The following is a 72,089-nucleotide window of genomic DNA, read 5'->3' on the forward strand; positions in this document are numbered from 1 at the left end:
TCTCTAATTCCCTTTTTAAATTGATTTTCCTTTCTCTTTTTACTCCCATAGTATATTGGTGAAATAATAAATATATCTTTCTCATAAAGTTGAAAATTATAGCGATTGACAATTTTAAAATGTAGATCTCGAAATTAGCTTTCCAACCATTACTCATAATAAGATTTTGAGCGTACGGTTGATTTTATATGATTTTCGCAAGTTCACTTTATTAATAACATTTTTCCACATAAAAATCAATTTAAAATGTAATGACCACCAAATAAATCCGTTCATCATTTTTAGAAATTCTCTAGGACTATTTCGAAGATAACAGAACAATTCTCATGCCTTTATCTTACTCTGATAATTTTATAAAAATACGTGAAGGTTAAATAAACCTTTATTTAAATCAAATAATTCCCTTATATCCATAAAAAATGTCAACAGATCACGTAATCATGCATACAGACAAGTAAGCACACATAAGAACACATCTCTACTCATGTCTGATCATAGAAATTTATCCTTCTTTAATATTATTCCTTTTACGCGTTCCGAGTCACGTTCTACCTGACGGCCCGACGCTCAGCGTTTCGATTACGCTTCTCCATATCGACCGACACGTCACTAGGACGAAATACTTTACTTAAACATTTCATTTCACATAATAACACATACTTCACATTATAAATATCTCAACCCCTTTTTAGGACGGGTTCCGTTCTACCTGACGGCCCGACAACACAGCTTATCTCCTAATTCGACTCTTTAAATTGGAACGCTTCTATTTACGCTCTTAGATTCTAATATACAGTAAAGACAATTAATCAACACTTAATCACACAATTATAATCACTTCACATAAATCTCACTTTATTCACTTAATTATATTGCAAAATTCTCAGTCGTCACAATCTACCCTCCTTAAAAGGATTCTGTCCCTAGAATCTAGTCTAAGCGAATAGATGGGGATACTTTTCTTTCATTTCGCTTTCTAATTCCCAAGTCGATTCTTCTACTAGTGGATTTCTCCACAACACTCTTACTAGAGGTACAACTTTATTTCTAAGTGTCCTCTCCTTTCGGTCCAAAATTCGAACTGTCTGTTCCACATAAGACAAATCTGGTTGGATTTCCGCTGGTTCCAATTCGATCATGTAATAACCCCAAATTTTGGAATTTTTGAAACCCTTATGAATAGTACTTTTTGCTGATTATGCTGAATAAGAAAACTTTTCATGCCACACTATGTAGGGGTTCTTTTATGGATATTCTGAGATTTTATTGGTACTCTATATGATATATAAGTGTATGTAAAGATCGTCAGAACCCAAATTTGAACATTTTGATTTTTCCCGAAAATCCACCAGATATCGAAAGAATTGGGTATAAGGTAACAGGATAAAAATGATTTAAATTCAAGGATTTTAAGAGAGGATCATAAAAGGAATATAATGTATTGAGAAAGGTTAAGGAGACCCAAGTAATAAGATCCCGGGTATGATCCCTCAAACGATAAACGAAAACGAAAGTTAAGCGAACCGTATAACAGATCAGCGATCATTAGCCAAGTAATTAGAAGCTAATCAAAGAGGTTAGTGAGGATGATGTCATCAAACCAATAAGAAGAGGACAAAGGTGGGAGGGTGACATCACATGGTGACATAAGCATGACCAAAGCAAAGTGTGTTGTTGGTTGATTTAGAACCACACAAAAGTTACCATGGTAAAAGGTAATAAAACAAAACAAATCAAAAGCAACCAACCAAGTCAACCAACACTTCATTTTCACCAAAAAAAACACAAAGCTATTTTATTTTCTTCATCTTTGCTCTCGGCTTTCAAGGAAAAAGCAAGGAAGAAAAATCCAAAGTCCAAGCTCCACTCAAGCATAAATTCCATGGTTTGTTTTATGGATTCTACATTTCATAACTTAGCTTGGGTATGATTTTAAGCTCTTGATTCAAATGGATTCATAGCTAATTAATTCACCAAAGATTAGGGTGAATAGTGTTTTCAAATTTTAACTTTGTGTTTCTTGATTTCATTTGCAAGATCAAGGTTATATAAGGATAGATCAAGGTTCTTTGAGGCTCCCTAGTAACTTTCCACCCTCCAAGAAAGGTATAAATCTTCACACCCTTTAGTAATAAGTTTGAATGTTGAAGTTTGGAGATGGTTTGGATGGATGAGTAGTAATTTGAATGATAAGCATGATTCGAGCTTAATTGTTAAGTATTTTAGTTGAATTTAGAGGTGTTATAATATATGATTGGATTGAGATCCTTGAGCTTATTATGACTGAAATCAATAGCATTGATGTGTATCATGAGTTGTTATTGATTGGTAGTTGGATTGATATGGTTTGGAATGGTAAAAAATTTGGGAAATCGCATAAACATAGCCGTCGTAATGTCCGATTTACTTTAGACTGTTTTTGCTCTTAACATCAGGACCCTAGAACTCACTGTTAGATTTTGACCATTGCCCTGATTAGATAGTTCATGTTACGAGCTTCGTTTTGATATGTAGTTCGTTTGATTCCGATGTACGGTTTAGGAGAAACGACCGTTTTAAGTAACGGCATTTCGCGAACGAACCATTACCCCTCGCCTTACTTTGAAAAATAGGTTAAAGACCAAAAAGGACTAATTGGAGTATGAAACATTTATGTAAAGTGTATTAGGCAGTTGGTAAGACACTCGCAAAAGAATCACCTTAAAACTCTTAATGGTTAATTTAATAAAAATGGTGGAGCCGAGGGTACTCGAGCGACTTAAGAAAATCAGTAAGCGCAAAGCGAGCGTTAGAGTCTAAATTAGTTAAAGTATAGATTTATAAGTGACTTTGGTTTAATTCCAACTTATATGTTGTTTATAGGTTACCAGACTCGTCCCAATCCATTTATAACCCCCAGTCGCTCAGGCAAGTTTTCTATCCGTTATACTATTGTTGTGATGTATACATTCGTATATGCATTATCTTGTGATGGATGCATAATGGTTAATTAGCAAATTCTTGCGATATATTGTAGAGCATGTGATATGGTATATATGCATGCCTGTTTTGTATTCTTGATACATATATCTGTTGATTCAGTTGATAATGCCTATGCTAGAGATAAGCGGTAATTGGCATATACCCTTAGTATAGGGGACTCAAAGGTGAACTTTTTCTAAAACCGGGAGTCGAGGCTCCCGAGTATAATATATATATATATATATATATATATATTTATTTATATATATATATGAATAGTTTTCAAAACTATGAATCGAATAAGGTTTATTCGATAACTTTATTTTATTATTGAATATTATCTTGAATATTCATTCGAGTGTTTATGACCCCGTTTAATTATTATTGAATATTATTTTGAATATTCATTCGAGGGCTTATGACTCCGTTTATTTACTAAATAATATTCTTTATTTTATTAAAGAATAATGTGTCGATAATCAAACTTACTTTTGATTATTCAAATAAAGATATTACTTTCGTATAAGTATATCTTTGGTTATTTAATATTCATTTCAAGTATAAGTTTTACAACTTCTACTTCATTTATTTTTATAAAGATTATTCTTTATGGGAATATTATTTAAATAACAATATTTAGATATTTTCTAATATATTGGGACTGATTTATTTTATTAAATCAGCATCACTCCAAACATTCTTAAAAATGTTTTGCGAGTCTTCAAAATGATTTTAAAAGTTAGAACGGATCCCAAAACTCATTTTTTATATTTAAGATCCTCCTTTCGAAGGGGATTTAAATACTCGCTCAAAACCTGAGGGATCCGGCTCTGTGGTGTATTGTATATTTGCAACAAGGTTACTATTTTGATAAAAGAGTTTTTGATTACTTACCCAACACTCGGGAAGTAAAATTCTTGGAACAAGTTAATCCATTAACAGGCATCGCCTCCGAAATATCGGTGAGTTTTCCTTTCCAACTAGATACGGCTTCTTGGTGGAGCCGTATCAACAAGTTTCTACTTGGGGAAAGGGGGGACGAGCTTTACGTTTCAGAGTCATGGATTTCATCTGAACTAGGAGTAGCGGAAGTGGTCGAGTGGCGCCGGCCCAGCCTTATTATATTGGCCCAAGTGGCCTGGAAGTTCCGCTAAGACGGTCCATTCCTTAGGAGTCCAGTGTTCGGTTGACAAGTAAATCCGACAGGTTCTCCTCTACATATAGAAAATGGTGGGGTTGCACTACTACGACTGATCATCGTAAGTGGTCTTCCTGGCGCGACAAACTCCCGTAATGAGTTTATCATCCAATTGGATATTTCTGCAACACTACCCAGAGCACTTCGATAGAAAGGCTATGGTTGGGTGATTGTTGAGTGTTGGCAGGGTCAAGTTTTCAAAATGATGTTTGGATCAAATGAAGTATCTCATAACTTCATTTTATTTTGATGATATTTTAAAGAATGATTCTATACAAGTTTTGTCTTGTAGCTTAATCTATGGGATGAACTATTTATACATTGAACGGTGGTAGTTCAAGTAGTATTCGGAAAAGATATAAGTATATTGGAGTATCTTGTAACTTCATCTTTTAAACTTATATCTAGTTAATGATTGTCTTATGAATGACAAAGGTTTCAGAAAAACGTTGAGACAAGGTTAGATATATGAGATCACCTTGCAGCGATATTTTTATAAAGTTATAAACTGGAACTCTGTGGATGTTATACATGTCAGAGGATTTCAAATATTGTGAAAAGTATATATATATATATACTGAATATTTTACGACTTGGTCGCGTTAAGATATCAAACTTGGTTCATTTCTTCTTGATCAAGACTTTCTTGAGTACTATGAGAATGCTCATATATTGTTAATCATTATACACATTATTTTGGTGGGCTTGTTGCTCACCCTTGCTTTCTTCTTCATCACACAACAACAGATAGAAAGGATGAACAAGACCAAGCTTCCAATTCGCAAGCGGTTAGAAAACGTTCCGCAGTTTTCCGGAAGCATTGATGCCGCCGTAGCTGAGGTAGGAGCTACCAATAGACTAGGTTTTCAACTATTGATGAACCAGACTTATGTATAATATGAATTGTAATAATGGCAAAGAAATGTAAATTTATTCAGAAACCCTTTTGAGGTGTAATGGCTTATAATTGTGGAATAAAATGACTTGTCTTATTTTTTTGTAGTCATCTCCGGGACTATAACTTGTGGTGTGTGTGTGTAATGTGGGGTCACAGTACGCAGCAGTTGGTTGATTGTTAAGATTAAGTATTATTAAGGGAGATGGAACTCGTGACGATCCGAATCCCCGACCCCGGATCTGGGGGTGTTACAGAAATGGTATCAGAGCGAAGCGTTATAAATCTCAGAGATGATGTGACGTTAAGATAATAAGTTCACTAAGATAATAAGAACTCTTGCCAAGTTCATAGTCGGACTACCTAACGTAGTACTGACAGTTAAAACCCTTGCGGGAACCCTTATAAATATTATGATAGTAATATAGTTTATTCTCGTATAGGGCAGCGGGGCACCGAACCCTGAGGTTCAGGAGCATCAGCATGAGGATGTTTTATTATGTGTTGGAGATCAAATTGTGAATCCGATAGAGTACCCTAACGAGGGACCGGATGAGATTCATATTGAGAATGTTACGGTTGAGGATGTTATCCCAGAAGGGATTGTTGCTGAGGAGGATCTCGTGGAGGATCCTGGCGAGAATGAAGAGAGGACCGCTGAGGAATTGATGACCATAGTCAGGGCGACTACCAGAGCAAGAATGGCCGCGAGGGTGGCACTAGAGGATGAAGAGTTACCAAGGGCACAAATGCTAATGAGGGCAGGAGGAGTGGGGCCTTCCACGACACCAATTACACCAGTATCAGACCCTCTTCCTGAGGTTCCTGAGGACATCAATGAGGTTCCACCAATTCCTGTTCCCTCCCCTGTACAGAGCCCAGCACCTACTGAGGAAATGCCACCTTTATCTCCTGCACCATTGTCACCTGATACCGTGCTTGGTTATCCATTTGGATCCCCTGGGCCTGCACCACCTGCACCCCATGGACTGCTAGATGCTACCACTCAGGCTTCTCTTATCGCTAATTATTATATGACTTTGGGTGGCCTGTCTGAGGCCCGTAATGTTAGGAGTGATCTGTTGGATCGACTTACTGCACCGAGGATTGAGGGTGGGGTACTTCCGACAGGATTAGCTTATAGCATGGAAAGGATTGAGGCTACCACCCGTGTTACAGCTAGAGGCTATCTTGAGGGTCAGATTGATCCAGCTCTACTTGCAACTATCCTAGACCTCATCACCGCTTTAATGGAGCAGGTTAGGGATGTCGTGCGTGCCTGCATTTCTTGATCCATAATAGTGTGCAGAGTCTGAGCAATCTGACAAGAATTTCATGTAGCACCGCTTTTGGAGGATCAACCTAAGTTATGAATGTTTAGATTTAATGACTAGATGATTATCTATGGTAGTACTTTTGGGATAGAAGCGTTCAGATCAAATGATGTAATTCTCTTTAATGTATTCAGTTGTTGTACCCTCGAACAAATGGTTATGTATATATTCGTTAATTTCAGTTTAGATCAGTTTGTTTGTGATAAGATCATATTGTTAATTGCACTATTAACACTTAAGAGAGTGTCATGAAGTTTATAGAACTTGAGAATTCATAATTTGCAATCATGCAAGGACTGAACGAGGGAAAGACTTAGGCAAAGTAAGTAAGACAAATATCCAGAAATTTTCAAAAATTTTCCAAGCAATATGCCCCACGAGGAATAAGATTAGGGGCAAACCTTGAATGTGATAATCAGGGAGGTCGCAATTAAGATATAAGGAACCCAGAATATAATGAAGTGGAAAATGAGGATTTTAAATTAAAAGATGACCCCAATTATGGGAAGTAGGAAGAAATATTTAGACTGAGAAAACAGAAGTCGAGCAAGATAGGAAGAACCAGGATGGTACTCCTATTGGGCAATCCATGGACCTGCCTAAAACAAAACTTATACTTTTATTCCCAACCACCGCCTTGAGGAAACAATGCGGTAAGAAATTCTTTCATGACCTTTAAGTCGTTAAGCTCTCAGAGTTCCAAGGAACAGGTTGACCCAGTCGAGACAAGAGCCTGGCTAAAGGATATATAGGAATCATTTGAGATTCTAAATGATTGATGAATCACAAAAGACTATGTTGTCAAGATTCGTTCTGAGGACACGAATCCAGAATGACGGGATGTTTGAAATCAATGCTTATGTTGTGTTGGTTCATGAAATAATGATAAGAGAAAGGAAAATAAAAAGAAACTGAAGTGGAAAGGAATATAAAGGCAATAGAGTTTGAGGAATGATAAGGGAGTTGGGTATGAGGAAACCCTAAAGACTCGTAACAATAGAAATATAAAAGTATGTAATCGTCAGGATGAGGGTGATTCACCATGAGTTAAAGTTGATGATTGAAGGAATAAGAGACACATATATTTTATCCCCTGTAAGTTGGGAGGATTCAAGGAAACCTTGAGATAGTTCGAAGGATAAATAATGAGACGCGGATAGACTGAGGAGACAAGGAAGTAAGAAATTAGGAAAATTGGATGAAGGAAGTGACCTTCAAGAATGTGAAGTGTAAGACCGGCGGCTTGATACCCAGAAAGGGAGACGCCAAGTATGAAAGATATCCCAACATTGAGATGACTGTTGAGATAAACAACAAAAGTAAATAAGGAATTATTAAGAAGAAGTTCACGTTGAACACGACCAATATCTTCCAGAACATCCTTGTTATCGTTACCAAATTAGGCAAGAAAAGCGGATAACCGTTGTTATCTTTTGGAGGCCATATTGATTGACCTCATTTTGAATACAGATGTTATTGTGAAATTAGGCATATACTATCGAGGTGGGAATGATTGAATAAGACACCCTTATCAGGGATATATGACTTGATTTATCCATGGAAGGATGCATGTACCTTTTTAAAGGTGGAATTAAGGATAGAACATAGGTAACTTAAAACGAATCCTAGGGGAATGCATAAAGGTTGGCATTTCACCCTTAATAGGGATAGTATGAGTTTTGACAGTATGAATTGGAAAGGATTAAGGTAATAACAACCTTTAAGAATCAGTGGAGAAATTTTTCAGAATTACATAGACAATGGTTCTAGTATTAGTAAATGGTATTTTGATATGCCCTGTACCTAGGGTGTACATGATGAAGGATTTAAGGATAACCTTAGAGGTTTTACAAGGACAAAGGTAATATTCAAAATTCTCAAGAATGGAAATGTTGATAAAGGAAATATGACGTAATTATAATGATGCCAAGTGGGGCACGTGTTAAACCACGAGAAAGTATGGATAGAACCAGTAAAGGTCGAAATTGTTCAGGGCAATTAGGGCCTAAGATAAAAGATGTTCTAAGTATGATTGAGAGTCAGTCGGGACAGTGATTAACCTCTAAAGACTGAGGCAATAACTTATGGAAAAATGGTGATATTTTTTTTACTCATCAGATTTTAAGAAAAACATCTTCACATAAGCAGTGATTGAAATAAGGTAGAAAATTTATTTGGAAGGTGGTTAAAAGGACATTGACTGTAAGGAAAATTTACTATCAGGAAAGGCCAAAGAGGTGGCCGACACCTTAAAGGTAAGAGGATAATTATAGGCGCTTGTGCCAAAGGAATACAGTGATGATGGTTAAAGCTGTGAAGGTTGTATTATGGTTTGGAAGATTGACATTCCTTCTGATGACTGTACAATACCCAACTGTAATAGTAGTTGGTAAAGGTTTAATTCGTGTAATCGCCATGAGCGGGCTATCGATCTCCGAAGGTACTATCTTGAGATAAGCCAGGACCATGTTTCAAAAAGGACTAGACGAACCTTTGAGTTAAGTCTTCTATTTAAGGCATACGATTAAGAATGGTATTAACCTGCTATCTTGCTTTGATTGAAACTCTTCTACAATTTTATCTGCTTCATGTCATATGCATGTCAAGTTCAGGAGTGTTCTTCATGAATCATGAACGGTGATCATGTTAACTCCTTAGAAGAATTCTATATGACATGTATGGACTCCGTATAGTTAGCTATTAAGACTTCATGGAAAATGAATGATTACAGTAGGTCAACGGTGGACCCTAGTAGTGCAGCAATGATTCTGCGAGTAATGAGTCGATTACAACCGTGAGAGTTGTATTGGAATGGATGTTGAGATTAAGTACCACTAATCGGGTAGTGGTGATGTATAAGTTATCATTGATAAACTAATTAAGTAGATTATCTACCTATTGAATACTTATTCCTTCTTATCAATATAGAGTCGTATTACTATACGAGGAAGGTTGCGGTGCAAGCATAGAATTCTAAGTAACAACGATGTATAAAATGAGATTCCAGATTCGATTTTCAATGTTGAGGGAGTTTCAAAGGTGATTAAGTATAAGCTCGAGAAAGAGCATGGGTCCATAGAATGATGGACGGAATAGCAAAAATCTTAAAGCACGTGTAATGCGATGCTATAATACTTGATGTTGATAAATATATGTTTTGTTCTCCTATGACAAACCTCTATAGTTCAGAGGTAGACTCCAAGCCAGATATTTTGTGGCAGTATATTTTTTTCATATATACAATTCTCTTCAATTCGTTCTTTTCTTTTCATTTTGTATAAGCTGAGAAGAACAACCCTTCCAGAAGGGGAAGTATTGCCGAATGACTATTTATCTGTGTGATAGAAGCCTAGTAGGATACCACATGTTGTTTAATTGCTTGTGAAGTACTAAAGGCTGGCCACCTTCTGTACTAACTATGCAATAGAACAAGTGTTCATGATCATAGTGATCTCTCAACAAATTCCTTTACTTCTATATGATTGATCAAACTTTGGAAAATAGAAACAGCTGAAAAAGGAGTAGTAAAGTTGTGGTGGTATTCGGAATGGAAACGTATTCGTGATACTAAGGTTGACGTGGTTATTAAAAGGTTATAGAACGCTAACGAGCAAAAGTATAACCAGTATAATATTAGGAACGGAAGGTAGTAGCGATTACGAACTGGAAAAGAATGGGTATTGAGAAGCAAAAGCTCTAATGCTAAAAGCTATAATGAGAGTTTGTGCAATAGACTTGAAAGAATTTGGAATGATCACTTAACGCGGATTGAGTTTTCTCACGATAATAGATCGTATGTCAGGTATCGAGAGGTCGTCTTATGAAATCTTTGAGGGAAGAAAATGCCGATTTCCCTTATGTTAGGACGATGTTGCAGAGCGCAAGATGCTCAGACCAGTAGTGGTCCAGAGGACCAAGGATATAATAGATCTAATCAGAGGACGGCTGGTAGTAGCCCAAGATGGACATAAAAAGTATGTTGATTTGACACGAAAGGACAAAGAATAGGAAATAGGGGACCTAGTAATGTTAAAGGTATCCCTTGGAAATGATTGATGAGGTTCAAAAAGAAAGGAAAGCTAAGCCTACGAATTGTTGGACCCTTTGAGGTATTAAGACGCAGGACCCACACACCTTTAATGTAATAATTAAATAAGCATAAACCCCGATTACCTACTAACAGGATCAAACAGGTTAAAGAATGAGACAAGATGTAATAACCCCAAAAATTTTCAACTTTTTGTAACCCTTGTGAATAGTGTTTTAGCTGAATGAGAAAACTTTTCACGCCACACTATGTAGGGGTTCTGTTATGGATATTCTGGGATATTATTAGTACTCTATGAAGTATATAAGTGTATGTAAATATCGTCAGAATCCAATTCCGAACACTTTGGTTTTTCCCGGAAATCCAAGAGATACGGAGAGAATTGAGTATAAGGTAACAGGATAAAAAGGATTTAAATTAAAGGATTATGATAAAGGATCATAAAAAGGAATATAATGTATTGAGAAAGGTTAAGGGAACCTAAGTAATAAGATCCCGGGTATGATCCTTCAAACGATAAACGAGAACGAAAGTTAAGCGAACCGTATAACAGATCAGCAGTCATTAGGCAAACGATTAGGAATTTAATCAAAGGGATTAATGGGAATGATGTCATCCAACCAATAGAAAGAAGACAAGGAAGGAAGGATGACATCATGAGGATGAGGTAAGCATGACATGGGAAGGAAGGAGGTGTGGTTGAATAAGGACCACACAAATTCAAGGGCAAGGTAGTAATTTGCTAAATCAAATACAAATCAAGCCAACCAAGCTAGCAAAATCATTTCATCAAAAATCAAAAACAACCAAGGCATTTGTTCTTCATATTAGCTCTCGGCTTTTTACACTTTTAAAGGCTAGATTTTTCAAAAATCAAGATCCAAGCATCCTAAATTGGTAAGAAAATTCCCTAATCATCTTTATGCTTAGTTATGGCTATATCATGAGTTTAAGCCATTAATTCTTTCTCTAACTTCTTCATTTAATCAAGGAAGAAGACAATGAATAGTGTTTTCAAGTTTTTAACTTGAACTTTTTCTTGTTTTCTTGAAGATCCAAGCTTTCCTAAGGCTTCTCAAAGCTTCTTAAGGCTTCCTAGCTCCACCCACCACTTCAAGGAAGGTATACCATTTCTAAACCCTAGGTTCATATATATTATAAGGTGATTTTGAGTAGTGGGTTGATATTGTAACTTGTTGTTATGATTTAGAGTTTGAGATTTGGTATGGTAGTGAATGGAATGGTAATTATTGTGGTTTTGATTTAAAAGAACTTAAGAATGATTAAAGTAAAGTTTAAGCATAAGTATGAATGGTTAAATTGAATTGGTTGGGGTGGTTATGATCTGATAAGGATGGAGGATGGTTGTATGTTGGATTTGAGGTTGATTTGGGTTGTTTGTGAATGGGTTAAAATTTGGAAATCACGTAAACATAGCCGTCGTAACGTCCGATTTTCTTTGGACTGTTTTTGTGCATAGCATTAGGACCCGAGAACCCCCTGCTAGATTGTGACCACTGCCATGTTTAGATAGCTCATGTTACGAGCTTCGTTTTGATATGTAGTTCGTCCGATTCCGATTTACGGTTTAGGAGAAACGACCGTTTCAAGTAACGGCGTTTCGCGGACGAAACTTTTTCCCTCGCCTTACTTTGGAATGTAGGTTAAAGACCAAAAAGGGTGAATTAATGTATGAAACATTTATGGTAAGTGTGTTAGGCAGTTGGTAAGTCATTCGCGAAGGAATCGCTTTAAAACTCGTAAAGGTTAAATTATTAAAAATGGTGGAGCCGAGGGTACCCGAGTGACTTAAGCGAATCGGTGAGCGCAAAACTAGCATTAGAGTCTAAGTTAGTTAAATCATAGATTTACAAGTGATTTTGGTTTAATTCCAACTTACTTGTTGTTTATAGGTTATCAGACTCGTCCCGAGCCTTTCTCACCCCCAAGTCGCTCAGGCAAGTATTCTATCCGTTATACTGTTGTTGTGATGAATACACTTGTATATGCATTATCTTGCGATAGATGCATGTTGGTTATTTAGCAAATTCTTGCGATATATTGTAGCATGTGATATGGTATATATGCATGCCTGTTTCATATTCTTGAAATATATATTTGTTGATTCAGTTGATAATACCTATGCTAGAGGATAGCGGTATCTTGCATATACCCTTAGTATAGGGACCCAAAGGTGAAAATATTTTCTAAAACCGGGAGTCGAGGATCCCGAGTAGATTTTGTATATATATGGATATGGATATATATATATATATATATTTATATATATATACATATATATGGTCATAGTTTTCAAAACTATTAATCGAATAAGGTTTATTCGATAACTTTAAACTTTATTTTATTATTGAATATTATTTCGAATATTATTCGAGGGCTTATGACTCTTTTATATTATTTATTGAATATTATTTGAATATTCATTTGAGGATGTATGACTCCTTTATTTTATTTAATGAATATTATTTATAATATTCATTCGAGGTATTATGACTCAGCTTATTTTATTTATTGAATATTATTTGAATATTCATTTGAGGATCTATGACTCCGATTATTTGCTGAGATATATTCTTTATTTTATTAAAGAATAAGATGTCAATAATCAAACTTATTTTCGATTATTCAAATAAAGATAATACTTTCATATAAGTATATCTTTGGTTATTTAATACTCGTTTCAAGTATAAATTTTAATACTTCTACTTCAATTATTTTTATAAAGACTATTCTTTATGGGAATATTATTTAATTAATAATATTCAGATATTTTCTAATATTCTGGGGACTGATTTACTTCATTAAATCAGCCTTACTCCAAACACTCTTTAAAGTGTTTTCGAGTCTTCAAAATGATTTTTAAAAGTCAGAGCGGATCCCAAAACTCATTTTTATATTTAAGATCTTCCTTTTTAAAGGGGATTTAAATACTCGCTCAAAACCTGGGGAATCCGGCTCTGTGGTGTATTTTATATTCGCAACGAGGTTGCAGATTTGGTAAATGAATTGATTACTTGCCCAACGTTCGGGAAGTAAGCCCATCTCATTGAGTCGGCATAAGCGACAGGCCGGGGTACGGTCTATTATTGTGTAAGTGGCTGGGTGGCAGTCCATCAACGCGTGAGGGGCCGGGGTACGGTCGAGCGCAAGGTCCTAATGCGGCCAGGGTGATGACCGGTGAGGAATTCATCCATCTACAGTAGAAAAGGTTACTTATTGGTATCTTTGCCTGATCAGCGAGATATCGGGTTTATGCCAAAATTCTTTTCTTTTCCAAAATTCATTGGATGTTTCAAACTCTGTTCATACTTTACATAACAGAGGTTTCCGGAAATGTTTAAAGGGATATATATATGTGGATATATATATACCGGGACTAAATAAAGTATCTCATAACTTTTTCATTCAATAATCTTTCAAAGATTGAATCTATTCAATTCTTAACTTGTGGTCTCATCTATGGGATGTTTTCTTAAAACCTATAATACTTTGAACGGTGGCAGTTCAAGTAGCTTTATATAAGATATAAGTGTGGTGAAGTATTGGTAACTTCATTCCTTGTTTTTACTTATATCTAGTAAGTAATTATCTTACGTATGATAGAGATGCTATCAAGTATCCATTTAGATACTTATATTATTGTTATCATTATACATATTATCTTGCGAGCTGTAAGGCTCACTCTTGCTTTATTTCTTCATCACACAACAACAGTTAGGAGAGATGGCCAGACTCCAGCAGACCCAGCGCAAGCGCGTGGGAAGCGTCCCGCGTCTTCCCGCTGATGTTGTAGCTGCTATAGCTGCAGAGGTAGATCCATTGTAGTTTAGACCATCTACTTTTGAGAATCAAATTATGTATAATTATAACTTGTGGCAGATAATGGCAATTAACTGTAAATTATCAAGTAATCATTTTGGGTTGTAATAATTTTAAATTGTGGATTCAAAGACTTGTACTTATTTCAATTTCATCTCTGAGACTATAACGGGTTGTGGTGTGTGTTCGTGTGGGGTCACAGCATGAGGTTATTTATTATTAATTAAGTGAAGTGATATTGTGGAAAGAAAGACCGTGACAACCCGGATCCCCGACCCCGGATCTGGGGGTGTTACAGAAATGGTATCAGAGCTAAGCGTTATAAACCTCAGAGATGATGCGACGATATAATAACAAACTCACAAAGATAATAAGAACTCTTGCCAAGTTCATGGTCGGACTACTTAAAGTAGTGCTGACAGTTAAAACCCTTATGGGAACCCTTATAAGTATCATGATAGTAACTTAGCTCGTTTAATGTGTAGGCGCCTGAGATGGAGGACCCCGAGATGTTCGAGCGTGAGCATGATGAGGCATTGCTAGATGTTGAGGATCAGGAGGAGCCTGAGATGGAGGAGGATGAGGAGGACCCCCCAGAGGAGCCTGAGACGGAGGTCATTGCTGTTTCAGATGAGGAGGACCCCTCAGAGGAGTCAGAGACAGAGGTTATTGCTATTCCAGATGAGGAGGACCCGGATGAGGTCCCAGTAGCTGAGGAGCGTGTTGGATCTATGGTAGTGTATGCTGGTATCCCTTTACCCACACTTCCGGTGGTCAGAGCCCCTACCCCTCCACCACTATCTTGGATTCCTGATGATGACAGCTCAGAGACCCATACTTCCGAGCCTAGGCAGACCGAGGAGGCACCCTCAGCGGCTCCGGATTCACCACCTCTTGACCCTGCCCAGAGACAGTCTTCGTTAGCTCATGGATATGTTCAGGATGTTTTGAGGACCCGAGTGGCTGTTGCCGAGGCCCGACTGGATGAGGCCAGGAGGGAGTTGGATGCAGAGAGGGCGGGTAGGCGTACCCGAGCTTATGAGACCAGGGCTTCTATACCCCGATCCTTGAGGAGGGAGCTTACGGGGATAGAGCTCACGTCCCGAGCGAGACTCAGATCTCTCCAGGGGGACAGGCATGGTAGGATCTCCAGGCGGCAGGCCGACTATATCTTCCGTCGTGCGATGGAAAGGGTTTGGGAGCTGACCCGTTCCGGTGTGTGATTCAGGATTGATGATGGAATAGTCTAGTTGTCTATTTAGCCGAGGCCTTAGTAAGAGCCAATTTTCCGGGATAGTTGACTTGTATATAGCATCCCTTTTTCTGACTAGACAGATAGACTCTTGTGTATCACTTTTGGGACAGATGACTGTAGCACTGTTGTACTTTTGACCAGATCAAACTATGTATTCTCGCATTATGTATATATTTGTTTCCTTTCAGTTCAGTTCCATAGTGACGGGATCACTGTTTTATTATTATTATTACTGCACTTCGTATTAGAACTTTCTTAAAATAATAGAATTGCGATATACGTTCTCCCCATTATAAGAGCTGTGCAAGGCACAATGTTGTATATGATTGTGACCTAACGTTGAATTTTTCCCAATAATTGTTTTTATTATTATCAGAATCATGCCGCCAAGAAAGATTGGAACTAGGGCGAACCCTGGGTCTGAGGACCAGGGAAGCCATAATCAGGACAATAGAAACCAAGAACACAGTGAAGAGGAAGATGAGGATTATGTGGAACAGGATGACTCCCTGTATGAAGAAGAAGAGGAAACATATGATGTTGAGGGATTTGAGATAGAGGCGGAAGAAGGAGAAACCGAGGTTGAGCAACCAGTACCAAACCCAGGCATGGATCCCATGAGCCAGTTCATGCAACTCCTAAGACAGAATTTGGAACGTCAACCCAACCCACCCCCTCAAGGAAGTAACAATGCAGTGGCAAACTCTTTCAGGGCTTTTAAGTCCCTTAAGCCCCCTGAGTTCCACGGATCAGCCGACCCAGTTGAGGCAAGGGCATGGTTAAAGGAAATGGAGAAATCTTTTGAGATTTTGAGTATCGATGAGGCACAGAAAACTGTATTTGCTACCTACCTTCTGAAAGGAGAAGCTAACTACTGGTGGGAGGCCAAGAAAAACATGGAGACAGATGCTATAATAACCTGGGAGAGATTTAGTCAATTGTTTCTGGGGAAGTATTTCCCGAGGTTTATGGAAAACCAGATGGAGCTCAAGTTCTTGGAGCTAAAGCAGAATAACTTGTCTGTAGCAGAGTACGAAGCGAAATTTACTGAATTATCAAGGTTTGTGCCGGAGTTTGTAAGCACCGAGGAAAAGAAAGCTAGGAGGTTTCAGCAGGGACTGAAACCATGGATTCAGAATATGGTGGCAATCCTTGAGCTTACGGACTATGCCACTCTGGTGCAAAAGGCAACGATTGTAGAAGTTGGAAGTGAACAGATGCAGAAGGAAAGAGAGGAGAAAGGAATAAAGAGGAAAAGTATGAGCATGGGTGGAGGTTCCGCAGGAAGGAGCTTCCCAACTAGATTTAATCGAGGAGCAGTGTCCCTACCAGGAAGGAACACTGGGTTTAAGCGGCCAATGAGTGTGAGTGTGAGCCAGGGCGGCCGGAAGTCAAGAATGTCCTATCCCAACCAATCTCGACCCCCATTGCCAGCCTGTAACATATGTGGAAGGAATCACACTGGGGAGTGTAAAGGAAGGCCAGTAACATGTTTTAAGTGCGGTCGGGAGGGCCACTATTCAAATAAGTGCCCATCATTAACCCCTGCCGTCGTTCCACCCACCAATTGTCATCAGTGTGGACGCTCGGGTCATTGGAAGAAGGAATGCCCAATGAACAAACCAGCAGCTTCGGGAGCAAGCAGGGCTGCTTCTAATAAGCCACCTACTGCGAGGACTTTCAACATGACAGTCCAGGATGCTATGAAAGATTCAGATGTGATAGCAGGTACCCTTTCTCTAAATTCAGTCAGTGCAAATGTTTTATTTGATTCGGGAGCAACTAAATCTTTTATATCAAAGGACTTTGTGCGTAAGTTAAGACTTAAGGCTAAACCCTTGATAGAACCCTTACAAGTAGAAATAGCCAATCATGAAATTATTCCTGTTAACCAGATTCACCCCGCCTGTGAGATAGGCATAGGGGAGCAATCTTTCAGTGTTGATCTGATTCCTTTTAAATTAGGGGAGTTTGATGTGATTTTGGGGATGGACTGGCTATCTAGCAACGATGCTCAGATAGACTGTAAAGGGAAGAAAGTTAAGTTAAATATCCCCGGGAAGAAAGAAGTTATATTTAGAGGAAAGAGGCAGACGCAGAAATTTTTGACCGTGGCTCAGGCCAAAAGGATGCTACGAAAAGGAAGTGAGGCCTACCTAGCCTATGTGGTGGACACACAGAAGGAGGTGCCCAGCTTACAAGATATTCCAGTAGTCAACGAATTTGAAGATGTATTCCCCCAAGACCTTCCGGGATTACCACCCGATAGAGTGATTGAATTTGCTATTGAGTTGGCCCCAGGGACGACGCCAGTTTCAAAAGCACCTTACCGGTTAGCCCCGTTAGAAATGAAGGAATTAGCTATCCAATTGCAGGAACTCTTGGATAAGGGTATGATAAGACCCAGTGTGTCTCCGTGGGGAGCACCAGTTTTATTTGTTAAAAAGAAAGATGGGAGCATGAGGTTGTGCATAGACTATCGAGAGTTGAACAAGCTAACCATAAAGAACAGGTACCCATTACCTAGAATAGACGATATGTTCGACCAGCTAAAGGATGCTGTTTATTTTTCCAAGATCGACCTGAGAACTGGATATCACCAACTAAAGATTAAACCTGAAGATATTTCCAAGACAGCGTTTCGTACCAGGTATGGGCATTATGAGTTCTTGGTAATGTCCTTTGGACTAACCAACGCCCCAGCGGCTTTCATGGATTTAATGAATAGAGTATTTAAGAAGTACTTGGACAAGTGTGTGATAGTTTTTATCGATGATATTTTGATCTACTCAAGGACTGAGGCAGAACATGCAGAGCATTTGAGGATAGCTCTAGGAATACTCAGAGAGGAGCAGTTATATGCCAAATTCTCGAAGTGTGAATTCTGGCGGAATGAAGTACAGTTTTTAGGACATGTGATCAATAAAGAAGGAGTATTGGTCGACCCCTCCAAGATAGAGGCGGTCTCAAATTGGGAAAGGCCAACCACACCCACAGAGGTAAGGAGTTTCATAGGATTGGCCGGCTACTATCGTAGATTTGTACAGGACTTTGCGAAGATCGCAGCCCCTTTGACACGACTTACTCGTAAGACAGAGAAGTTTGAATGGACGGAGAAATGCGAGAACAGTTTTCAGGAATTAAAGAAAAGGTTGATAACGGCTCCGGTATTGGCATTGCCGGATGGAAAAGGAGATTTTGTGATATATAGTGACGCGTCGCACAAAGGATTAGGGTGTGTGCTTATGCAGCACGGTAAAGTTATTGCGTATGCGTCGAGACAATTGAAGGAATACGAGGTTAGATATCCTACTCATGACCTTGAGCTCGCAGCAATAGTATTTGCTTTAAAAATTTGGAGGCACTACTTGTATGGAGAGAAGTGCGAGATTTTCACAGACCATAAGAGCCTCAAGTACATATTTAGGCAGAAAGAGCTCAACATGCGCCAGAGGAGATGGTTAGAACTAATCAAGGACTATGATTGTGAGATTCTCTATCATCCAGGGAAAGCCAATGTGGTGGCTGATGCCCTTAGTAGAAAGGAAAGACTCAGAATGATAACGACCTCGGAAGAGTTGATAAGGGATTTTGAGAAAATGGAAATAGAGGTAAAGGTAACCGGAACCGGAACTGAAAAGCTTTTTGAGATCTCAATGCAGCCAGAATTATTGGAAAAGATCAGATTGTGCCAAGAGAAAATAATGAATGAAGACAGAAAGTCAATGACTGGAGAGGAGATCCATACTGAGAAAGATGATAAAGGGATAATGAGGTATTCCTACCGAATTTGGGTTCCGAATGTTCAAGAACTTAAAGATGAGATTTTGGATGAAAGCCATAGTTCAAGGTATTCCATTCACCCGGGAAGCACCAAGATGTATAGGGATTTGAAGGAATATTACTGGTGGCCCAACATGAAGAGGGACGTAGCAGAATGGGTAAACAAGTGTTTGACTTGCCAAAGAGTAAAGGTAGAGCACCAGAGACCCAGTGGACTTTTGCGACCCCTGGAGATTCCCGAATGGAAATGGGAACAGATAGCGATGGATTTTGTTGTAGGCTTGCCAAGGACGAAAGCCAATCACGATGCCATTTGGGTAATTATAGACCGACTGACAAAGTCAGCTCATTTCATTCCTATCAATGAGAGATACACAGTCGATAGACTGGTGGACATTTACCTTAAGGAAATAGTAACGCGACATGGAGTCCCAGCGTCCATTGTCTCAGACCGAGACCCAAGGTTCAACTCCAGATTTTGGAGGAGCTTTCAGGAATGTGCGGGGACCAAGTTAAATATGAGTACCGCGTACCATCCCCAAACAGATGGACAGAGTGAAAGGACCATCCAGACACTAGAGGATATGTTGAGAGTCTGTGCAATAGACCTTAAAGGAAGTTGGGATGATCACCTGCCGTTGATCGAGTTTTCTTATAACAATAGCTTTCATGCTAGCATCGGAATGCCGCCTTATGAGGCCTTGTACGGAAGAAGGTGTCGATCTCCCTTATACTGGGATGAAGTAGGAGAGCGGAAGATGCTCGGACCCGAAGTGGTCCAAAGGACCAAAGATATAGTGGATCTTATCAGAGGGCGACTTGTAGCAGCCCAAGACAGACAGAAGAAATATGCAGACCTAGCCCGAAAGGACAAGGAATATGAAGTAGGGGACTTAGTACTGTTGAAAGTATCCCCTTGGAAGGGATTAATGAGGTTCGGAAAGAAAGGAAAACTAAGCCCAAGATACATTGGACCTTTCGAGATATTAAGACGGATTGGAAAGTTAGCTTACGAGCTAGCCCTACCCCCTAATTTGCAACAAGTTCATAATGTGTTCCATGTGTCAATGCTAAGGAGGTATCATCGGGATGCCAGGCACATAGTGGAGTACGAGCAGGTGGATATGCAGCCAGATCTAACTTACGTGGAGAAGCCAGTAAGGATTATGGATAAGAAGGAGCAGGTGCTTCGGAACAAAGTGATCAAGCTAGTCAGAGTACTATGGCAGAATCATAATGTGGAAGAATCAACTTGGGAACTAGAGAGCACAATGCTAGAAAAGTACCCCCATTTGTTTTCTGTTTGATTCCGGGACGGAATCCTTTTAAGGAGGGGAGACTGTAATAACCCCAAAATTTTTCAACTTTTTGTAACCCTTGTGAATAGTGTTTTAGCTGAATGAGAAAACTTTTCACGCCACACTATGTAGGGGTTCTGTTATGGATATTCTGGGATATTATTAGTACTCTATGAAGTATATAAGTGTATGTAAATATCGTCAGAATCCAATTCCGAACACTTTGGTTTTTCCCGGAAATCCACAAGATACGGAGAGAATTGAGTATAAGGTAACAGGATAAAAAGGATTTAAATTAAAGGATTATGATAAAGGATCATAAAAAGGAATATAATGTATTGAGAAAGGTTAAGGGAACCTAAGTAATAAGATCCCGGGTATGATCCTTCAAACGATAAACGAGAACGAAAGTTAAGCGAACCGTATAACAGATCAGCAGTCATTAGGCAAACGATTAGGAAGTTAATCAAAGGGATTAATGGGAATGATGTCATCCAACCAATAGAAAGAAGACAAGGAAGGAAGGATGACATCATGAGGATGAGGTAAGCATGACATGGGAAGGAAGGAGGTGTGGTTGAATAAGGACCACACAAATTCAAGGGCAAGGTAGTAATTTGCTAAATCAAATACAAATCAAGCCAACCAAGCTAGCAAAATCATTTCATCAAAAATAAAAAACAACCAAGGCATTTGTTCTTCATATTAGCTCTCGGCTTTTTACACTTTTAAAGGCTAGATTTTTCAAAAATCAAGATCCAAGCATCCTAAATTGGTAAGAAAATTCCCTAATCATCTTTATGCTTAGTTATGGCTATATCATGAGTTTAAGCCATTAATTCTTTCTCTAACTTCTTCATTTAATCAAGGAAGAAGACAATGAATAGTGTTTTCAAGTTTTTAACTTGAACTTTTTCTTGTTTTCTTGAAGATCCAAGCTTTCCTAAGGCTTCTCAAAGCTTCTTAAGGCTTCCTAGCTCCACCCACCACTTCAAGGAAGGTATACCATTTCCAAACCCTAGGTTCATATATATTATAAGGTGATTTTGAGTAGTGGGTTGATATTGTAACTTGTTGTTATGATTTAGAGTTTGAGATTTGGTATGGTAGTGAATGGAATGGTAATTATTGTGGTTTTGATTTAAAAGAACTTAAGAATGATTAAAGTAAAGTTTAAGCATAAGTATGAATGGTTAAATTGAATTGGTTGGGGTGGTTATGATGTGATAAGGATGGAGGATGGTTGTATGCTGGATTTGAGGTTGATTTGGGTTGTTTGTGAATGGGTTAAAATTTGGAAATCACGTAAACATAGCCGTCGTAACGTCCGATTTTCTTTGGACTGTTTTTGTGCATAGCATTAGGACCCGAGAACCCCCTGCTAGATTGTGACCACTGCCATGTTTAGATAGCTCATGTTACGAGCTTCGTTTTGATATGTAGTTCGTCCGATTCCGATTTACGGTTTAGGAGAAACGACCGTTTCAAGTAACGGCGTTTCGCGGACGAAACTTTTTCCCTCGCCTTACTTTGGAATGTAGGTTAAAGACCAAAAAGGGTGAATTAATGTATGAAACATTTATGGTAAGTGTGTTAGGCAGTTGGTAAGTCATTCGCGAAGGAATCGCTTTAAAACTCGTAAAGGTTAAATTATTAAAAATGGTGGAGCCGAGGGTACCCGAGTGACTTAAGCGAATCGGTGAGCGCAAAACTAGCATTAGAGTCTAAGTTAGTTAAATCATAGATTTACAAGTGATTTTGGTTTAATTCCAACTTACTTGTTGTTTATAGGTTATCAGACTCGTCCCGAGCCTTTCTCACCCCCAAGTCGCTCAGGCAAGTATTCTATCCGTTATACTGTTGTTGTGATGAATACACTTGTATATGCATTATCTTGCGATAGATGCATGTTGGTTATTTAGCAAATTCTTGCGATATATTATAGCATGTGATATGGTATATATGCATGCCTGTTTCATATTCTTGAAATATATATTTGTTGATTCAGTTGATAATACCTATGCTAGAGGATAGCGGTATCTTGCATATACCCTTAGTATAGGGACCCAAAGGTGAAAATATTTTCTAAAACCGGGAGTCGAGGATCCCGAGTAGATTTTGTATATATATGGATATGGATATATATATATATATTTATATATATATACATATATATGGTCATAATTTTCAAAACTATTAATCGAATAAGGTTTATTCGATAACTTTAAACTTTATTTTATTATTGAATATTATTTCGAATATTATTCGAGGGCTTATGACTCTTTTATATTATTTATTGAATATTATTTGAATATTCATTTGAGGATGTATGACTCCTTTATTTTATTTAATGAATATTATTTATAATATTCATTCGAGGTATTATGACTCAGCTTATTTTATTTATTGAATATTATTTGAATATTCATTTGAGGATCTATGACTCCGATTATTTGCTGAGATATATTCTTTATTTTATTAAAGAATAAGATGTCAATAATCAAACTTATTTTCGATTATTCAAATAAAGATAATACTTTCATATAAGTATATCTTTGGTTATTTAATACTCGTTTCAAGTATAAATTTTAATACTTCTACTTCAATTATTTTTATAAAGACTATTCTTTATGGGAATATTATTTAATTAATAATATTCAGATATTTTCTAATATTCTGGGGACTGATTTACTTCATTAAATCAGCCTTACTCCAAACACTCTTTAAAGTGTTTTCGAGTCTTCAAAATGATTTTTAAAAGTCAGAGCGGATCCCAAAACTCATTTTTATATTTAAGATCTTCCTTTTTAAAGGGGATTTAAATACTCGCTCAAAACCTGGGGAATCCGGCTCTGTGGTGTATTTTATATTCGCAACGAGGTTGCAGATTTGGTAAATGAATTGATTACTTGCCCAACGTTCGGGAAGTAAGCCCATCTCATTGAGTCGGCATAAGCGACAGGCCGGGGTACGGTCTATTATTGTGTAAGTGGCTGGGTGGCAGTCCATCAACACGTGAGGGGCCGGGGTACGGTCGAGCGCAAGGTCCTAATGCGGCCAGGGTGATGACCGGTGAGGAATTCATCCATCTACAGTAGAAAAGGTTACTTATTGGTATCTTTGCCTGATCAGCGAGATATCGGGTTTATGCCAAAATTCTTTTCCTTTCCAAAATTCATTGGATGTTTCAAACTCTGTTCATACTTTACATAACAGAGGTTTCAGGAAATGTTTAAAGGGATATATATATGTGGATATATATATACCGGGACTAAATAAAGTATCTCATAACTTTTTCATTCAATAATCTTTCAAAGATTGAATCTATTCAAGTCTTAACTTGTGGTCTCATCTATGGGATGTTTTCTTAAAACCTATAATACTTTGAACGGTGGCAGTTCAAGTAGCTTTATATAAGATATAAGTGTGGTGAAGTATTGGTAACTTCATTCCTTGTTTTTACTTATATCTAGTAAGTAATTATCTTACGTATGATAGAGATGCTATCAAGTATCCATTTAGATACTTATATTATTGTTATCATTATACATATTATCTTGCGAGCTGTAAGGCTCACTCTTGCTTTATTTCTTCATCACACAACAACAGTTAGGAGAGATGGCCAGACTCCAGCAGACCCAGCGCAAGCGCGTGGGAAGCGTCCCGCGTCTTCCCGCTGATGTTGTAGCTGCTATAGCTGCAGAGGTAGATCCATTGTAGTTTAGACCATCTACTTTTGAGAATCAAATTATGTATAATTATAACTTGTGGCAGATAATGGCAATTAACTGTAAATTATCAAGTAATCATTTTGGGTTGTAATAATTTTAAATTGTGGATTCAAAGACTTGTACTTATTTCAATTTCATCTCTGAGACTATAACGGGTTGTGGTGTGTGTTCGTGTGGGGTCACAGCATGAGGTTATTTATTATTAATTAAGTGAAGTGATATTGTGGAAAGAAAGACCGTGACAACCCGGATCCCCGACCCCGGATCTGGGGGTGTTACACAAGATTACAACTACCAATCATATAACTTACAACCCCAAAATAATATTAAATAAACATAATCGATTCCCGCTTGGAACCGACATATAACCCATTGTATCTTTAAAATTCTCTGGCTAAGTGCTTGCTCACTCAGAAATACCACTACCTGCTCTGGGAACCGGGAGCCCTCAACACGATAGGGACCACCAGGTACGCTCTTACGAGCAGTGTGCCTAAGCCTGGCCATCTTCTTGTTTAACTGCCATGGTTAGATTAAAATAAAACATATGAGTATAAAACTCAGCAAGTAACTATAAAGCAGTTCTAGGATGTGAAATCCACAATATACTTTACCAATCTCAGGGCATTCTACTTTATTTGTTCTAGGTGGCAGATTTCCATCTTTTGGGTTAAGGAAGGGTTATGAAGGAAAAATGTGGGGCTTTCAAGGAACAAGGCTCAAAGCAGGGTGAAAGCCGACATTCATCACAAATCATTAAAGGATTAGAACAGATCTTTCGGAAAGGAAAGCAACAATATTTCACTATATGAAACCAATTATATAATCAACAGATTAAGATCAGGGTTCACGAGCTTTAAGCTTCACAATATCACAATCAACTCTTTTCAAAGCGATATAAACCATTTTCATTTTCAAGAATCAATTACTGAACATGATGTTTCAGTTCCATTTTAAATAATCAATATAGAACCCTTGATTGGATAACTTTATCTTTCCATTTCATTATAATACGGGTGATCAGCCCGTACCGACCTCCATCCGGTCTTTAAGGTACCAATCGACATAATTTCAGCCTTAAATTGGACTAGCCCCGCTAGCCTCTAACCATGACTGGACTAGTCCCACTAGCCTCTTACGTCCCAATCCAATCCATCAGGAATTCGTTTGGAAAACATTGAGTTGGAAAAAGTAGGTTTTTCTAAATTCATTTTATCATTACCAAGAATATGAAATCATTCAGACTCTTTCGAGTCGAAACTCATTCTTAAGTCAAATTTCAAGAAAACAAAGTTAAGGAAGTGATTCAAAGACAAGCAAGGAACAACTCTAAGGATTTTGAATCAGGGATAACAAGGTACTTAAATCAGAAGGATCAATATCTGTTTCAAAGATCAATAGGGTGATCAAGAAATAAGGTAACATTATAAAGGGTTCGTAAAGGTAATTATAGGGTTCAATACAATTCATGGCTTAACAAGTAACTTGAACAGAAAGGACAGGTTACCGAAGGGTTGAATCAATAAGCTTAGCAATAACAGTTTATCAAGATCAAAACAGGGTATCTCAAATCATTAACAGTTCCATACTCTACATAGTATGAACAATAACCTCTCTATAACTATTCTCACAAGTAATGAGAGTTACTTGCCTGAATTCGCTTTCCTGAAGGTTGAACTACTGCCACCTAGTATACCCTTTCCTTTCCTAGTCTTAATGCCCTCATGCTCCGAATCTACAATAAAACCAAAATCTTAATCAGTTTCTCAACTCTCGTTCCCGAAACGATTACTCAATACGATAGCTCGATTATACCCTTGACTCGAATATACGAGTATAGCTTATACACATAAGCACATTACACATCACACGTCATATATATTACTCTTAACCTTTACACCTTTATATACTCGACAATCGACTTATAAACATCCTTATCTCAACTCGAAGTCAAATCATACTTTATATTAGTACACATAGCTCTTTATACTTGAAATTCTTATACGAATAAACAAATGACAAAACTTACAATAACGACCCTAAAGTCATCTTTATACTAACACGACAACCATAGCTAACACAAATCAATCATCCCCTTTCTTTTATACTGTAATTCAAATTAAACATAGCCAATCAAGCAAAATCTAACATACAATCCTTAACTAATCTTCATGATCCATTCAAGCACTTAAATTAGAATTTGACCTTTTTAAGTACTATAAACCATTCGGCTTTCCTATAAACATATCCCAAATTCAAGAAAATTTTCATACCAAATCCATGTAACATATGATCGATCAAACATTCACTTAATCCGACTTAATATTCTCATAAAAACAACTATATCATTCGAATTTTCAAGAACAACCGACATGCATTTCAATTTTTGATCTCATATATAGCATGCAAGCATCTTTCCATGGTTTAATCCTAAATTCTAATGAATTCAAGGAAAAACAACACACCAATTTAATTCTTCTTTCTTTATCAATAAAATTCGAACCAAGGCAACTGATAATCTCATATTTATGTTTGAATTTCTTCTTCCTAATCCCATTAAACACTCCATTCAACTTATCACTTCCAAATAATCATCAAACAATCATTTTTATCAACTATAATCAATTCCTTCTTAATAAAACCAAAGCCCTATGCGGCTTTTACATCAAATAAACACATGCATGGTCTAATTTAGCTTTATATACATCTAGTCATTCAAATCAAATCATAATTTATAGACTTAAACTTTAACAACTCATTCCTATCAAGCAATTATCAACTTAAATTTTAAAAATCAAAACCCTTTTTGAAATTTAAACAAACCAAGCATACAAACACCAAAAATAAGTTTTGTGGAATTAGAGTTCAGTTTTAACATCACAACTCACCACCGGTTTACCGGAGTTCATCACCGGTGGCGGTGGTTTCTCGGTGGTACCTCATTTCGAGGTTTCCAACCTTGAGACCTCCGATTAATGCACACACAAGGCACATGCAAGACTCATTTAGCTTTAAAAATCATTTTTCAATCATAAAATCACCTCATTAAGCACATATTGGAACATATATACATATATATACACGCATCAAAGCATGAACACATGCACACACATCAAGCTTGCATGCAAGTGGATATACACACATGCACACTCTAATACCTACTTATATGTGTTTATCAAGAGATTTTGAGAAGGATTGGTGAGATTTATCAAAGGAACAAGTAGTATACCAAGAGAGAAAAGAGAGCCGAGAGAGAGAGTAGCCGAGAGAGAGAGTGAGGAAAAAAGAGAGAAAAGAGAGAATGGTGTGCGTGGGAGAAAGAAAGAAAAGGAAGGGGGAGGATGAGTTTATAAATAATAAGGATAAGGGCAGTTTAGTACTTCTCTAATTCCCTTTTTAAATTGATTTTCCTTTCTCTTTTTACTCCCATAGAATATTGGTGGAATAGTAAATATATCTTTCTCAGAAACGTGAAAATTATAGCGATTGACAATTTTAAAACGTAGATCTCGAAATTATCTTTCCAACCATTACTCATAATAAGATTTTGAGCGTACAGTTGATTTTATATGATTTTCGCAAGTTCGCTTTAATAATAACATTTTTCCACATAAAAATTAATTTAAAATGCAATGACCACCAAATAAATCCGTTCATCATTTTTAGAAAGTCTCTAGTACTATTTCGAAGATAACAGAACAATTCTCATGCCTTTATCTTACTCTGATAATTTTATAAAAATGCGCGAAGGTTAAATAAACCTTTATTTAAATCAAATAATTCCCTTAAATCCATAAAAAAATGTCAACAGATCATGTAATCATGCATACAGACAAGTAAGCACACATAAGAACACATCTCTACTCATGTCTGATCATAGAAATTTATCCTTCTTTAATATTATTCCTTTTTACGCGTTCCGGGTTACGTTCTACCTGACGGCCCGACGCTCAGCGTTTCGATTACGCTTCTCGATATCGACCGACACGTCACTAGGATGAAATACTTTACTTAAACATTTCATTTCACATAATAACACATACTTCACATTTTAAATATCTTAACCCCTTTTTAGGACGGGTTCCGTTCTACCTGACGGCCCGACAACACAGCTTATCTCCTAAGCTGACTCTTTAAATTGGAACGCTTCTATTTACGCTCCTAGATTCTAATATACAGTAAAGACAATTAATCAACACTTAATCACATAATTATAATCACTTCACATAAATCTCACTTTATTCACTTAATTATATCGCAAAATTCTCAGTAGTCACAGCTTTTGTAGACAAAGGATATCCCACAAAAATGCCTTCATCATCTTTTAGATCAAACTTGGTATCTGCTCCAGGTGAGTTTTGAGAACAAAACACTTACAACCAAAAATGTGAAAGTACTTCAAATTTGTCTTCTTTCCCTTCACCATCTGAAATGTTGTTTTTTCATGCATGTTAATTAATGTTACATTTTTTGTAAATCAAACAGTTTGCACAGCCTCAGCCCAGAATTAGGTAGGCAATCTTGCTTCCTCTAACATGGTTCTTGCAGTATTTATGAGAGTTCTATTCTTTCTTTCAACAACTCCATTTTGTTGTGGAGTCCTAGGAGCAGAAAACTCTTGTTTATCCCCTTGAGTTTGCAGAACTCTTCCACAGAGCTATTCTTGAATTCAGTTCCATTATCACTTACGATGATCTTCACTTTGTATGTTGATCATTTTTCCAGCTCTCTTACATTATCAAGAAGAATGGATGGATATTCTTCCTTGGTATGCAGAAAATACTCCCATATGTATCATGTATATTCATCAACAATTACGAGTGCATACCTCTTCTTGTAAATTGACATAACATTTACGGGACCAAAGAGATCAATATGAAGTAGATGATATGGTTCAAGAATAGAGGATTCGGTTTTACTCTTGAAAGATCTTTTCCTTTTCTTGGATTTCTGACATGAGTCACATAAGCCATCACGAGTAAACACTGCATTGGGCAATCCTCTCACAAGATCTTTCCTCACAAGTTCACTGATATTGTTGAAATTGATGTGAGAAAGTCTTTTATGCCAGTTCCAGCTGTCTTCCATATATGCTCTACTAAGTAGACAAACTTTTGATTTATTAGTATTTGTGGAGACTCTGACTTCATATAAACTACCATGTCTTATACCAGTCACTGCAATCTTGCCATCAGTCGTTCTGACAATTTCACAATGCTCCTTATAGAAGTTGGCATGGTAACCTCTATCACGGATTTGACTCACAGTGATCAGATCATGCTTGAGTCCTGCATCCAGAGCTACATTTTCAATGATGACATTTCCAACTTTGATTTTGCCATATCCCAAGATTTTTCCTAAGTTGCCATCTCCATAAGAAATACTTGGGCCAACTTTCTCCTCAAATTCTGATAGTAGGGCTTTATAACCATTCATGTGTGCTGAGCATCCCCTGTCCAAGACTAGAGTATTCCTCCTATTACCCTGCAATTAGTATTTGAAATTAGTTAGTATTTTTAAGGACCCAGACTTGCTTGGATCCTCTGGCCTTTTTAAGTTTGTTAACATACACATCATAAGACTTTTTATCAGAGTTTATGTTAACATTCTTACTATCAGTATTTATACATACAGAAACATATTTTGCTTTAATTACAGAGGGTATCAGTTTATAATAATCATAATATAAACTGTGATACTCTTTACATGTATAAATGGAATGGCAAACACTACCATAATGAAAACAAGGACTCTGTGGTTTATATCTAACTGGTTTATGCATAAACTCTGATTTGGGAGGAACAGTATTTATCTCTTTATTCTTCCTGCAAGAATTAGCAAGATGAGTAGGACCATCGCAGTTCAAACAAGCCTCTCTAGGTGCATTGGGGGGAGTTACATAATTACCATTCTTATTAACACCTACCTTGTCATTTCTATTTTTCCTAGGCCTTTTCTTCTTGTCTTTCATGTGTAAATCCTTCAGCTTTTGCTTAAGCTGCGTCTGAGACATTAAACCAATATTTACTGATTTTGTGTGAATCTGTTCACTCTTATCAGTAATTAAGTTTGATCTAGGTGCTGAGGCTGAACCTACCTCATTAACTGATTTAACAGCATCTACACTTGGATTAAACTTAATGGTCTTCAACTGAACCTTCTTCAATTTGACCTTAGTATCAGTACTTACTGGTTTATTTTCCTCAGTTTCTTTTTCAATTTTCTTATCCGAATTAGATCTATCAGCATATCCAAATCCTGATCCCCAATAGCCATTCTCTAAAATTTCCTTAATTGTCTTTCCCGAGTTATTCTAAAGTTTAATAACCCCTCAACATCAGTAGTCTGAGGTACCTTTAATTCAGCACTGTCAACCTCAGCATCAGCATTTTTCATGAGAGCATAATTGACCTCATTATCTGATTCTGATAAATCATCCCAGTTTTTCTTCTTTGAGATCAAGGCTTGTTTCTACTCAGCTTTCGGTTTTCTGCAGTCATCTGCAAAGTGTTCAATTCCATCATAGTTGTATCTTCTCTCTTTTGAATTGTCAAGTTTTCCGGATCTTGATTCCTTCCAATCAATATTTCTTGTGTTGTTCCTCTTATTAGAGTTTGAGGATATGAAACCTTTTCTGTAAAATCTTCTTCCTTTCTTGAAGTTCTTTTAGACCATGTTCTTGAAGCTTTTAACCAATAGAGCAGCCATTTGCTTCATGTTTTCATTATTGTCATGATCACTGTCAGTATCTGATTCTTTATCAGTATTTGAGTCATCATCAGAGTTCGATGATTCAGTATCTGACTTTGTAATCATAGATTTTGTGACGCCCTCCAAACCTGGGTCAGAAGTTTGGGGTTCACAACACACACACAATATATAAACCTGTATATAAAATATTATATGCATTGACCCTTCTTTACACAACCACGGATCGCAACAGGTTAAAGTATGAAAACAAGCCACAACCTTATCTTTTATTACATCGTACCAAATCCCAACTAGTTCAACTTACATCTGATAATGATATCATTCTTACAATCTTGCGTAACTCATCTACAAAATAAATATCCCGCTATCTCGATCCAACTTAACCTGGAATCCTAGCTCGCACACTGGACTGGGAATTTTCGTTACCAACAATTTCCTTTTTGAGTTGTTGAAAACATAAAAAGGTTTGCAAGAGTGAGCTAACTAGCTCAGCAACTCATAATAGCAATAACTGAGGTTAAACAATGACCATTTGAAATGATTCAGAAGAATCATGTTTCTGGATAAGCAATGATTAGAATTGAGCATTCACTTTCATTTTTTAAAACCAAGGTTAGGCTGCTGATCAGTCACGCGCTGAGCTAGGCACGTAAATCTGCTCTCTATACTGGATCCAAGGCACACATTGGCCTAATATGACCATGAATCTGGTCTGACCACGAATCTGATCCACATTTATAAAATCATCCAATTCTAAAATGATTCAATATGATAACCATTTTAATTCAGTAAAAACAAAATCATAATTAACATTGATAAAACATTTATCACAGAGCATAAAACATTTCATATGTATCAATAGAGTATATCAAGGTGTAAATATGAAGAACGGCTACAAGCCTGATGAAGAATCAAGTATATGATGAACAATGGTTCAATGATAATACAGGGTATAGATTTTAAATGTCGTAGGATATTTCAGGGTATATAAGTTTCTGTGTGCTCAAGAAATTTTGTTGCAATACTTGGTTTATGGTGTGTATGTATTTGTAGAGGAGTATTATAATTGTATGGTTTAGTATCTGGAAAATCAACCGTTGGTGGTTTACAAGAAATAAAGCTTACAACAGAAGTTCAATGATATGATCAGGGTTCAAGGTTGAATAGTTTAAAGCGTTTGCAATATAAAATGTTAGTCCCTAACAATGCAACAAGAATTACAGAAGGGGGTTTGAATGTAATTCTAGTAAACTTTTTCTTGAACTATAAAAATGTTTTAACTCAAACTATATATATAAGTGTTTTGATTTGCAAGGTGCGGAATCACAAGTTAAATAAATCAAAACACAAAGTAATAAAAACACAAGTCTTTAAAACTTTCTGGTAGATTTGAAAGTATCCACCAGATATATATATATATATATATATATATATCAAATTAAGAACTCTGTGAAGAACAAATTGTGTCACAACTGCTTTTACAAGTGAAAAAACAAACTATAGAGAAATTCTTAACAGTTACAGCTTTTTCTATTTCTCTTCTAAAGGTGTTTGCTTTTATTATTTTTTGTTCTACTAGCTACACTTGGTTTATATACCACCAAGTTTACATGGTAATAAGACAGGATAATAAAACAAAACTATCAATTCAAACTCCATGCTGCTTCACTACTCTATTCCAGCATCTTTGAAAATCTTCTTAACTTGCATGGAAATGGTAATGCTTCTTTATTCTTCATTTCTTGTTAAACAGGCTACCACATTCTTTTTACAATCACCCAACACATGTGACTGTGTTGTCACTGTCAACAGATGTTTGAATTGATCATCCGTCGGGTATATGCTTATCATCCATCGGGTTGCCTTGTTGATCATCCGTCGGGTAGCTTTGTTAATTATCCGTCGGGTAGCTATTTGACACTTTACTTAATTTCACTTATGCAGAATTACAAGACATCTTATATTTACAATTAATCAACCTATTCTGCATATCTAATAAAAGTCAACATGACTCATATGCTACTACAGAATCTATACAAAGTTGTTTACAGAAATGTGCTACATGACTTATTGTTACATAAGCTACTCACCCGATGGATATCAATTAGTCATCCGTCGGGACTATATTGAATCATCCGTAGGGACTATAATTGATCATCCGTCGGGTGCTACAAAATTCACTAAGTTAAATCTAATAAGGTGTTTTGTTTAGTTTATCATCAAGTACACAACATATTCCTAACAATCTCCCCCAATTTATGTCTACTGGAATTGTAGGCATAAATTAAGAGAAACTTGATGATAACAAAACATCCTAAAGATACAAATTTAGAAGGTAGTAGATAAAACTAAAAAGTGCTATAATATTTACTGAAAAATTTTACAAGAAAAAATGTTCAAAGATTTGCTCACAGTCATTTTCAAGGTGCTCCTCTAGTCTGAGCAGATTGATCTATTTCCTTGATGGTCTGGATTTCTTTCCAAGCTTCCTGTTATTTTCTTCTATCTGATTTTGGAGCTGTCTGTGGAATTCAAGTTCATCAGCTTCTGACAGATCTAGCATTTCTTGCATTTCCAGTAGAGTCTCATTGCTAGAGATGCTCAGCTGGTCCTCTAGTCTGAAGAATCTTGTAACTCCCTTATTATCCAAGAATTCCATCAGCTAGTAGGGCTTTAGATACAGTCTACTTCCTCTGTAACGAGTAGTTAAAGTCTTTGGGAGTGCATCTTTGGCTCTAATACTCCTCAGCTCTTCAATCTTCTTTAGAACTAGTCTTCTAGTTGTCACATTGAATCCAAAGTTATTCTTGAAAGATGAATATTCTTTTATCACTGTAGATTGGCTCTCTTAAAGAATCCTGTGAAGTGGCCATGTCATCTATTTTCCTGCCTTGTACTTGAATACTGCCTTTCAAGTAGATTCATGTAAGCATCAATCCCTCTAACTACTTTTAGTTCATCTAGATAGAGGTTTATATCAGAGAATTCCTTGATGTCACAGATGTACATGATATCTCCCTTGTTGACTTTGGTTTGAGCTTTAGTTAGGGGCTTAGATCTGAGAGTTGAGGGCTTCACTTTCTTGACTGCTCTGGTCTTTGTTTTCTTTGACTTCATGAAGTGAGGTAGATTGAGTTCAGGAATTGGTAGACTATCCCGGTGTATTGGCTCATCCTTTGAAATGATAGGTTCACCAAAGAAATTCTTGGATGGATCTATCTTGAATTCTTCATGTGCCACAGAGGGCATGGATATTTGAGTTGTTGTAGAAGTAGACTTTTTGGGAAACTGATCTTCCAATTCCTCTTCATCAAAGTTCACTTTTCTCTTGGAATGAAGTTTGTATCTAAACCTTCTTTTTTGCTGTGATTCTTCTTGCATTTTTAGATCCTTAGATCCAGTTGTTTTCGATGGTTGTTCAGGAATTTGTTGTGTGGGTTTCACAGCTTGCTCCTTCTTTTGTTTGAGCTTTTTAGCATCTAGAGCAGCTTACTTCTTTTCTTACTTCAATCTTGCCTTTTCTTCCCTTTTTACTTCAGCAAATTGAGGATGTCCAGCCACCACACAAATTTCCTTACCATTTCTGAAAATCTTGGCAATTCTCCTTTTTAGAGCTGAATCTGCAGGATCTTTGTAGAATGCAATAGATCTTGACAATAGTTTCTTCTCATCAGGTTTTGATGTCTCATATAATGTGTCCAAAGGGTTCTTGAGTGAAGGCTTTGGGTAGTTCACCTTTGGCTTCATGATTAGATCTGCCTTTGGGGATTAGATGCAGGATGTCTGGCCTCTCTCCAAATAGTTCATGCTCATATCATTCACAAAAATTTTTCTAACTTCAGAGTGTTGAATGACTGATTTTTCTGGCTTCTTTGCTAGACCAAATTTCTTTTGAATATCCTCATCAATTTCTCCCAGTTGATTGGACTAAAATGCTTCTTCTCAACTGCTCTCAAAGAGGCTACTGCTTCATTTATCAGATCACTGCTATCTTTAGTTGGTGGCTTTGTGAAAGCAATTGTTGGCACAATTGCTTTACTCACTTGAATGTTAAGCACTTTTTGCTCCCCCTCACTCCTAGAACTCTCTATCTCCCCCTTTTTGTTATCATCAAGTTGAGTAGAGGAGGAGGCCTATGCAGCCAACAGTTTCTGAAGTAAGTCTGTTTGTTGAGCTTGGTGTAGATGGATTGTTGTAAGAGAAGCTTCCATAGCAACCATTCTTTTGTCCAAGGAATCCACCTTGGTTGCAAGATCAGAATTTTTCATGAGCTTTCTTTTGATGTCAAGCATTGTGGCTTCTAGAAGTTTAGCTTCCAACTTGTTAGAGATGTCTTTCTTAAGTTGATCAACTTCATTTTTGAGGAGGGAGACATTTTGACTTTGTTGGTAGCCAGAGATTTGATGTAGCTGGAGAGAAGCAAGATGTGCTTGAAGAAGCTTCTTGGTGCTAGCATTTGAGGTTGATTAAAGTGCAGACTGTATTTGGCTGATAAGTTGGATGAGTGTGGTCTTGAAATGGTGATCATCACAGTTCTTGGAGAAGGCCCATGATGGCATGCTTGATCTTGAACTAGGGCCTACTTCTCCCCCTATGTCCAATGCCTCTTCTTCACTATCTCCACCCTCACCTCCAAAGAATTCTTCTGAACCACTAGTCTCATAATCAACATCACCAGCTGTTAAGGGCAAAGCTGTGATGGCATCCTTAGCTATTTGCATGGACTGTGTAGTGTGCACCAAATTGAGCATTCTTTATGCATTGTCATTGCCCTGTCCAGCTAGAAGTTGATATGCTGGAACAGGGTGAGTAAATGTCTCAGCATCCAAGGAGGTAGAATCTATAACAGCTTGAGTTTGCTGAGATAGTCCCTCCCTGTTTGCATCCTGAACATTCATTAACTCACTTACAGTGACATCCACCCTTATATCTCCAGTACCTGCATTTCTCTCATTTTCTCTATTTTCTTGCATCAAGGTCTCACCTTGGCTCCCCACCCTCACACCCTCACCTTCACCATCTATGGTGGGACTCCTCACACTCACTTTTGCCAGTCCTGAAGAAATGGACTGCATTGGATCTCTCTTTTCCTCTCCTTTTTCCTGGGAGCAACCCAGACTCTCACTCAAGTCATTACCTTCCCTCAATCCTAATAGTGATTGCACAATTACTAATTCATCTGCACTTATAACTATAGTTAAACTTTGGAGTTGTGCAGAGACACCCGACGGATGAGTAATATCCATCGGGTTAGTAATTTGACTATCTGACGGATGACTGCTGTTACGCACATCCGTCGGGATACAATCACTACTCGACGGATGAACAATATCCATCGAGTGAGTAGAAATGAATGAGTGTGGAGTTGAGACTATTGTAGACTCTGTGCAGATTGATGAAAATTTTGGCACAAATGTCTCAACAGTCTCAAAAAGAAATGGCAAGTGAGCCAACAAATCATCTAGAAGATGATGCTCACTTGTATGAATTTTTGGCTTCTCCAACAAAGTTAAAGATGGAGAATATGGTTGAGATGTTTGTATTATGTCAACATCCAAAGAGTGTGTGGGAGAATTTGGTGTTTGAGGTGTTTCAATTTGTACAGATTTTGGCTGTGACTCCACATTTGTTGGAGCCACATCAATTTGACTTTGAGATGGTGCAGTGACTGGGTCTTTAGCTCCTGTTTGCATTGTGTGTGTACCCTGTGCATCCCAAGGGTTTTAGTTTTCTTCTTTCTTGTGTAAGTTTATGGTGAACTTGTGTCCCTACCCCTTTTGTTCTGTGCTCCTGGTTGAGAGCTTGTTTCAATAGTTACATCCTTTTGGGAGGATGAAACTAGAATTGAGCTATTGTCCTTATTAACAACCGCAATTTGTTGGGAAACTGTGGTATGGCTTGGTTTGGGTACACTGTGCTCACCATCCTTATTCTTAGGACTTCGTTAATTTTCACCCTGTCCCTCACCTTTCTTACCCACCTTCACACTCCCCTCTTTGGGTTTGGTGGATTTTACAACTGATCTCTTTTGAAAGAAATCAGAGGGGGCTTTCCTAGCTTTGGATTTAGATATTTTTGATGGTTTGGCAGCTTGGGTAGGCAACTGTTGGGTCATTGATACAGTTTCCATTGCTTCATTGGAAAGCAAAGAAATGTTTGAGGTTGGAAGGGTAGAGACAGTTAAAATTACCTCACTTACCTGAGGTGCCTCCATTACAGAAAGTAGAAGAGTGGCACCTCTTTGTGGTGATCTGCTCTATTGAGATCTGCAATAATTCTTCTTTTTTGAAACCAACAATTTAACTTGTTGGTTGGGTTCTCAATCACAATATCCTCAGAGAGGTTGTTAGCAAGCATCACGAAAAATCTAGCATAATAAACACTCTTACCCCTCTTATTAGGCTCCCCTAACTTAAACCCCAACTCAAACAAGACTAGATCACTAAAATTGAAGTATTTATCAGTTACTAGCATGTAAAGCATGTCGAGCATGGAGATATTAATAGAATCAAAATTACTAATTTTACCAGAAAATACTTTAGTAACTAAATCACACAGGTAACTCCATTCTTTCCTAAGACCCAATGTCCTAATTTCACTTAATTTAGAGATGGTGAGTGCATATCCCATGGAGTTTAACATGTTAACAATATCAGTGTCTGTGTGTGGAGTAGTAACAGTATTATCAGGAATCATAAAGCATGTTTAACAATGTCACTATTAACACAAAATTCGTTACCTTTAATAGTGAAAGTGATGGTCTTGTCAGTTGAGTTGTACACTGCAGTTGTCCATATCTCCTCCACAACCTCACAGTAGATAGTGGGAGACTCTAGCATGGCATATTTGAGCTTACATCCTTGCACAAAATCCATCATTTTGTGGTAGTCGCCAGACTGTTGAATCCTCTTATTCACTAGAGCTGTGAAATTATTCTTCTCATAGATAAAGTGAGTTTGAGACATGATTTTGACGACTGGTGCCATTGTCAGAGAGTAAAAATTTCAGAGAGAGAGAGGATAATTGCTTTTGAGAAAGAAAGAAGTTAGAGCAGATGAATTGAGAATGATAAAAGAAAAGTAATGAAAATGAATTTTGTTTTTATACTATCTTAGAAAATAATTGTCAAAAATAATAAAGTAAAATAAAGTGACCAATAAAAATTGCCCAAAATAGCCGTTTAAAAAAATAAACTGTAAAAATTCCATCAATTATCCATCGTGTTATGCTTACAAACCGTAAGTATACTCGATGGATAATGTTAAGAGAATTAACGGCTAGGATTGAGACAATTCGACGGATGAGGATAAATCAGTTATCCGTCGAGTTATAAAATATTCCAGAAAAATAATTGATTTTATTAATAAATTGTATTCCGACGGATGATCGAACTCGATGGATAATAATCATCCGTCGGGATGTAAATTTTGACTTAGCCAAAATTTCATCCAAGACTGAAAAATCAATTAAATTTCTGGCTGCATAACAACTTGCAAAATATCTGAAAAGATTTAAGAATAATTAAGCATACCTAACTCACTTACCAACCTTGAGAAGGTGGATTCATCCAGTGGCTTGGTAAATATGTCTGCAAGTTGTTTTTCACTTGGAGCAAAATGTAGTTCCACGGTACCATTCTTCACATGTTCCCTTATGAAGTGGTACTTGATGTCTATGTGCTTTGTTCTTGAATGCTGTACAGAATTCTCAGTAATGGCAAGTGCACTTGTGTTATCACAGAAAATAGGAATTCTTTGCACTTGTAAACCATAGTCTAGCAATTGGTTTTTCATCCACAAAATATGTGCACAGCAACTGCCAGCAACAATATATTCAACTTCTGCTGTAGAAGTAGAAACTGAATTTTGCTTTTTACTGAACCAGGAAACTAGCTTGTTTCCTAGAAATTGACAGGTTCCTGTTGTACTTTTTCTATCAATTCTACAACCTGCATAATCTGCATCTGAATAACCAGTTAGATCAAAACCAGAATCTCTAGGGTACCAAATGTCAAGTTTTGGTGTTCCCTTGAGATATCTGAAAATTCTCTTAATAGCTACTAAATGAGATTCTCTAGGATCAGCCTGAAATCTAGCACAAACACAAGTAGCAAACATTATATATGGCCTACTAGCTGTTAAGTACAGAAGTGAACCAACCATGCCCCTATAACTTGAAATATCCACAGACTTTTCAGTAGTGTTTAATTTAAGCTTAGTTGCAGTGGCCATGGGAGTTTTTGCAGATGTGCAATCCATTAGATCAGACTTCTTTAAAAGATCATGAATGTATTTAGTTTGACTAATGAATATTCCATCACTAACTTGCTTAACTTGTAAACCAAGAAAGTAAGTTAGTTCTCCCATCATGCTCATTTCATACTTACTTTGCATCAATTTGGAAAACTTTTTGCAAAGTTTTTCATCTGTAGAGCCAAATATAATATCATCTACATAGATTTGAACAAGTATACTAGAGCCGTTAATATTTCTAAAGAATAAAGTTTTATCCACAGTACCTCTTGTGAAGTGATTTTCCAAAAGGAACTTTGATAGAGTATCATACTAGGTGCTTGCTTCAGTACATAGAGTGCTTTCAAAAGATAGTAGACATGATTTGGGAAATTTGGGTCTTCAAAACCAGGGGGCTGACTCACATAGACTTCCTCCTCCAAATCTCCATTTAGAAAGGCACTTTTGACATCCATTTGATAGACCTTGAAATTGGCATGGGCTGCATAGGCTAAGAAGATTTTGATGGCTTCAAGTCTTGTAACAGGAGCAAAGGTTTCATCAAAATCTATTCCTTCTTGTTGACAATAGCCCTTAGCAACCAATCTAGCTTTGTTCCTGACTACTATGCCATTTTCATCCATCTTGTTTCTGAATACCCATTTGGTGTCTATTGGATTCTTTCCTTTAGGCTTGGGTGCCAGCTTCCAAATATTGTTCCTTTCAAATTGGTTTAGCTCTTCCTGCATAGCTAAAATCCAATTAGGATCCAACAGAGCTTCCTCTACCTTCTTTGGTTCTTCCTTAGAAAGGAATCTGTTGTACAGACATTCATCTTGAGTTGTTTTCCTTGTCTGAACTCTAGAAGATGCATCACCAATAATTAGCTCATAGGGGTGATCTCTTGTCCATTTTCTCTGTTGAGGTATATTTGCTCTAGATGAAGAGGCCTCATTGTTTTCTTGATGTGTGACTGAGTTTTGATTATGAGAAACTCCCCCTGAGTTAGTGAGTCTTTGATTTGATAAAATGGAACTTTCTGTGAGTGATCTACCTTGACTTTCAGCTTCTCCCAATGACCCAACGGATGAAGCACTTTGAGTTCTGACGGATGAGACTGATTGTCTCCCGATGGATGATGCAGATTGTCTCCCAACGGATGAAGCATTTTGTAACTCGATGGATGTTGAGTTATTAGCTTCATTAGTTGTAGATTTTTCTGCACTATTCGTAGTTGTAGTTTCTTAATCACTTTCATCATCACTGTCATCACTAACCATCTCCACATTGTCAAATTTGAGGCTCTCATGGTAATCTCCATCTTGCAGTCCTTCAATCTTTTTATCATCAAACACAACATGTATTGATTCCATAACAATGTTGGTTCTCAGATTGTAGACTCTGTATGCTTTACCAACAGTATATCCAACAAAAATTTCTTCATCTGCTTTAGCATCAAACTTCCGATTTTGATCAGTTTGATTTCTCAAGATAAAATATTTACACCCAAAGACATGAAGAAAATTTAGAGTTAGCTTCTTGTTCTTGAACAATTGGTAAGGTGTCATACACTTTGCTTGATTAACCAAAGAAATATTCTGAGTGTAGCATGCAGTATTTACAGCTTCAGCCGAAAAGTATGTTGGTAACTTTGATTCTTCAAGCATTGTTCTTGCAGCTTCAATAAGTGATCTGTTATTTCTTTCTACTACTCCATTTTGTTGTGGAGTTCTTGCTACTGAAAAATCATGCATAATCCCATTCTCTTCACAAAATACTCTAATAACAGAATTTTTGAACTCAGTTCCATTGTCACTCTTGATTCTTCTAACTTTGAAGTAAGGGTGACTGTTGACTTGCCTTATGTGATTGATGATGATTTCACTAGCCTCATCTTTAGACTTTAGGAAATATGTCCAAGAGAACTTTGAGAAATAATTCACAATTACTAGGCAAAATCTTTTCCTTGAGATGGACAACACATTGACTGGTCCAAACAAATCCATGTGTAGCAATTGCAGAGGTTCTTCAATTGTTGAATCAAGCTTCTTTCTGAATGATGCTTTAATCTGCTTTCCTTTCAGGCAGGCATCACACAATCCATCCTTAGAAAACTCCACTTGAGGAATACCTCTAACCAATTCTTTCTTGACAAGCTCATTCATGGTCTTGAAAGTTTAGATGGGACAGCTTCTTGTGTCATAGCCAACTTTCATCTTGACTTGATTTACTGAGAAGACAAGTAACATATTCTGCATTTGATGAGTTGAAGTCAGCTAAATACACATTCCCTTTTCTCACTCCAGTGAGAACCACTCTTTTGCTCCTCTTGTTTGTCACAACACATGTTTCTGAATTGAAGGTTACTGAATTGCCCTTGTCACAAAGCTGGCTGATAGTCAGCAAATTATGCTTGAGACCATTCACCAGGGCAACCTCCTCAATGACGACATTGTCTTTAGAAATCAAGCCATATCCCACAGTATAACCCTTGTTGTCATCTCCAAAAGTAATACTTGGGTCAGCTCTCTCCTTGAACTCTGTGAGCGAGGTAGAATCTCTAGTCATGTGTCTTGAACAACCACTATCCAAGTACCACAGATTCTTTCTGTTTCCCTGCACACATTAAAACCAAATCAAGTTGATTTTGGTACCCAAGTTTCCTTGGGTCCTGCCTTGTTAGCTTTCTTCTTTTGTTTCTTAGGTTTTATCTCATTTGACTTGTGGATATTAGATTCATCCTTTGTCATCTCAGTTGGACCTTTGAAATCAGTCATTAAAACAAAATTATCATGCCTATTTTGATTAACAGGAAATGGCATGCTATTCGCAAACATGTTATTCCAGTAGGGCAAGCTAAATGGCATTTGAGGCATACTAAATGCAGCATAATAAGGATTAGGTGCAAATGGCATATTAGCAAGTTGTGCATTCATATTCTGTGCAGACATTGCATTCATAGGCATAGAAGGCATAGCATTCATGTTGGGAAAAGAAGGAGGTACAGTCATGGAAGTAGGCATGACAATTTTGTAATTAACAGAACGATGATTAACACTACCACACTTAACACAGATTTTTCTAGGAGCATATTTATTAGGTGTGTAGTTGTTATATTTGTTAATTCCTACTTTCCCATTTCTACTGTTCTTCTTTTTAGCCTTTGTTTTAACCTCAATCTTTTCTAATCTGTCATTCAATTGCTTGATGGACAGATAACCAACATTCACTTTCTTCTCCTTCTTCACTTGACTTGTTTCTCCTGAAATAAAGTTTTTGGAAATTGATCCATATTTTTCATTTAACTTAGCAAGTTTGGCTTTACTCACAGGTTTTCTCACAGCCGATGGATGAGGATTTATGTCACTCGACGGATAATCTTTTTGATTATCCAATGGATGACTCTCATCATCCATCGAGTCTACATCTGTTAGCAATCCTTCAACCAAATTGGATTCCAGCTTCTCTTTACTCTTTTTCCAGGCTGCATCACAAAAGGACTCAATGTCTTGAACTTTGGTGATTTGAACATGGACATCTCTGGATAATTTCCATGCCTTAATCACCTCATGTTCTCGTTCAAGTTGCTTCTTCAAAATATCCTCTTTCTTCAAGGACCCAGTTAATTCATCCTTAGCAATTTTACACTAAATTCTCAAATTTTCAAATTCAATGAACTGAGACTCTAGCACATTGTTCCTCTCACTTAAGAACAAATTGTTTTCTTTAATTTTCTTTGGTGAGAGACTTAAGAGTAACACGCAAGTGATATAATTTTGTGGACATGTCATTAATTGCATCATTACACTCATCTTTAGTTAAATGTGCTAGGTTTGTTGTGATTACCTGATTACTTCAAGAACTTGTTTCCGTCTCATCAGACTGGGCCATGAGGGCTAGGTTGACATAGATGACATCTTCATCCTCATCCAGACCATCTGCTGCCCAGTCATTTTCTTGTGTAATAAAAGCCCTTTCCTTTTGCTTGAGCAACTCAAAATACTTCTTTTTATAATCAACAGGCTCAAACTTTTTCTTGGAATCTGACTTTCTATATTCATTTGCAAAGTGACCAGCTCAGCCACATTTGAAACATTTGAATTTTAATTTATCCACTATGTTTCTATTTGGCTTAACAGCTCCAAAGTTATTTTTGAACTTGAGCTTGGCAAACCTCCTGGATAAGAATGCTAAGTGTCCATCCATGTCATCTTGACTCAATGGATCTTCATTATCAGCTACCAGCACTTTTCCCTTGATTTCACAAATCTTTGATGTACATTCAACAGCTTCCATCTTCATCTCCCTCCCTTTCTCTAACTCAGAAACCAGTATAATGGACCCTCCTTTCTTCCTCCCTTTCTCCATTCTTTCATCTTGCTATATTTCAAGCTCATAAGTCTTTAGAATGCCATACAGTCTCTCTAGTGTAAACTCCTTGTAATTTTGTGAATTTCTCAAGGAGAATGTCATTGGTTTCCATTCTTTTGGAAGGGATCTCAGGAATTTGAGGTTAGAATCTTTGGTTTGATAAACTCTTCCATGCAGCTTCAGAGCATTTAGTAGCTTTTGAAATCTACTAAAGATATCAGTGAGAGTTTCACCTTCTTCAAAGTGGAAATGCTCATATTGTTGAATTAGTAACTGCATCTTGGTTTCTCTAACTTGTTCAGTGCCATCACAGATTATTTGAATGGTATCCCAAACTTCCTTGGCTGTCTTGCAGTTAATGATGTTATCAAACATGTCACCATCAACTCCATTGAACAGAATATTCATGGACTTTGTGTCCTTCCTGACTTGTTCAATATCAGGATCTGACCATTCATGTCTTGGCTTGGTAACTGATGGCTCGTTTCAAGTTGCAGCTCTCATTGGTCCATGAGGACCTCTCTCTATGCAATCCACATAGGCCTCATCTTGAGAATGTAAATGAAGATGCATTTTTACCTTCTAGTGATGGTAAATATCTTTGTCCAGAAAAGGAATCTTGACTCCAACATCCTTCTTGTTCATCTTGTTATTTGTTGTAATCTTTAAACTCTTTGTGATTCAAGAGCTTGCTCTGATACCAATTGTTAGTCCCTAACAATGCATCAAGAATTACAGAAGGGGGGTTGAATGTAATTCTAGTAAACATTTTCTTGAACTATAAAAATGTTCTAACTCAAACTATATATATATATAAGTGTTTCAAGTTAAATAAATCAAAACGCAAAGTAATAAAAACACAAGTCTTTAAAACTTTCTGGTGGATTTGAAAGTATCCACCATATATATATATATATATATATATATCGAATTAAGAACTCTGTGAAGAACAAATTGTCTCACAACTGCTTTTACAAGTGAACAAACAAATTTTAGAGAAATTCTTAACAGTTACAGCTTTTTCTATTTCTCTTTTAAAAATGTTTGCTTCTTTTGTTGTTTATTCTACTAGCTACACTTGGTTTATATACCACCAAGTTTACATGGTAATAAGACAGGATAATAAAACCAAACTATCAAGTCAAACTCCATGCTGCTTCACTACTCTATTTCAGCATCTTTGAAAATCTTCTTAACTTGCATGAAATGGTAATGCTTCTTCGTTCTTCATTTCCTGTTAAACAGGCTACCACATTCCCTTTGTAAACACCCAACGCATATGACTGTGTTGCCACTGTCAATATATGTTTGAATTGATCATCCGTCGGGTATATGCTTGTCATCCTTCGGGTTGCCTTGTTGATCACCCGTCGGGTAGCTTTGTTAATTATCCGTCGGGTAGCTATTTGACACTTGACTTCATTTCACTTATGCAGAATTACAAGACATCTTATATTTATAATTAATCAACCTATTCTGCATATCTAATAAAAGTCAACATGACTCATATGCTACTACAGAATCTATACAAAGTTGTTTGCAGAAATGTGCTACATGACTTATTGTTACATAAGCTACTCACCTGATGGATATCAATTAGTCATCCGTCGGGACTATATTGAATTATACGTCGGGACTATAATTGATCATCCGTCGGGTGCTACAAAATTCACTAAGTTAAATCTACTAAGGTGTTTTGTTTAGTTTATCATCAAGTACACAACATATTCCCAACATAAAACATGATTTATTTTGAATACTAGCAACATGTTATGAGAAAGTTCAGATATATTTGTAATATATCTCGAAGAAAGGTTCAGAAGTACTTGCCTTATCACAGATAATTTCCAACCTTACTTGTACTCATCTAACAGTTCTAGTCATCAACCACTTTGCTTCTGTTTCTATGCCTTGCTTCTATTCATCGATCACTTGCTTTCTGTTTCTACGCTTCAGTTCTATATACTGATCACTGGCTTTCTTTTATATGCCTCACTTAATCTGCTAGGTATCACAAATATCTATCAATACTCAATTTCATATCATTTTAATTATCACATAGATGTCATAAGCTTTCATATATCCTTCGTTTCACCCAAATCCGACATACGGATTGAAAGTTACAGCAAAAACAATCAAACAATGCACGTACAGTCATATTATGCATCAATCAGATCACATATAACACATAGCACGTAAGATATTCAATTAAAATAATTTTGCAAAGAAGATTCGGGGTCAAAATGATTTTTTTTCCAGGTATTTAATATGAATTTTTGAACATTTTTCAAAATTAAAACGGGTTTCCGAATCATTTTATGATTAAATAACAGGGTTCGAACACCCGAATCAAACTTTAAAATGATTTAATAATAATTATCGAGTTTTGAAAATAATATAAATAATATTTGAAAGCTCGAAACTATTTTTCGGGGTTTTTAAATTAAAAGGAATAATTAAATCTAATTATTAAATCAATTAAAATCAATTAATAATTAATTAAATTAATTAATCAATTAATATTAGATTAATCAATTAATTAAAATAATTGAAAACTAATTAAGATTAATTAATAAAATAAATCATATTTTTTTTAAATAAATAAATTAGATTTATTTTTAAATAAATAAATAAATAAAACAATTTTCTGGATTAAAAATAATTTTCAGAATAAGAAATAATGAATTTTGGGAATTAAAATGAATTTCTAGAAGTTAAAAATATAATCTTTCTAAAAAGAAAATCCTAGAAACGACTTTTAGTTTCAGAATAAGGGGAAAATAGAATTGAAATCGGGTTGTTTATTCAGGGAAAACGGGTTAGTAAGATCGGGTCCAGGTCGGTATGAAGACCGGCCGGATTCTGGGGAACAACCCATTTTCCGGCGAGGTTCACCGACTCCGATGATCTCCAATTACCCTCCAAAACCCTTCGTTTTGCTGTGTTTTTCAATCCAAACCAACACACAATTGCCCCCATCAATTCAACGAGTCTTACAGCAGCCATAACCGAGGCTGAGTTCATTACTTCCGGCAAAAATCGCCATTAATGTCAACGGGGAGGTTCAAATTCCGGCTATCCATTCCAGGCTTCCAACACAGACATATATTACATGGATCAAATCGTTTTAAAATGATCTATCTACTGATACAACCCAATCAAACCCAGGTTCAGCAGATTAAGGGTTCCCAATTTCGATTAAAAACATTAATTTGAATTTAAACCCTAATTTCACTTTTCCAGAATCAAACATCAATTTAGTCAAGTTATAGAACTCCAAATTTGAAATATAATATACCAAAATGACCACAAAGAAAAGATCTACATGATTCTAGCATCAAATCATATCAACAACATCAAGAACAAATTTTCATAATTTAATCTTTAAATAATTCAAAATAAAATTATTAAATAAGAAAAATACCTTGATTTCTGCACTAGAATAGTTGATTGATTCAGAAAGATCTTTTTGAGAGTTTCGATTTGATATATGGCACGCTTGAATCGAAGTTCGATAACGCCTTCGTTCGTGCGTTTGATTTTCAAGAACGTAATGAATAATTAGGGTTTTCCCTGTATTTCACTGGATTTTACTGATTATGATTATACGAATAAAATGAAATAATAAAAGGGCTATATATATTTATGGAATATTGGTTTGTGTTGGATCGTATTGGATCGATAAATTAGTTACTTAGCCGCTAAGTAACTGCAAAAAGATCCGTTTTGATACCCGTATTGGATAATTATACAAACTGGGCTTCTTATAAAACACTTTATACGAAATAATGTAATATTATCCCGCCTTTCGAGAATATGGGTTTTGTTGATATATCGAAATGATTATCGTATCGAAAATTATACGCCGGGACGTGTACGGGTTAAACCGTAATCCGAATTGAAAAAGTTAAAACACGGAAAATGTTCAGAATATCCAGATTAGGTTAGGAAGGAGTTTTTTGAAGAGTTTCGGGTTGTAAAATATAAAAATGGTTGAAGTTGGACGATTCCCGGTTTTATAAAATAGTTTTGTAATTATTCAGAAAATAATTAAATCTGTAAATCATTAAAAAATTATATAACGATCCAAAAATTACCAGAAAAATATCACAATTATCTATATTTTATTCTAGACATATTAAAATTAATATACTCATATCTTATCACATATAAACATCTATATATCAATATCAGTCAACACATAATTCACCATAAATCATATAATAATCATTTACTGATAAAATAATTACACGCGATATCCCGGATATTACAGCTTTTCCTTTGGAGTAGCTTTTTCTCCTAGCTTTTTCCTTTGACTTCTCTTCAACTTTGAGTGCAACTGGTCTAGACTTGGATCCTTTTCTCTTGCTTCTTTGCTCCATCCCTAGTTCATGAGTTTTCAGTATTCCATAGATCTCATCTAGAGGTGTGTCATCAAGTTGATAGTTAACCCTTATTGATGTTACAATAAAGTCCCACTTTTCAGGGAGAGCAAGTAGAAACTTCAAGTTTGAGTCCTCTAAATCATATTCCTTGTTGACAAGAGATAAGTCATTCAACAGCTTCTAAAATCTGTCATAGATCTCAGTTAAGGACTCATTATCTCTTGAGTCAAAGTTCGCATATCTTGAGTAAGTATTGTCCTCTTGTTCTTCTTGATAGAAGTTGTGCATTGACACTTTACTTCTAAAGCATCCCATATCTCTTTTATTGTCTTACATCCAATAACCTTATTGGACATAACACTATCAAGACTGTTGTGCAAGATGTATCTGACTTTAGCATCATTCATAATAGATGAAAGATCTTCAGGAGTGTAGTCCTTCCTTTCTTTGTCGACCATCTTTTCTGGTTGTCCTCCAACAGAAACAGCTACCTTTATTAGTTTATGAGGACCATCGTAAATACTGCTTAGATATTTAGGATCTGTGGCTTCCAAACACATAGCCATCCTGACTTTACAGATTGGATATTCATGTATCTTCAGGATTGGCACCTTGATTGCTTTATACCTACTCATGTTGCTGCTAATATGTGATGTGGCTGGGGGTGGTGGTTGTGGATTCTGTGATTCTTCTTCTTTGTCTGACGTTGAAGAATTGATTTTCAGATCTTCAACTATTTATATGTCAACTGAAAGCTCTGATACCGATCGTTAGGTCCATAATAAACTGTAGAGGTTGGTGAATACAGTTTATTCAAACAATTCAACAAAGCTTCAACAGAATCAACAGATTTTATATTAACAGATAAAAACTGATTAAAAATGTACTCTCTCAAAAGGATAAACAAATATCCTTGACAGATGCTAGGTTATGCCAATGATATAACAATGTTCGTAATGCATAGAGCATGAACCTAATCTGTGCTTGTTGTTCCCAAATAATCTAACAAAGAATTACAGAAGGGGGGTTGAATATAATTCTGGTTTATTTTAATTTAAGAACTGTTTTATCTTAAATATATAGTTGTGTTTGATTTGGCTTAAGTGTGGAATGAAAGTATTTAAAAACTTTCTGGTGGATTGAACTTATCCACCAGAGATGTATATGAATTTGAGAACTTTGTGATGTAATGTTTACACACAGCTGCTTACAAGTAGAACTTACAAACTACAGAGAAATTCTTTAAAGATTTTGCTTTTTCTATTTCTCTGGTAAATTTCTTACTTACTTGATGATGTTCTACTTGCTACCCTTGGTTTATATATCACCAAGTTACATGATAAAAAGACAAACAAATAAGACAAAATGTTTCTTAGTCTAATTACATGCTTCTTCATTTCTCTATCCAGCATCTTTGAATATCTTCAAGTTAGCATGAAAATGGAAATGCTTCTTTATTATCTAAAACCTGTAAATAGGCTTCCACATTCCATTTGCATCTAATCAGCCCATGTGACTGTCAAGTCACTATCAATTGTTGTTTGAATTTAAACATTTGTTGAAACTTCACTGGATCATCCGTTGAGAGTGTTTTGGATCATCCGTTGAAGCTTCACTAGATCATCCGTTGAGTGAGACTTGAGTCATCGTTGAAGCCTTGTAGAATCATCCGTTGAAAATCTTCCATATCAGTTAACTCTATTTCACATATGCAAAATTATAAGGCATCTAATATTTACAATTAGCCAACCTATTTTGCATATCAAACTAGTAGTAAACATGACTTAGAATATCCTACAACTTCTAGGCTCTTTAAGGTATGTAGAATGCAGAAATCTGTTACAAGAATTATTCATACATAAGCTACTCTCTCAACGGATGTTAAAGTGATCATCCATTGAGAGCTATAAAATACACTAAATTAAATCTACTGAGGTTTTTTATTTAACTTATCATCAAGTACACAATATATTTCTAACAATCTCTCCAAATTTATGTCTACTGGAATTGTAGGCATAAATTAAGAGAAACTTGATGATAAAAAAACACCTTATGAGTACAGACTGATTTAGTAGAAAAAATTAACAAGTGCTACAATATTATTAAAGATCACACAGAGGAAAGTTTATAGAAAATCTCACAAGTAATTCTCAAGGTTGTTAGAAATATGTTGTGTACTTGATGATAACTTGAACAAAAAACTTATTAGATTTTATTTAAGTGATTTTGTAGCTTTCAACGGATGATCAATTTAACATCCATTGAAAGAGTAGCTTATGTAATAATAAGTTTAGTAGAACATTTCTGCATACCTTAGTTAACTAGATGTTGTATAATGTTTAAGTCATGTTGACTACTAGATTGATATGCAAGATAGGTTTCTTAACTGTAAATATTAGATGCCTTGTAATCTTGCATAAATGAAATAGAGTTAACTGCCATGACGACAATTTCAACAGATGTTTCACTAAGTCTCAACGGATGATCAACCATAGCTCCCACGGATGATCCAATGAAGTTTGAACGGATGATCAGCCAAAATTTTAGCGGATGATCCAATGAAGTTTCGATGGATGATTAAATTCAAAAAAGCAGTTGACAGTGACTTGACAGTCACATGTATTGGTTGTATACAAATGGAATGTGGTAGCCTAATTCAGGTTTTAGAGAACAAAGAAGCGTTTCCATTTCTATGATAAACTGAAGATATTTAAAGATGCTGGATTGAGAAATGAAGAGGCATGAGATTAGACTAGAAACATTCTGTCTTATTTGTTTGTCTCTTTATCATGTGACTTGGTGATATATAAACCAAGAGTAGCAAGTAGAACTAGTAACTAAGGAAGTAAGATTTTCTCTGTTCTTATAGTTCAACTTATATACAGTTGTGTACAACATTGTAACACAGAGTTCTCTACTTAATATATATCTTTGGTGGATAAGTTCAATCCACCAGAAAGTTTTTAAGTACTTGTATTTGATTACTTTGTGATTTGATTTCTTTACTACTTTCATTCCGCACCATTGCTAAATCAAACACAATTATATATTCATAATAGAACTGTTCTTAAAATTAAAAAAAAATCCATAATTATATTCAACACCCCTTCTGTAATTCTTGTTAGATTGTTTGGTAATAACAATTAGTATCAGAGCAAGGTCTTGAAGAACAAAGAGTTTAAAGATCACAACAATTAACAAGATAGCAGAAAAGATGTTGGAGTAAAATTTCCTTTCTAGACAAAGACAACTATCACCATTGAAAGGTGAAGATGCACCTACATCTCCTATCTGAAGATGAAGGATATGTGGACTGTATTGAGAAAGTTCCACATGTCCCTATGAGAGCTGCTATAGGAAATGAACATCCATCCCAAAGACTAGAGCAGAATGGTCTGATCCAGATATTGAGCAAGTCCACAAGAATAAGAAGGCCATGAATGTTCTGTTTAATGGTGTTAATGGTGACATGTTTAACAACATCATAAACTGAAAAACTGCTAAAGATCTCTGGGATACCATTCAATTCATATGTGATGGAACTGAGCAGGTAAGGGAAAATAAAATGCAACTCTTGATTCAACAATATGAGCATTTTCATTGTGAAGAGAGTGAGTTACTCCTGACATATTTAGTAGATTTCAAAAAATACTAAATGCTCTTAAGTTGCATGGAAGAGTCTATCAAACAAAAGACTCAAACCTAAAATTCCTTAGATCTCTACCAAAGGAATGGAAACCTATGACAGTCTCATTAATAAATTCTCGAGATTACAAGGAATTTACCTTGGACAGACTGTATCGGATTCTAAAGACCTATGAGCTTGAAATAGAGCAAGATGAGAAGATGGAGAAAGGAAGAAAGAAAGAATGATCCATTGCATTGGTTGCTGAGCAAGAAAAGGAGAAGGAGATCAAGGTCGAAGCTGCTGAATCTGCACGAAACCCTAGAGTTTGTGAAGGCAAGGGAAAAAGGGCTTGTAGCTGAACATGAAGAACATCTTAGTCAAGATGACATGGATGACATAAATGAGCATCTGGATTTTCTATCCAGGAGGTTTGCCAAGCTCAAATTCAAGAAGAATTTTGGAGCATCCAAGTCAAACAGAAACATGGTTGACAAGTCTAAATTCAAGTGTTTCAAGTATGGCTTGGCAGGTCATTTTTCTAGTGAATGTAGAAAGTATGATTCTGGAAAACAGATGTTTGAGCCTGTGAATTATAAGCAGAAATATTTTGAGCTACTCAAACAAAAGGAAAGGGCTTTCATCATACAAATAAATTACTGGGTTGCAGATGGACTAGAAGAGGATGATGATACAAGCTATGTCAATCTAGCCCTAATGGCCAAATCAGATGAAGTAGAGGTTAGTTCTTCAAGTAATCAGGTAATCACCACTAATCTAGCACATTTGTCTAAAGATGAATGTAATGATACTATAAATGACATATCTACTGAATTATATCATATGCGAGTTACTCTCAAATCTCTCATTAAAGAAATCACTAAAATTAAATAGAACAATCTGTTTTTAAGTGAAAGAAACAATGTGTTGGAAACTCAATTTGTTGAGTTTGGGAAAATGAAGATAGAGTGCAAGACTTCCAAAGAGGGACTAACTGAATCCTTAAAGAAAGAGGAAATTTTAAGAAAGCAACTTGAATGAGAACAGGAGGTGATTAAGGTATGGAAATCAGCTAGAGACGTTCAGGCTCAAATTACTAAAGTTCAAGGTATAGAATCCTTCTGTGATGAAGCCTAGAAAAAGTGCAAGGAGAAATTTGATTCCAATTTGGTTGATGGACTTTCAACGGATGTGGATTTGACGGATGATGAGCATTATCTGTCAGAAAACAAGGAACCACATACATTGAGTAAAAGTAAGCCAGTTAGCAAAACCAAGCTAGCTAAATTAAATGAGAAATATGGATCAGTTTCTAAGAACTTTGTTCTAGGAGAAATAAGTCAAGTGAAAAAGGAGAAGAGAGTCAATGTAGGGCATCTGTCAATCAAGAAATTGAATGACAGATTGGAGAAAATATGACGCTCTCCAAACCCGGGTCAGAAGTTTGGGGTCCACACACACACCTTATTTATGACCTGCTTATAACAATAATGAAGATAATAATAATATGCAGTGACCCTACTTACCAACTACCATGGATCGCAACAGGTTAAAGTATGCACACAAGCCAAACACATCTACTTATATTACAAACCGTTCAAATCCCAACTATTCAAACTCAGAACTGAGTATTAAACATTATTACAAACTTTTACAAACTTAAATTATCACAAAAGAAGCCTACTAGCTCAACTTGATCAACCTGTACCCCTAGCTCTCGCGCTGGACTGGGGATCCTCGCTACCAACTGGTTTCTTTTTAACTGGAAAAGAATATAAACAACATCGCACAAATGAGCTAACTAGCTCAGCAAGTCACAATAACAAAACTGAGAATAATGATCATCAGGTGAACATGGTTATGATATCAAGTAAACAATGGATTATGACTTAGAATTGGATATTATAGTTTCATTTTAAGAAAAACCAAGGTTAGGCTGCTGATCAGTCACGCACTAACCCCGAGGAAAGCACACAGCACTGCTCTAACTACTGGATCTAAGGCACACATTGGCCTAACTTGACCATTATATGGTCTGACCACGAATCTGGTCCACAATTTTATAAAAACAATCCAATTCCAACATAATAACAGAATAAACAATAATAAACAATAAACAGAATCATTAACAACATTGAGTGTTCAATAATGAAAGGGTTTCAATCTTCGTAAGGATCAATAAGGTAATTTCAAAGCTTGGATGATGGGTAAGGAAATAATTGGATAACAAAGGAAATGACATTTCAGAGTTTCAAGGATTTGGTCTTTTAATGCATAAGATACAATGGTTTGAGTATGTAGGTAATTCGATTCAGTGTATGGTATTTAGTTTGTATGTATTTGTCGAGTAGTATCGTATATTTTTGGTTCATATATGGGTATACAATAATCAATGGTCTAGAAAGAATCAGGTTTACGGCTTAAGATCAATAGCTGGATTCATGGTTAGGGTTCAGTGCTTCAAAGCACTTGTAATATAAAACAGGACTATCAATCATTATAATATCTCGAGAAAGTTCAGAACACTTGCCTGGTATTAGCTTACTATACTGCACTCGCTTCCAATCACAATCGTCTTACTCCTCAACTACATGTTTCCCTTTCCTACATCTTGCCTCTTCTGCTCACATATCATAAACATCTATCAATATTCAACTAATATGATTCTATTCAATACATACTCCTATCTACCCTTCGTTTTACCCAAATCCGATTAACGGATTGAAAGTTACGCAATAAACATGTAAAATCGAATATACAGACCGACAGTCAACCAACAAGTCACATATAACACATAACACGTCACATAATCAATGATATCTCATTTATAAAGAAGTCTCGGGTCATAAATAGGCTTTCGGTTACTTAAAATGATTTTCAAAACATTTTTCGGAATTAAAATGGGTCGTTGGATCGATTTCGGAATAATAAATAGGGTTCGGTTGGCAAATTCTGGCTTCAAAACAATTTTATAATAATTATCGAGCCTTGGAAATAATTTAGATTAATATTTTAAAGCTTTAAGCTATTTTTTGGGATTTTTAAATCTAATTAAATAATTATTTAAAATCAATTAATAATTAATTAAATTAATTAATCAATTAATTTTCGAATTAATTGACCAATTAATCAATTAAAAATTAACTGAAATTAATTAACTAATTAATTCAGATTTATTTTTGAATTAAAAATAATTTTTGGAATTAAAATAATAATTTTCAGAATTTTCAGAAATTAAAACGAATTTTTATAATAAAAATAAATAGGAAATATGATTTTTGAATATTTATGAAACAAGAATCCAACTTTTGCAAACTCTGAAAAGTTCAGGGCCTGAACTTCATCGTTTTCAAAAGTCAGGGTACTAAACTGCAATTTTTCCAGCCCTCGCCGGAAAACAGTCGGGGTTCGCCGGAGAACTCGACACCGGCATCCTCCCATCACCACAAACTCCAGATTACATCTAAAATTTACCAGGAATCTAACCATACTCTTTAATCACACAAACAACCCCTGGATAGGCCGGAAAATAGCCGAGAAGTTCGCCGGTTTCCGGCGAACTCGACGTAAACTTCAAAGGACAACTCCCTTCTCTACAGACCTCGTTGATTTATGAAACTTGTACGACTGGATTACAAATTTCACAGAGAACACAACTCACTATACCACAACATCTATCTATCCCGAAATAAGAAACCCCCAAATTTCAATTAAGAACATTCATACGGGTTATAAACCCTAATTTCATAATTCGAAAATCAAACTCAATTTTGAACATGTTATTGAACTCCAAATCAGACGTATAATATATCAAAATCATGAGGAAAATAAGCTCTACAACATGCAATCATCAAATCATACAAACAATCATCCGAACAAAAATTCATATTTTTAGTAAAATTAATTAGAAAATAAATAAAAATATAAAAATAAACCTTGATTTCTGCAGGTGTATGGATCACAAAATCTGATAGAGCTTTTCAAGACCTTCAGATCGGTTACTCGAGCTTTCTAAATAAAGATCAATAACACCTCCAAAAGTTGGTTTGATTCTTGGAAGATTATATGAATATAAGATTTTTCTCTGGAAAATTATATAATTATCTGTCTGCAAATGATTTTGATACGAAATAAAATACGGTAAAAGGATATTTATATTTACGGAAAATTAGTATCCCGTTGGATCATTCCGGATATAAAATGGTACGTTTATTTGTAAAAACTGATCCAAACAGTATCGGTTTTCGGGACAGTTATCCAGATCAGTATAATTTGTACTGCGGTCTTGGTCTCAGCGCCTGGTTACACGTATTACGAGGTGATAATTGGGACAGTTTAATAAAAAGCTCCCGTTTATCGAAAATACGAGTTTTTTTGATTTATCGAAACGAATATTGTATCGAAAATGTTGCGCCGGGACCCGCGCAGGACAAACCGTACGCCGGATCGAAAAAGTTGAAACATGGAATATGCTCGAAAATATTACAATTGGGTTAGGAAGGAGTTCTCGGAAGACTTTCGGGTTCGAAAAACGTAACAACGGATGACGTCGGTTGGTTCCTGTTTTTATAAAATAGATTTTAAATACTCGGAAAAAGATTTTATAAATTTCTTATGATCCTTATAAATCCATAAATCAACATAAAAATAATTAGGAATATATGACAATTATCTATATTTTATTTTGGACATATAAAAATTAAAATACTCAATTAATAATATTTTCAAACATCCAAACGCGTTTAACACTTAACAATTAGTTCACAGAATAGATACTGAACACATATATTAAGCAAAAATAATTACACGATATATCCCGGATATTACATCCTTCCCCTTAATAGGATTCTGTCCTCAGAATCTCTTAAGAAAACAAATGAGGGTACTTTTCTCTCATATCACTTTCTAACTCCCAGGTTGACTCTTCAACCTTTGGGTTTCTCCATAATACTCTTACTAGCTTTACCACTTTATTCCTCAATACTTTCTCTCTTTCCTCTAGAATCTCTATCGGACTCTCTACATATGACAAATCGTCCTGAAGCTCTATTGGCTCATATTCTATTACATGCCTGGAGTCTGGATTATACTTCTTAAGCATAGATACGTGAAAAACATTGTGAATGTGCTCCATGTGCGGAGGTAACGCTAACTCATAAGCTACTTTGCCAACGCGCTTTAGAATCTCAAAAGGTCCGACATATCTTGGGCTCAGCTTCCCTTTCTTTCCAAACCTCGCTTGATGATGATCAAGGAATGAATATGTTAATTTGGATTTGGTTATGTGTGCTCGTGGTGATGTTCAATTGGAGAGGACGCAAACATGGGTTATGCAGCTTACTTGGACAACAAAGAATAAAGGAGCGATGCATGAATTTGGACAAGTAGCTGATTATTATATAATTATTAATTCGAATTTTGCTTGCAAGTTTTTACCTTTCACTTGAAAGGGTTTTTCTTATTTTAAGCACTTAGGATTTTATTTTCCTATTTGTATTTGATTTTTGTCTTTTTTCTATTCGGATTTGGTTTTTAAATTTTTTCCTGGAAGGATTCAGATATTGGCTAATTCAAGCTGATATTGAATTTCTCTTGGAATCCTATTGGGTTTGGATTATTGTCTAAGCCTATAAATACCCTTCTCATGTAATCTTTTAAGGGAGACAATGGATGCTATAAAACTTTTGTTTTGAGATAAACTATGAGTAGTTTTTCTTCCCTCTAAACTTCAATTACTGGATTGCTTTAAAGGTTAGATTCAAATTACTTAGTTTCTGGATTGATCTAAGCAATTTGAGATTCAAAGTTCACGTTTCTGGATTGATCGTGTTCTTTTGAAATATCCTCTTCTTCTCTTATCCTTTTTCTTCTTCTTCTTTCTTTATTTGTGGAGAGATCCACATCAATTTGGTATCAAGAGCCAAGGTTTTTTCTCCAATTTCTTAATTGTTGGGAGATCTAGGTTTTAAAAAAAAAATTACTATTCACGAGTTACTGTTCACGAGTACTGTTCACGGGGTCACTGTTCATAAAATTACTGTTCATTGGTATTGTTCACGGGGGGTTACTGTTCACGGGCGCTGTTCATCGGCACTGTTCACGGGTACTGTTCACCAAAATTTTTTTCAGATTTTTCTTATGGCTACGGATGAATTGCTCAGAAAATTACTTGGAAAATTGGATGAGATTGATAAACGTACTCAAAAGCTTGCTAATTCAACGGAATCGAGGTTTGATGAATTGGATAAAATTTTAGTTAAGGTGAAAGATAGTGATGAAGTCTATGATCCTGGTATAGAGTCTGGTTATTTTACAGGTTTGGGTAGCATAGATGATTTTGTTGAATGGGTTACACAAGTCGACAAGATTTCTGCTTATACAGGTTGGACTGAGATAAGAATATTCAAGATTGCAGCGCTTAAACTTACATAGAAAGCAGACTTGTGGTTTGATAATCTAAACACAAAAAGAGTTAGATCTGGAAAAGAAAAGATTATGACTTGGATATCTCTGAAGAAGAAACTTCGTGCAAAATTTATTCCTTTGCATTATAAATTCGAATGTATAATGAAGATGACATCCCTCTCTCAAGGTACTATGAGTGTTTCTGAGTATACTTCTAAATTTTATAGATTGCGCCTTATTTGTAACTTGGAGGAGACAGAAACAATTAAAATTGGAAGATTTATTCGTGGATTGAATTGCCTATTTATCGAAAGGTTAAATCAAGTCCATATATCTCGTTTAATGATGTATGCAATCTTGCTTTGGAATTTGAATCTTTTCAACAAGATGAGAAATTGAAGTCTTCCCTTCACGAGTTTACTCTTTCAAAAGAAACTAAAGAAGAAGACTTTGTCAGTGTGGAGAATGTCGCGGATCTTGTTGTTGATTACCAGGTGTTACATGTGGCGACTACATCAAGTTTGGATAAAAAGGATGAACCAGTTACAAAAGAAGCTATGATAGAGAAGCATGAAGAAAGAAAGTCACTTGTTGAGAAAATTTTGGTTGTTGAAAAAAATCAGATAGATGCATCTCCTAAATTTGTGTGTGACGACATTGTTGAAGGAGAAGAGATACTAAAGGAGAAGTTCGAAACTAAAGAGGTTGTGTACAAGGAAAACAACATCATCCTAGTGGAACACAATGATTTTCTGGGGGTAGAGAACTTGTTGAATGCACCTATCTCATCAAACTATCTTATTCTTTCGAGTTTACTTCCAAAGCTATTGCTGATGGAATTGAAATTTAAGGCTTTCAAGTTCTACAAGAAATCACCTCATTGTGTGCTTATTCTTAAATACTTTAGAACTCGAGGGCGAGTTTTCTTCAAAGGAGAGGAGAATGATGAGGATCAAGGAATGAATATGTTAATTTGGATTTGGTTATGTGTGCTCGTGGTGATGTTCAATTGGAGAGGACGCAAACATGGGTTATGCAGCTTACTTGGACAACAAGGAATAAAGGAGCGATGCATGAAGTTGGACAAGTAGCTGATTATTATATAATTATTAATTTGAATTTTGCTTGCAAGTTTTTACCTTTCACTTGAAAGGGTTTTTCTTGTTTTAAGCACTTGGATTTTATTTTCCTATTTGTATTTGATTTTTGTCTTTTTTCTATTCGGATTTGGTTTTTAATTTTTTTCCTGGAAGGATTCAGATATTGGCTAATTCAAGCTGATATTGAATTTCTCTTGGAATCCTATTGGGTTTGGGTTATTGTCTAAGCCTATAAATACCCTTCTCATGTAATCTTTTAAGGGACACAATGGATGCTATAAAACTTTTGTTTTGAGATAAACTATGAGTAGTTTTTCTTCCCTCTAAACTTCAATTACTGGATTGTTTTGAAGGTTAGATTCGAATTACTTAGTTTCTGGATTGATCTAAGCAATTTGAGATTCAAAGTTCATGTTTCTGGATTGATCGTGTTCTTTTGGAATATCCTCTTCTTCTCTTATCCCTTTTCTTCTTCTTCTTCTTTGTTTATTTGTGGAGAGATCCACATCATCGCTAGTCCTTTCCACGGTGATACTTTAATAATACCAAGCTTCCTTCTTCAAATTCCATGTCTTTCCTTGACTGGTCTGCATATTTCCTTTGACGGTCTTGTGCTGCTATCAATCTCTTCTGGATAATTTCAACAACTTCCTTTGTCTGCTGTACCAATTCAGGTCCAAGTATCTTACGTTCTCCTACTTCGTCCCAATACACTGGAGATCTACATTTACGTCCATAAAGGGCTTCATAGGGTGGCATCCCAATACTGGCATATTAACTGTTGTTATAAGCAAACTCTACGAGAGGTAAATGCTCGTCCCAACTTCCTTTGAAATCAATAGCACAAACACGTAACATGTCCTCGATTGTCTGAATCGTTCTTTCACTTTGGCCGTCCGTCTGGGGGTGATAAGTCGTACTCATATTCAGTCTTGTTCCCAAACATTCTTGAAAACTTTTCCAAAATCTTGAATTAAATCTTGGATCTCGATCAGATACGATAGACACAGGAACTCCATGACGAACTACAATTTCCTTCAGGTACATATGAACCAACTTGTCAAGTGAAAATCTTTCATTTATAGGCAGAAAATGAGCTAACTTGGTAAGTCTATCCACTATAACCCAAATGGCATCATGATTAGCCCTTGTCCTTGGTAGTCCAACTATGAAATCCATGGCAATATGTTCCCACTTCCATTCTGGAATTTCTAATGGCTGTAGCAATCCACTTGGTCTTTGATGTTCGGCTTTAACTCTCTGACATGTATTACATCTGTTAACCCATTCCGCAATTTCCCTCTTCATATCTGGCCACCAATAACTTTTCCTTAAATCTCTGTACATTTTGGTACTCCCTGGATGGATGGAATATCTTGAATTATGTGCTTCCTGTAAAATTTCATTCTTCAGCTCCGTTACTGGTGGAATCCAAATTCTAGAAGAAAACCTCAGAATACCTTGCTCATCCTTTTGCGTGCATAATTCCTTACCTACCAAACGATTTATATCTTGATCCATTACATCTTCCTGACACTTCTTTATTTTCTCTAGCAACTCCGGCTGAAAAGTCATACTGTACACTCTTGCTTCATTAGGCCTGCAAACTTTAATCTCCAATTCCAGTTTCTGAAATTCCTTATATATCTCTTCTGGTACTGATAACACATTTAACTTTTCCTTCCGACTTAACGCGTCTGCTACAACGTTTGCTTTACCGGGATGATAATTAATCGAGCAGTCATAATCCTTGATCAATTCTAACCATCTATTTTGCCTCATATTAAGTTCCTTTTGTGTGAATATATATTTCAAACTTTTGTGATCTGTGTAAATCTCACACTTTTCTCCATACAGATAATGTCTCCAAATTTTCAAAGCGAAAACTATGGCTGCTAGCACTAAATCATGAGTAGGATATTTCTGTTCGTGTGGTTTCAATTTCCTTGACGCATACGTAATCACCTTATCGTGCTGCATTAGAACACATCCTAGTCCTTTCTGAGAAGCATCGCTATAAATTACGAAATTCCCTTGATCGTCTGGAAGTGACAAAACAGGTGCCGTGATTAATCTTCGCTTTAATTCCTGATAACTTTCTTCGCATTTGTCGTTCCATATAAACTTTTCATTCTTCCGTGTAAGCTTTGTTAATGGTGTTGCAATCCTTGAAAAATATTGAACGAATCGACGATAATATCCGGCTAATCTCAAGAAACTTCTTACCTCGGTGGGTGTTCTCGGTCTTTCCCAATTTGTAATTGCCTCGATCTTTGCTGGGTCCACTTTGATCCCTTCGTTACTAACTATGTGTCCTAAGAATTGAACCTCCTGTAACCAAAACTCACACTTCGAGAATTTAGCATATAATTTCTTTTTCCTTAAAATCTCCAAAGCTGTTCTCAAATGTTCCGTATGATCCTCTTCCGTTTTTGAATAAATTAAAATATCGTCTATAAACACAATAACGAACTTGTCCAAATATTCCTTAAAAATTCTATTCATCAGGTCCATAAATATTGTCGGGGCATTGGTCAATCCAAAAGACATCACTAGAAATTCATAATGTCCATATCTTGTTCTAAAAGCTGTCTTTGGTATATCTTCTAGCTTGATCTTCAGTTGATGATATCCCGATCTTAAGTCAATTTTGGAGAAAAACTTGGCTCCCTTCAATTGGTCAAACAAATCGTCAATTCTGGGTAACAAATACTTGTTCTTGATTGTAAGCTTGTTGAGCTCCCTATAGTCGATACACAGTCTCATGCTTCCATCTTTCTTCTTGACAACTAATACCGGGGCTCCCCACGGGGATACACTGGGTCTGATTACTCCTTTCTCTAACAGCTCTTGCAATTGCTTCGCTAGCTCCTTCATCTCAACGGGCGCCATTCTATACGGGGCCTTGGATACCGGTTCTATTCCAGGTGCTAAGTCGATTGCAAACTCAATTTCTCTGTCTGGAGGAAGTCCTGGTAACTCGTCGGGAAACACATCTGGAAATTCATTCACTACTGAAATATCTTCAAGTTTTGCTGGCTCCTGACTCCTATCAATCACATATGCCACAAAATGCTCGCATCCTTGTCGCAATAACTTCTTGGCTTGAATCATCGTTAAGAACTTCTTTACTTGTTTCTGACCCTTGAACGTTACCATTCTTTCGTCTGGCATTTTCACCATTACCTTCTTATTTCGACAATTTATCTGGGCATCGTGCTTAGATAACCAATCCATTCCTAAGATAACGTCAAATTCTCCTAACTTAAATGGTATCAAATCTACACAAAACTCACTACCAGAAATCTCAATCTCACAATTCCCACAGACTTGATTAACAGATATTCGTCCTTGATTTGCCAATTCCACAGTCATTATCTTATTTAAATACTCAACTGGACAATTTAACTTACTAACAAAATCTTGTGAAACAAACGATCGAGTTGCTCCCGAATCTATGAACACTTTGGCACATAAAGAATTCACATTAAGCGTACATGCCACGACATCTGTATCCTGAATAGCATCCTTAACAGACATGTCAAAAGCTCTAGCCCTTGGAGTCTCATTTACTGCTGGGGTAGATCCCATAATCCTCAATGCATTACTGACTGGGGTTGGGGTCTTGCAATCCCTGGCTATGTGACCGGGCTTTCCACATTTAAAGCACATAAATCCAATGGCTGGAACCTTCACTGCTAGATTCCGGATAGGCTGATCCTTACTTGTTGGTTCTCTTGCTGGCTGATTTCGGCACTCCCTCGAATAGTGCCCTTTCTGGTTGCATTTGAAACATACCACATTCAACTTATTACAAACTCCTCAATGCTTCTTTCCACATACTTGACAATCTGGAAAAGTTAGTCTCAATTGATTCGGCTGATTTGCATTAACTGGACGGTTGCCCTGGCCTCCGTCGCCTGCATTCTGTCTCTTAAAATTAAAATTTCTTCCTGGCTGAAATTTGCCCTTCTTAAATTTGGAAACTTCCCCGGTTGTGACTGACCCTCATTCCCTTCAAATCTCCTTTTCTTGCTTTTCTTCTCCTTCTGTGACATCTCACTCTCTGTCTCCGCGATCATAGCCTTCTGTACTACTCCTGCATAGGTATCCAATTCAAAAATGGCTACCTTCCCTCTGATCCATGGTTTCAAACCTTGTTGGAATCTCTTAGCCTTCTTCCTGTCAGTATCCACATACCTTGACAATTCCTCAAACTTACTCTCATAATCTGTCACCGACATGTTTCCTTGCTTTAGTTCTAAAAACTTCAACTCCATCTGATCCTAGACAAACTGAGGGAAATACTTTTCTAAAAACAATTCCTTAAATCTCTCCCAAGTAATAACATATGTACCTTCCAATGTCTTCACCATCTCCCACCAATAGGTGGCCTCATTCTTCAGATAATAACTTACAAACTCAACCTTCTGCTCCTCTTTCACTTTTACTAAGGCAAATGCCTTCTCTATTTCCTTTAACCAAACATTTGCTTCAATTGGCTCTAAGGAACCCTTGAATTCTGGTGGGTTTACTGCCTGAAAAGTTTTGAAAGTTACCTGGGGATTGGTCGGTCTTTGTTGTTGTTGTGCCAGGTGAACTGTTTGTTGGGCCAAGATTTGAAGAATCTGGGTTATTGCTGGTTCTATGGGTCTTGGGTTCACATTCTGGTTTGTATCATCTTGGTTGTTATTGTTGTTGTTGGTTTCTTCATTCTGGGTGTTGGTGCGGGTATTTCTTCTAGGAGGCATTTTTCTGTAAAGAATCAAACAACTTATTTAGCTTTTGAATCAAATTCTTTGTAGAAAAGAAAAGTTTTGTAAAACAGAAATATCTCCTTTTTGGAAACAGTTATAACTAAGTAAATTGCATGCTTCTTTACGGAATATAAACAGTTATGAAAAACAGGGTACATGGTATAACAGGGGTATAACTGGTGCAATAAATAAGGTAAAGTAAAACAGATGCAATAAAGTAAATAACAGTGCTGGAAAGGAAAAGGTACTGATATATATAGATCAAAAATTTTAGGTAGTACAAGCGTAAAGACGCTTTGGAAGTAAAAGCAAACAGGTACAACAACCTACTCACTAGTCATCATAGCTAGTCTATAAATACAGCTCAAAAGTCTACTAATACACACTACACACTACTGTACATACTACACAACCATAACAACACTGCTCAGCATCTCTATCTCTGGATCTCTAACTCAACTCCAAGGAAACTCTGGTCCTGCCAGCCTCTCAAAGTCCTCCATCACCTCAGTAGCCCAGCCCATCAGTGCATCAGGGCCTCTGCCAGGTAGTGTAGCTCCATGTAGCCTAGCCTCAAGAACCCTCCGTGTCACATGAATCTCCTCTCGAAGCTCCCTCACACCACGATCAACATCAGTAGTCCTAATAATATGTTGTAGCTCTCTGATCTGGGCCAACAAGGAATCACGCTCCAATAGAAGAGCCGCATACCGGTAGTAAAGAACTGGGGGGCAATGTAGACTGGAATGGGGCACTCGCAACTGAATGCCCAGTGGAATCTGAATCAGCTGGTGGGGGTCCTCTGATAGGTGGACTCAGGCCTGGAGGTGGAATAGCATGCAGTGGTACGGGCTACAACACAGGTGGAGGTAGAATAGCCAGTACTGGTGGAACAACAAGACGTGGATCTGATAGTGGCGCTCCAACTGAAGGCTCTGAGTGATCAGCTGACACGAAGATAAAAGAGTCGGCCATCGCTGCTATCTGAAATCATATCGCAATATAAGAATCTTGAACCATGACGTGAATTCCACTAATACCTGTTCTACCATAGCACTCAACCTCTCAATGTTCTATCTTTCAATTCCTTACTTCTAATCCTAGCCCTCTACCCATTCCCATTATCCTAGGCTTGTGTCAGTGACTTATAACCTGTAGCTCTGCTACCAAACCTGTGACGCTCTCCAAAACCGGGTCAGAAGTTTGGGGTCCACACACACACCTTATTTATAACCTGCTTATAACAATAATAAAGATAATAATAATATGCAGTGACCCTACTTACCAACTACCATGGATCGCAACAGGTTAAAGTATGCACACAAGCCAAACACATCTACTTATATTACAAACCGTTCAAATTCCAACAATTCAAACTCAGAACTGAGTATTAAACATTATTACAAACTTTTACAAACTTAAATTATCACAAAAGAAGCCTACTAGCTCAACTTGATCAACCTGTACCCCTAGCTCTCACGCTGGACTGGGGATCCTCGCTACCAACTGGTTCCTTTTTAACTGGACAAGAATATAAACAACATCGCACAAATGAGCTAACTAGCTCAGCAAGTCACAATGACAAAACTGAGAATAATGATCATTAGGTGAACATGGTTATGATATCAAGTGAACAATGGATTATGACTTAGAATTGGATATTATAGTTTCATTTTAAGAAAAACTAAGGTTAGGCTGCTGATCAGTCACGCACTAACCCCGAACAAAGCACACAGCACTGCTCTAACTACTGGATCTAAGGCACACATTGGCCTAACTTGACCATTATATGGTCTGACCATAAATCTGGTCCACAATTTTATAAAAACAATCCAATTCTAACATAATAACAGAATAAACAATAATAAAGAATAAACAGAATCATTAACAACATTGAGTGTTCAATAATGAAAGGGTTTCAATCTTCGTAAGGATCAATAAGGTAATTTCAAAGCTTGGATGCTGGGTAAGGAAAGAATTGGATAACAAAGGAAATGACATTTCAGAGTTTCAAGGATTTGGTCTTTCAATGCATAAGATACAATGGTTTGAGTATGTAGGTAATTCGATTCAGTGTATGGTATTTAGTTTGTATGTATTTGTGGAGTAGTATCATATATTTGTGGTTCATATCTGGGTATACAATAATCAATGGTCTAGAAAGAATCAGGTTTACGGCTCAAGATCAATAGCTGGATTCATGGTTAGGGTTCAGTGCTTCAAAGCACTTGTAATATAAAACAGGACTATCAATCACTATAATATCTCGAGAAAGTTCGGAACACTTGCCTGTTATTAGCTTACTACACTGCACTCGCTTCCAATCACAATCGTCTTACTCCTCAACTATCTGTTTCCCTTTCCTACGTCTTGCCTCTTCTGCTCACATATCATAAGCATCTATCAATATTCAAATCATATGATTCTATTCAATACATACTCCTATCTACCCTTCGTTTTACTCAAATCCGATTAACGGATTGAAAGTTACGCAATAAACATGTAAACATCGAATATACAGACTGACAGTCAACCAACAAGTCACATATAACACATAACACATCACATAATCAATGATATCTCATTTATAAAGAAGTCTCGGGTCATAAATAGGCTTTCGGTTACTTAAAATGATTTTCAAAACATTTTTCGGAATTAAAACGGGTCGTTGGATCGATTTTGGAATAATAAATAGGGTTCGGTTGGCCAATTCTGGCTTCAAAACAATTTATAATAATTATCGAGCCTTGGATATAATTTAGATTAATATTTTAAACCTCGAAACTATTTTTCGGGATTTTTAAATCATTTTTAAATAATTAAATCTAATTAAATAATTAATTATAATTAATTAATAATTAATTAAATCAATTAATCAATTAATTTTTGAATTAATTGACCAATTAATCAATTAAAAATTAACTGAAATTAATTAACTAATTAATTCAGATTTATTTTTTAATTAAAAATAATTTTGGAATTAAAATAATAATTTTCAGAATTTTCAGAAATTAAAACGAATTTTTATAATAAAAATAAATAGGAAATATGATTTTTGCATATTTTTAAAACAGGAATCCAACTTTTGCAAATTCTGAAAAGTTCAGGGACTGAACTTCATCATTTTCAAAAGTCAGGGTACTAAACTGCAATTTTTCTAGCCCTCCCCGGAAAACAGTCGGGGTTCGCCGGAGAACTCGACTCCGGCATCCTCCCATCACCACAAACTCCAGATTACATCTACAATTTCCCAGGAATCTAACCATACTCTTTAATCACACAGACAACCCCTGAATAGGCCGGAAAATAGCCGAGAAGTTCGCCGGTTTCCGACGAACTCGACGTAAACTTCAAAGGACAACTCCCTTCTCTACAGACCTCGTTGATTTGTGAAACTTGTACAACTGGATTACAAATTACAAATTTCACAGAGAACACAACTCACTATACCACAACATCTATCTATCCCGAAATAAGAAACCCCTAAATTTCAATTAAGAACATTCATACGGGTTATAAACCCTAATTTCATAATTCGAAAATCAAACTCAATTTTGAACATGTTATTGAACTCCAAATCAGACGTATCATATATCAAAATCATCAGAAAAACAAGCTCTACAACATGCAATCATCAAATCATTCAAACAATCATCCGAACAAAAATTCATATTTTTAGTAAAATTAATTCGAAAATAAATAAAAATATAGAAAATAAACCTTGATTTCTGCAGGTGTATGGATCACAAAATCTGATAGAGCTTTTCAAGACCTTCAAATCGGTTACTCGAGCTTTCCAAACAAAGATCAATAACACCTCCAAAAGTTGGTTTGATTCTTGGAAGATTATATGAATATAAGATTTTTCTCTGGAAAATTATATAATTATCTGTCTGCAAATGATTTTGATACGAAATAAAATACGGTAAAAGGCTATTTATATTTACGTAAAATTAGTATCCCGTTGGATCATTCTGGATATAAAACGGTACGTTTATTTGTAAAAACTGATCCAAACGGTATCGGTTTTCGGGACAGTTATCTAGATCAGTACAATTTGTACTGCGGTCTTGGTCTCAGCGCCTGGTTACACGTATTACGAGGTGATAATTGGGATAGTTTAATAAAAAGCTCCCGTTTATCGAAAATACGAGTTTTATTGATTTATCGAAACGAATATTATATCAAAAATGTTGCGTCGCGCAGGACAAACCGTACTCCGGATCGAAAAAGTCGAAACATGGAATATGCTCGGAATATTACAATTAGGTTAGGAAGGAGTTCTCGGAAGAGTTTCGGGTTCCAAAAACGTAACAACGGATGACGTCGGCTGGTTCCCGTTTTTATAAAATAGATTTTAAATACTTGGAAAAAGATTTTATAAATTTCTTATGATCCTTATAAATCCATAAATCAACATAAAAATAATTAGGAAGATATGACAATTATCTATATTTTATTTTGGACATATAAAAATTAAAATACTCAATTAATAATATTTTTGAACATCCAAACGCATTTAACACTTAACAATTAGTTAACAGAATAGATATTGAACACATATATTAAGCAAAAATAATTACACGATATATCTCGGATATTACAGAAAATATAGGGTAAATCAGAATTAAAAAGGAAAAACAATAGAAATTAGAAAGTAGGAATTAACAAACATAACAACTACACACCTGATAAATATGAACCTACAAAAACATGTGTGAAGTGTGGTAGTGTTAATCATTTGTCTGTTAACTGCAAATTTTCTATGCATTTCCATGTTAACCAGCCTGTGCATGATAATTCTGTAATGATAAATGGTTTAAAGGGTTCCACTCAATTGACTAAGGATGAATTTCAAATGTCTAAGTCAAATGAAGACAAGCCTAAGAAACTTAAGAAAAAGGCTAACAAAAAAGGACTAACAAAAAAAGACCCAAGGAAACTTGGGTACCAAAATCAACTTGATTTGATTTTGTTGTGTGCAGGGAAATAGAAAGAATCTTTGGTACTTGGATAGTGGGTGCTCAAGGCACATGACTGGAGATTCTACCCTGCTCACTGAGTTCAAGGAGAGAGTTGGCCCAAGTTTTACTTTTGGAGATGACAACAAGGTTTATACTGTGGCATATGGCTTGATTTCAAAGGATAATATCATCATTGAGGAAGTTTCCCTAGTGAATGGACTCAAGCACAATTCGCTGAGTATCAGCCAGCTTTGTGACAAAGGCAACTTAGTAACATTCAATTCTGAAGCCTGTGTTGTGACCAACAAGAAAAGCAACTCACTGGAGTGAGAAAAGGAGATGTGTATCTAGCTGACTTTAATTCATCAAATGCAGAATCTGTTACTTGTCTATTCAGTAAGGCAAGCCAAGATGAAAGTTGGCTATGGCACAAGAAGCTGTCCCACCTTAACTTCAAGACTATGAATAAGCTAGCTAGGAAAGATATGGTAAGAGGCATTCCACAGGTGGAATTCTCAAAGAATGGATTGTGTGATGCCTGTCAAAAGAGAATACATGTCAAGGCATCATTCAAAAAGAAGCTTGATTCAACAATTGAAGAACTTCTACAACTACTACACATGGACTTATTTGGACCAGTCAATATTGTCAATCTCAAAGAAAAGTTATTGTCTAGTAATTGTGGATGATTTCTCAAAGTTCTCTTGGACATATTTTCTAAAGTCCAAAGATCAAGCTAGTGAAATCATCAATAATCACATAAGGCAAGTCAACAATCATCCTGATTTTAAAGTAAAAAGAATCAGGAGTGACAATGGAACTGAGTTCAAGAATTCTATGATGAGATTATTTTGTGAAGAGAATGGGATCATGCATGATTTTTTAGCAGCAAGAACCCCATAACAAAATGGAGTGGTGGAAAGGAAAAACAGATCTCTTATTGAAGCTGCAAGAACAATGCTTGATGAATCAAAGTTACCATCATACTTTTCGGCTGAAGCTGTAAATACTGCATGCTACACTCATTCTTTGGTTAATCAAGCAAAATGCATGACATCCTACCAATTGTTCAAGAACAGGATGCCAACATTAAACTTTATTCATGTCTTTGGCTATAAAAGCTATATCTTAAGGAATCAAACTGATCAATATGGAAATTTTGATGCCGAAGCTGATGAGGGAATTTTTGTTGGATATGTAGTTGGAAAAGCATACAGAGTCTACAATCTAAGAACCAACATTGTTATTGAATCTGTACATGTTGTGTTTGATGACAAAAAAGATTGAAGGACTGCAAGATGTAGATTTTCATGAAAGCCTCAAATCTGATAATGTTGAGATGATTTGTGATGATAGTGATGATGAAGGTGATCAAGAACTATTGTCTAAGGACAATGCAGAAAAATCTATAACTAATGAATCACACAATTCAACATCCGTCGAAAGACCAAGTGCATCATTCGTTAAAAGACAATCTGAATCATCCGTCGAAAGACAAAGATCAACATTCGTTGAACTATCAATAAATTTTGAGAGACAATACATATCACAATCAGAAAGAACCCCAACTACAAGTCAAAGATCCACAAACTCAGGGGGAGTTTCTTCTAATCAAAACTCAGTCACACATCAAGAAAACTATGAGGCCTCTTCATCTAGAGCTAATCTACCACAACAGAGAAAATGGACTAGAGATCACCCTTTTGAACTAATTATTGGTGATGCATCTTCAAGAGTGCAAACAAGGAAAGCAACTCAAGAAAAATGTCTGTATAGCATCTTTTTATCTCAGGAAGGACCTAAAAAGGTAGAAGAAGCTCTGTTGGATCCTGACTAGGTTTTAGCTATGCAAGAGGAGCTAAACCAATTTGAAAGGAATAAAGTTTCGAAGCTGGTACCCAAGCCTAGAGGAAAGAATCCTATTGACACCAAGTGGGTATTTGTGAAGCCCCCAAATCCGGATCAGAAGATTTGGTCGTCACTATAAAACCTCAATCCAAAACAACTTGTTTAACAGTAAATAAATGCCGGGAACTGAAATAAAGCATATGTGACCCTAAACTACACCAAGATCTTTTTAGGTTATAGTTCTAGAAACAAGATATCCAAATTCCATAAATAAATTTTTCACTTTCTTTTAAAACTCTTTTCAATAAATTTCAACTCAAAACTTAACCCGCTAGTATAACTTCAAAAAGAAGTATATTAGGCCCAAATATAAGATAAAATAACTAATATATAAACAAACAACTTTACACAATAGAACTTACACTAGTCCACAAACCCTGGACCAACCACCTTCTTCCAAAAACTTCTTCTTTGCTTTCTCCAATAAAACGGCTAAACATTGCAAGCTAATCCTCACTGGGAGGTTAAATTTAAAAACAGGCAAGCATGGGCGAAAGAAGTGCTCAGCAAGTTCATTATAGCATATATATGGTCTTTTGATATAAAACCGACATCTGCAACAGAGCAGAACATTTAAAATCATAATTACTGAACCAGAATAGTTTTAGTTAAGGAATCCCAGAATTGGTTCCTTAAATGTATTTAAAATTCTTGTGATATTTTCGAGTGAAAATGCTTCAGCAGTACTTTAAGTCTCGACGAGAATAAAACTCGTAAAATAGTGTTTACATGAATATCATAAACAATAATTTAAATATCAACATCAACTTTTAATGTAAACCATGCAATGACAATTTATGATAAATCATCTGTTTATGATTATCAAGAATAGGATATGTACGAAAACAAAATTTATCACAAGCTATCATAAGCTATCATAAGCTTAACGATTAAATGATAAGTTTTTAGATTGGGAATCACAATATTTTGGCGGATGCCTTCTCACATGTTGATCAGCCACTATGATAGAGCTGGATCATAATTCATAGAATTTAGATCCCAAAAACGAGTACTCCACAAAAGCTACATACCGGCCATAACTGATATATACTTTAATAAAAAGGCACACTGTGGCCAAAGGACAAAATTATATTAACATATTTCAATTAGCACAACGCCCTAAATGCTGGACCGTCCGCCCGGGCCACTTACACATCTTCCAATCAAAATAATTTTTTGTCATAAAGGAATCGAATCAATCGATATCCTATCATAATCTACTCCCCATTTCACATGGTTCGGAGTAATCTCAACAACTGATGGCGAAATAACTAGAATGATTAGTTATT

At 36.2% G+C, this 72,089-nt stretch overlaps 1 protein-coding gene across 1 annotated transcript; it reads left to right on the top strand.

The window, feature by feature from the left end:
• The first annotated feature begins 14,046 nt into the window (after window positions 1-14,046).
• LOC141695437 (uncharacterized) lies at window positions 14,047-38,768 on the top strand. Its single transcript, XM_074499683.1, has 3 exons — window positions 14,047-14,267; window positions 14,762-15,139; window positions 38,757-38,768. Exons 1-3 carry the CDS (start codon window positions 14,181-14,183, stop codon window positions 38,766-38,768), a joined length of 477 nt encoding a protein of 158 aa, XP_074355784.1. The 5' UTR covers window positions 14,047-14,180.
• Window positions 38,769-72,089: the final 33,321 nt, after the last annotated feature.

Source organism: Apium graveolens, chromosome 11 (assembly GCF_009905375.1).
Source record: "Apium graveolens cultivar Ventura chromosome 11, ASM990537v1, whole genome shotgun sequence".
Taxonomy (NCBI): Eukaryota; Viridiplantae; Streptophyta; class Magnoliopsida; order Apiales; family Apiaceae; genus Apium; species Apium graveolens.

Bases quoted from the DNA above. Each gene is read 5' to 3' on its own strand.
- LOC141695437 (XM_074499683.1), top strand. From the start codon at position 14,181: ATGGCCAGACTCCAGCAGACCCAGCGCAAGCGCGTGGGAAGCGTCCCG. The intron at 14,268-14,761 runs GTAGATCCATTG...TTTAATGTGTAG, and splicing joins TAGCTGCTATAGCTGCAGAG to GCGCCTGAGATGGAGGACCC.